General features: G+C 45.5%; 1 protein-coding gene across 2 annotated transcripts; it reads right to left on the reverse strand.

Annotated features, from left to right (window-relative positions):
* Positions 1 to 25,205: 25,205 nt before the first annotated feature.
* On the reverse strand, positions 25,206 to 33,197 carry FYTTD1 (forty-two-three domain containing 1). 2 transcript variants are annotated; one of them, XM_063442866.1, is made up of 9 exons: positions 32,968 to 33,197; positions 31,402 to 31,518; positions 30,603 to 30,733; positions 29,479 to 29,570; positions 29,083 to 29,179; positions 28,792 to 28,853; positions 28,419 to 28,493; positions 26,820 to 26,943; positions 25,206 to 26,372 (listed from the first exon to the last, which is right to left on the reverse strand). In XM_063442866.1, the coding sequence occupies exons 1-9, from the start codon at positions 33,023 to 33,025 to the stop codon at positions 26,277 to 26,279; spliced, it is 852 nt and encodes a 283-aa protein (XP_063298936.1). In that variant the 5' UTR covers positions 33,026 to 33,197; the 3' UTR covers positions 25,206 to 26,276. The 2 variants fall into 2 exon arrangements, with proteins under 2 accessions (XP_063298936.1, XP_063298935.1); XM_063442865.1 differs by having other exon boundaries at positions 29,464 to 29,570.
* Positions 33,198 to 72,089: the final 38,892 nt, after the last annotated feature.

Here is a 72,089-nt window from a genome sequence, read left to right on the forward strand (position 1 = left end):
AGGACAGGGGAGCTGCTACACAGATCCCTCCCCCTGCCTCCCGACCCGGAAGCAGAATAGGCACCTGCCGTTTTGGGCAGGCAGGCGCCTATTCTGCAGTGATGGCGGACCTGTGGCCGCGTGCCCACAGAGAGGGCTCGGCGTGCCACCTGTGGCACGCGTGCCATAGGTTCGCCATCACTGATCTACACCATCCGAGGTTGGCAGAGTGGCTCCCGGCTGACCACGTTGCCACATACCTGGAAAATTGGGTCCGAAGACCCTTAAGTAAGGTGGCCCGCAACAAATTGAGGGCAGAGTGTCGTGGTGCCCAACAAAGTTTGTGACACTCCGGAGGTAGACCCCAAGATGACCCAGTTCCTCACTAAAATGGGCTGGAATCCCCATAAAGGACTGGAGTTGGCATTGAAATCCTGCCAGGACAAACACCTGGACATATTCGGCCCCTTGGCCAAACTATTTGACTTGGCGGAGGACGCCAGAGCGGAAAACCGCATGGTCGACCCTGAAGACCTTAGAGGTTGGGTCCAGAGAGCAATATGTATTGCTGGGAGTGTAAATACCTCCCTATCTATAGAAAGGCGTAAGGCCATATTATTCAAAATTGAGCCCAAACTGGCCAGCCTCGCCCTTACGGAAGCGGGTAAAGACACCCAAGGACTCCTCTTCGGAGATTCCTTCATAAAAGATTTAGGGCGCTTCGTTGGAGCATTCACGGCTCTGGACAAGGCCCAAGCCTCCATGAGACGAGTATTCCAGGGGCGGGTCTCTACCAGGGCCGGCAGACTCAGGAGCCGTCTGTCCGGCCGCAGCTACCCCCAATCCCGTGGCACGGGAAGAGGCTCCTTCCAACACCGTAACCAATACCAAGATTCCTCCCGCCCCACATTTTTTCCATCCCGCGGACGTCCATGGCGATCCAGAGGCCTTCGGGGTAACCCAAGCTCAAGACGACCATACGGTGAGTTGCCTCGTACCACACATTTCTTCTCCGGGTTATGTAGGGGGCAGACTCCAACATTTTTTCCCAGCCTGGTCACAAATCACTTCAGACCCCTGGGTACTAAACACTATTCGGGGTTTCAATATAGAACTCACCAATCATCTCATACATATCCCCCCTCCTCGACCGATCAGCTTTTCCCTCCAGGATCGCGGACGGATCGACGAGGAACTCTCAACCCCGCAGGTGTCCTAAGCAATATCTTCCTGGTGGAAAAGAAGGGCGGCCAATTGAGGCCCGTCATAAATTTGCGCCCCCTCAATGCCATAGTCAGGTACCGCCATTTCAAGATGGAGGGTATTCACCTGCTAAGAGATCTCCTCCTCCACGGAGACTGGCTAGCGAAACTAGACCTAAAAGATGCGTACCTGACAGTGCCGATAGCGGTGGCATCTCGGGACCTCCTACGCTTTTACTGGCGGCACGAGACATGGCGGTTCACCTGCCTACCCTTTGGCCTCTCCTCAGCCCCGTGGTGTTTCACGAAGCTTTTACGGCCTGTTATGGCCTGGCTACGCAGTCGAGGAGTTTGACTAACCGTCTACCTAGACGATATTCTCCTCATGGCTCAGGAGCGTTCCACCCTCCTCACACACCTACGACTGGCCATAAACCTCCTTTCACGCTTAGGTTTCATAATCAACTGGGAGAAGTCGTGCCTGACCCCCGCCACCCGCTTGGAATTCTTAGGATTCCAAGTGGATTCAGAGGCAGCAACGCTGAGCCTCCCGATATCCAAAATTCGATCCATCCGCAAAGAGTTACGCAGGGCCCTCATCCGGCCCCAACTCACCTTACGCCAACTTGCACGCCTCATAGGCCTGCTGGCCTCCTCGATTCAGGCCGTGTTCCCAGGTCCTCTCCACTACCGAGCGCTACAGCGCCTAAAGATCGCTCACCTAAGATCCGGGGCATCCTACGCGGATCTGGTATCATTGGACAGCGAGACGAAAGACGAGTTGCGATGGTGGATTCTCAACCTGTCCGCATGGAATGGCAAGCCATCTTCGGCTCAATACCAGAATTCACGATCGACTCAGATGCGATTCTCCACGGCTGGGGAGCCCACTGCGAGGGAGTCTCAACTGGGGGCCGTTGGTCGGAATCCGAATCCCGACTGCACATCAACGCCCTGGAACTTCTGGCAGGCTCCTTCACCATTCGCAGCTTCGCCAAGGACCGTGCCCTATCATGTATTCGGCTCCGCATGGACAATGTTTCGGCGGTGCGATATGTCAACCACCTGGGTGGTACACAGTCGGCGGTCCTGGCCAGATTGGCGAAGGACTTTTGGGAATTTTGCCTGGAACGGAACCTGATGGTCTACGCGGAATACCTGCCTGGTCTGCACAACGTCCAGGCGGACTGGGGTTCACGTTATCTCTCAGACACCAGCGACTGGAGATTGGCCAGGGAGGTGTTCTCCAATATATCATATCTCTGGGGACCGTTTACCATAGACCTTTTCGCTTCCTGGCTTGACGCCCAACTCCCACGCTTCTTCAGCTGGAGGCCAGACCCGATGGCGGAGGCAGTGGATGCCTTCCTACAAGACTGGAAGGGAGGCCTCCTTTATGCCTTTCCCCCGTTTTCCATGATCCCACGCTCACTCCTTCAGGCCCGCAAACACCATGTGGAAATGGTCATGGTCACCCCATTCTGGGAAACGCAGTCGTGGTTTCCCCAAGTGCTCGAGATGACGTTGGACTACCCCCGACTCCTACCGGGACACCACAACCTGCTGCAAGACCCGACGGGGCGATATCACCCCCTCCGGTTAGAAGGCTCTCTCCCACTCCTGGCATGGCGGATCTCCGGGGACCCTGGGAGCATGGGCTCCCAGCACTAGACGGGCATATGGGTCGGCTTGGCGAGCTTGGGCTGGCTGGTGCATGGCTCGGAATGAGGACCCCGTTTCGGCCTCTGTAACAGTAGTCCTGCAGTTCCTGACGTCCCTCTTCGAAGCTGGTAAGGCTTACAGGACTATTAACCTTTACCGCTCTGCTATCTCAGCGATTCACCAAGGCTTCCAGGGCTGCCCTGCGGGACAACACCCCCTAGTGTGCCGACTCCTCAAGGGTTCTAGGTTTTCACGACCACCCAGGCCACGCTACTCCACGACCTGGGACGTCTCGGTTGTATTAGCTTTCCTCTCATCCTGGCCCGCTAACGCAGGGCTCTCCCTCAAACAGCTATCTGCCAAATTGGTTTGCCTGCTCTGCCTCGTCTCATGCAAGAGAGTTTCGGATGTCAGAGCACTGGACTTCGATGCCAAGTCATATACCCCGGACGGGGTAACTTTCAACATCAGCAGGCGGACTAAGACTTCCATCAAAGCGGTATCCTACCCTAGTTTCCCTACCTCTCCTTCACTATGCCCAGTGGCCTGCCTTCGCGAATACGAGACTCGCACCAACCCACACCGCTCTACCGTCTCTCCTCAGTTGTTTTTATCTTTCCGTCCTCCTTTTCACCCAGTTTCTGGCACTACCTTGTCACGATGGGTGAAATGGCTGCTGTCCCAAGCAGGCATTGATACCACGATATTTGGTGCCCATTCGGTCCGGGGGGCATCAGCCTCTTCTATGATGTCGGCAGGCGCACGCCTAGAAGACATTATGAGGACGGCTGACTGGTCTAGGGAGTCTACCTTCCGAGAATTCTACTTTCGGCCGGCCCCACATACATTCGCTGCGGTAATGGATCAGCTTTAAACTTGCAATATGAGCCTCCGTGTCTTGTTATAAAATTACATGATTTTGCTATTACATGACGAAAAGTCATGATTTTATTAAAGACACGGAGGCGAGTATTGTCCCACCCTTTTTCGTTCCTACACAATTGTAATAATGTATTTCCCCCCCCCCAGAATTACTCATACCACTATACACCACATAGTATGGTTCAGTACGGTAAGTGGGGCCATCCTTAGACAATGTTGTTTAGGTAATGCTGGATATATCAATTGTTTTGTGGGACTGTGCATATGGGGGTCATTTCTCACCCGTGTAACCTTGAAACTAGTTGCAAGTATCGACTTTAACCTGTCGGCTCCTGTTCCTTTATGTCTTCACAGCTTAATCCGGCAAGACAGCAAGCAATGGTTCGGATTATAGGACTCCTCTCGCTATTCTCCATCGGTCCTATGGCTTCTATGGTCAGGCTTCCCAGTTATTGATGTTCTACCTTCTTCAGTTTAAGTTTTTTGCCTTGGGACTTTGTTCTCACACTACTCTCGTTCTGGACATTTTACTTTGGTCGCATCTTCAGAAAGAGGGAAATGGAAGGGAAGTGCTGCCTGTTATACTGGGACCTGAGCGGGGAGGGGCCTATGTTATCACATGTTCATTCTTTTTTTTCATTCTGTTTGTATTCTTTGCTGCTATTGGTGGACAGTAAAGAAAGGGATATGCAATACTCGCCTCCGTGTCTTTAATAAAATCATGACTTTTCGTCATGTAATAGCAAAATCATGTAATTGGTCTCTTATAGGGTAACTTTCCAATTAGAGCATAACCCTGTAAATAATCACGATGGACGGCAGGAACCTCAAACTCTTTTCTAATGAAGCCCCAGACGAAAGGCACAGTATCTTAGCGCCGAAACGTGCATCAGGCGTGTTTTTAGGGAATTATTTACCTAGTAATTAGTTCAAATGGATTTTAGTTCAGTTTGTTCACTTTATTTCAGGGAGCACCAGTTATTCGGTTTTTGGTTTTCTAGTTTACACCAGAGAAGAGTTTGAGGTTCCTGCCGTCCACGTTAGGTTTAGGATTCTCAATGAGGCTCAAGAGCCCGGTTCAGTATGTTTCTCTTACCTATGTGGTAGACAGGTTCAATACCAGTGAGGAGTTATTCCATCCACAGGATTAAGGATTCTCCACGAGGCTCTATTGCTCAGTTTAGTAAGCTTTTCTTACCCATGTGGTAGGCTGGATATGGAGTACTTGGAGGAGGGAGGTTTTCTTACCTTATAGGACCAGTTGCCATATGTGGTCTTTTCTAGCTCTTATGTGTATCCTTTGACTTTTGACTGTACCAGGATTATATATCTTGGAGTTAACTATTAATACACATTTTGGTGGGGACGTTTACCCCTATTAGATACCTTATCCTAGTTAGACTCGGATTTGAATAACTAATGATTTATTATTTGAACTGTATATATTGATCAAGTGATCATTGTTCCCTGTCTCCTAGTACCCTTTTCTCTTATGGCTGGATACTGCGGCCGTGCTCTATTATGATTAGCTACTTATGTTTATAGCTTCAACAATCTTACAGCTGCCCTTTATGTTACAATTTATCTAGGGTTACAATGTCTCTATCCACTGTGAGAATCTCAGGTCTCCTGTAGGGCTCTGTCTATTAGCACAATACCTAATTTCACTCTGTCTTTATTTCTTATATATATATATATATATATATATATATATATATATATATATTTTCTTCTTTATTTTTGTTGTGCAGGTTGTTACATGGCATCGACATATGCCACAATAGCGCGTTTAAAGATGTACTGAAGTTATACAGTGGCATGAGGAATTGCACAGTTTTAGTTAATTATAACAATAACAAGCTTGACTAAGCAGTGAAGTCGTTAGAATAAAGTGAGATATTCAACGTTTAACAGTGCTAGGTTAGTTATACTGGTTATGCTAGCAATATTGAGTGTAATAGTATGATTTGCGGTGTATCAGTAGCTGGCTTGTGAGTAAAGCGTATACAGGTTGCGCTGCTCTTGTGTAGACTATTATGCTGTAAAAATAAATAACAATGCTGTATTTTGCCTACTATATAGGGTAACGTCCCTACACAGTCTAAACTTAAATGCGAACTGTAGCAGAGTAGCAGTAGATTCAATGGTAGTGTGTAAGCGAGTAGATTAGGCTAGACATGCTTACAGCAGTAGGAGTTGTGCTTAAGGTCGAAGTGGTGTGGCATTGCGTTGTCAAGAGAGTAAACATTTATACAACACTAACCTGGTTAATCTTGCAGTAGTGTGTCTCGTGTGTGAGTGAACCACATTTGCCTATCCATGTAGTTCCTCTTAAGCCTGATGTGGCAGCCTTAAATTAGGACAAAGCATATGAGTGGACTACGTTACGTAATAAAGTCCCCTGATGGTTCCCGCTGCTTATGCCCTTCGGTTACTACCTCCCACCCCATAGTTTAATTAAGTAAGCTTTAACTTTCGCATCCATTGCCGTTCATTGATTATCTAAACAATTACTATTGTTGTCTAGCTATATAGCATGAGAGTCCTGGGTACTTGTGAGTGTGTCAGGGGCTGCTTGGATGAGTCATCTACCGCCCGGTGTTCGGTGGCTGTCCCCCACACAGTCCTCTCCGCTCAGCCGATGCCGACTCTGGAGGCTTGCCAGGTGTGGAGGGAGCCTCTCTGCGGGGTTCCAGGTCCGGCGGGTCGTGAGAGTGTTCTTCGCTCGTGTCTCGGTATTGAGTCTGGCTCTGCATGCCTGTGGAGGCATCTGGCTGGATCCCCTTGGTAGAGTCTGCTTTTCGGGGCCCGTCGTCCAGAGCTGTGTATGATGGAGTGCTGGTTCCCCTTGACGCTGGCGTCGCCTGGCTGCTGTGAGGTGTGTATGGTTCGGGTTCGCTTGTGCACGTGTGAGGTGCAGATCCCTTCATGGCGCCTTCTTTTGTGCCTGCTTACTGCGTGTCACTTGCGATGGCGCCATTTTTGCGCTTGGGTGGGGGGTGCTCTAGGTGTGCCAGCTCTTGGCTTCGGTGGCTTTCTTTTTTTCGCCGGTCTGTGCCGGTAAGATGGCAGTTTGGCTCTCCGTCGTCTCCCGCCTTTCTGGGTTGCTTCCGGGCTGTTGGTCTTTGCTGTGGGTCGGGCGGTGGGCGGCGGGGTATGCAGTTTGAGGCAGGCGTCAGTGTCCTCTGCCGCAGCCTGTGCTCCAATCTGAGCCAGAAGTCTGTGAGGATTTTTTCCAGGCTGGTCAATGAGCCCTGCCGTGTTGTGTGGCAGCCGCGTGGTCTCCGCCATCTTTGGTGGGTCTTTCGGCCCTCCGCTTGATTTCCTTTTCGTTACTGCCCTGTCTGGGAGGACTCCCAGGGGTGAACCGGGATCTCCACCACCGGTCCCAGGGGGGGGTTGCGGGAAACCCGCTTGTAACAATCGGTCCCCGGGTCACTCCAGGCTGGGAGCTCGGCCGCCGCTCCCGTCCAGTGTGCACCAGGCCACTTGTCCTCGCGGGTTTTGCCTGCCGTCTGTCGTCCACCCACGGTCCGCATTACCGGTTTACCGTGGGGGCTGATAGCCAGTAAGTCGTTTGGGGTCATGTTCTGTCGTTTATAGTGGCTAGAGTGTGCCTTTAGATCCATTTTAGCAGAAATCTGTAGGGAGCTTCATTCAGGCACGTCTTCCCTCCATGACCGTCAGGCTCCGCCGATTTCTTATATATTTTAACCATTTAGTATTATCCCTAATACTTGTATGTGTGTGTCTGTGTGTGTCTATGTGTGTGTCTGCATTTTTGGGGGAGGAGTGGAAGGGGGACGGTAGACGTATTGGGGGAGAGTGGCGGGGGGGAGTAGTAATATGGAGGGAGAGGGGGGGCCAGGGCAATTTTCTCACCAGGGCATCATGCTTTCAATTAATTATAAAAGCCATCTGATGGAATTAAATGGAAAAAATTATGCAGACACTGCTTTTAATCATAGCAGATGAAGTAGCATCTATATCTGCAGAAACCATTAACCCAAATCTGGCTATGGTCATTTCTAAGCCTGTGGCTGCTGGGAATAAAGAGGCGACTGTCACGGCTAACTATGTGGTCCAGCACACAGAAACTATGTAAACATATACATAAGTAAGAAAAGGAAAATAACAGGATAGAGCGTAAACCGGACCTTAGAATGGCCGGACTAATACGCTAGAGACAGAGAATGGTCAAAGGGAAAGCCGAGGTCAAGGAAGCCAGAAAATACTCAATACCGATTAAACAAGCCAAGTCAGGGAAACCAGAGATCAGAATAATCAGGGAAACGCCAAGGATCAGGATACCAGGAAATCAGAAACACGGAAATAGCACTCTCAGGAAACCAGGAAACTGAAACCACGACAGGGCAAAGTTCTGGGAAAAGCTAGGGGTTTAAATACCCCTCTCTAGGCTATGATTGGTCAGAGGGCGACCTCTGACCCCAAAACGTGCGTGTGCGTTGACGTCGTGACGTCACGCACACGTTGGTATAACTCTCGGGGGCGGGGCTATCCATAGACGCGACCACGTGATCGGCGCCATATTGGATTCGGGCGTGATGCCCGGAAGAAGTGAGTGCGCGGTTCCCGGCTCGCTGACGAGCAGGTAAGCTCGTGTAGTCAGTACGGTCGTGCTGGTCGGGCACGGCCGTGAGGCTCGGCGGGCCGGTGACCGCAACAGTACCTCCCACTCGAAGACCGCGCACCGGGCAGGAAGGACCCGGCTTAAGAGGAAAGCGGTTGTGAAATGACCGGATAAGACGGGGCGCATGGACCCGGTCAGCAGGAACCCAACAACGTTCCTCGGGGCCATAACCCTTCCAGTCAACGAGATAGGACAAGACACCTCTGGATAACTTGGAGTCCATGATAGAACGGACTTCATATTCTTCCTGATCACCCACTACCAAGGGCGGAGGAGGAGTGGATAACTTGGTGTAGCGATTGCAAGTAAGGGGCTTGAGCAGAGACACATGGAAAGTATTCGCAATTCTCATATGAGCCGGTAGTGCCAAAGAATAGGTCACTGGATTAATACGTTGGGTAACTCGAAAGGGACCTATGTATCGAGGGGCAAATTTCATGGACGGGACCTTGAGCTTGATATGTTTTGTGGAGAGCCACACCCTGTCACCTGGAAGATAGACAGGATTAGCGCCCCGTTTTTTGTCAGCTTGGACCTTTGCTCGTAATGAGGCTTTTTGCAGAGCTGAATGGACGGAATCCCAGGTATCATGAATCGATTCTAAACGGGTGTTCAAAGCAGGAATTTCCGTGTCTGAGAATTCAGAAGGAAAAACCGCGGGGTGATAACCCTGATTTACAAAGAATGGACTATGATTAGAAGATTCATGAGTGGCGTTGTTCCTGGCGAACTCAGCCATGGGTAAGAGTTCATACCAGTTAGACTGATTGGCATTTATAAAGCAACGTAAATAGGCTTCTAAAGACTCGCCCTCTCTGCTGCTCCATTTGTTTGAGGGTGATACGCTGATGAAAAGGAGAGTTCGATGCCCAATTGTTTACAGAAGGAACGCCAGAACCTAGAAACAAACTGGGTGCCTCTGTCAGATACTATGCTTTTGGGTACACCGTGCAACCGAAAGATTTCTCTCAAGAATATTTGAACTAGATCCTGAGCAGATGGTAATTTTTTAAGTGGGACAAAATGTGCCATCTTTGTGAATCTATCGATAACCATAAGGACTGTATTAAACCCGTTTGAACTGGGTAGATCCACAATAAAATCCATGGCCAAGTGGGTCCAGGGAGCACTAGGTATGGGCAGTGGTTGTAGCAGTCCAGGAGGCGATCTAGGAGGTACTTTAGAAACGGCACATATTTGACATGCCCCAATGTAATCTTTGATATCGTTCCTAAGAGCAGGCCACCAAAACCTCCTGGAGATGGCAGAGAGAGTTTTATGGACTCCAGGATGGCCCGCTGTGAGGTTGTCATGGAACATATCTAGTACCTTCTTTCGGAACTGAGGTGACACATACAGTTTGTCCGGAGGCTTTCCCACAGGTGCCTGAGTTTGATCTGCTATTATGGCACCGAGGAGTGGAGAAGACACTTCGGAAACTGTAGTGGCAATGAGGCATTCAGGAGGTATAATAGGATATACCTCTTGTTCCGGAAATTCCTCTGTCTCAAACTGCCTAGAAAGTGCATCTGCCTTGGTGTTTTTAGTACCAGGCCTATACGTAATTACGAAATTGAATCGGGAGAGGAACAATGACCATCTAGCTTGACGAGAGGATACTCTCTTAGCGTCCCCAATATAAGCCAAATTCTTATGATCAGTAAAGATCAGAAGTGGCTCTTTGGAACTTTCCAAGAGATGCCTCCATTCTTTAAGGGCAAGTACAATGGCCAAAAGTTCCCTATTCCCTATGTCATAATTCTTCTCGGCAGGTGTGAGTTTGCGAGAGTAAAATCCACAGGGATGTAAAGGCGTATCAGGACTTTCTCTCTGAGACAGAATGGCTCCAACTCCTGTGTCTGACGCATCTACCTCTAGGATAAATGGTTTGGTTGGATCAGGATGGGTCAGGACAGGTGCTGAGGAAAATAAAGATTTTAACCGTTCAAATGCCTCTCTTGCTTCTTTGGGCCAAGATATACAATTTGCTCCTTTTTTTTGTTAAATTGGTTATAGGGGAAATCACGGAGGAAAATCCCTTTATGAATTTGCGGTAGTAATTCGCAAAACCTATAAAGCGTTGAGTAGCTTTAAGGCCCTTGGGCAATGGCCACTGTAAGACTGCCTCCAGTTTGCGGGGATCCATCTGGAAACCAGACGGAGATATAACGTATCCAAGGAATTGTATCTCCGTTTGGTCAAACTGGCATTTCTCCAGTTTACAGTAAAGACCGTTCTGTAACAGGGTTTTGAGTACAATTCTCACATGTTCGTGATGTGTCTCTAGGTCTGGGGAATAGATGAGTATGTCGTCCAGATACACTAGAACGAACATGTGAAGGTACTCTCTTAGGACATCGTTAATAAAATCCTGGAATACCGCTGGAGCTTTACATAATCCAAACGGCATAACCAGGTATTCGTAATGTCCCATTCTGGTGTTAAATGCGGTCATCCATTCGTGACCGTCCTTAATTCTGACTAGATTGTATGCACTTCGGAGATCGAGCTTGGTAAAGACTCGAGCTCCTTTCAATCTGTCAAACAGCTCTGATATAAGGGGAATAGGGTAGGCATTTTTATGGTAATCCTATTCAAACCCCTATAATCGATACAGGGGCGTAGGTCTCCTTCTTTTTTAGAGACAAAGAAGAACCCAGCCCCGGCTGGTGAGGAGGATCTACGGATATGACCCTTTCTGAGAGCATCCTTTATGTATTCTTCCAAACAAAGATTTTCCTGGGGGGACAAGGCATAAACTCCTCCCTTGGGAGGCATAGTCCCTGGTAATAAATTTATAGTACAGTCATAGGGTCTATGAGGAGGTAACCCTTCTGACTGGACCTTGTTAAATACCTTTTTTAAATCCATATACTGCGGCGGTATTTGTGTGGTCAAGGGAGGTGTAATAGGAACATTAATGGTGCCAATAGGTTGTGGGATTTGCTTCAAGCACACACCTTTGCATCTCTCACCCCAACTCACAATCTCTCCTTCAATCCAATCCAAACGAGGATTGTGTTTCAGGAGCCAAGGGAAACCGAGTATTATCGGACATGTAGGGGACGATATAATTTGAAAGGTCATTTCTTCAGAGTGGAGAATACCCACTGAGACAGTGATTGGCAGAGTTTCGTGTGTGATGAAAGGCTGGGAAAGAGGCCTTCCATCAATGGCCTCGACTGCTATAGGTTTCTCTTTTTGTCTTAAGGGCAGGAGATGTTTAGCAGAGAACTCTTTGTCTAGGAAATTCTCCGCTGCCCCAGAGTCAATCATAGCCTCACACTGGATAGTAGTCTTCTTAAAAGACAAGGTAACTTTGACAAGGAAACGGTTCTTAGTCAATTTAGGGGACATATACATCACACCTAAGGTCGGTCCCCGTACGTGCCTTAGGTGTGCAAGTTTTCCGGCCGAACCGGGCATGACGATCTTAGATGTCCCTTCTTGCCACAATACATACATAACCCCTCGTTACGTCTGTGTTGTCTCTCTGCCTCAGTGAGTTTAGCGCTACCCAATTGCATGGGTTCAGGTTCTGGAAGAGGCGCTTGGCTACTCACCACTGGGTTAGAGAAACGAGGGGCTATGGACAAATTAGAACGTCTGTTACGTTGTTTGTTTTTCTCTCTCTCTCTGAGCCGGTTATCAATGTCTATCATGTAGGCAATAAACTCATTAAGATTAACCGGAAGGTCTCTTGCTGCGGTCTCATCTTGTATACTCTCAGCTAGACCTTCAGAGAAAGCAGCCACCAGACCACTATTAGTCCAATCAACCTCAGACGCCAATGTCCTGAACTCTATGGCATAATCGGCTACAGAACGACTGCCTTGCTTTATTCTCATAAGGGCTTTGGCAGCGTTCTTCTCCCTGCCTTTAGGTTCAAACGTAGCCTTAAAAGCTGTGAGAAAGGCACTGTAATCACGGGCTACTGCGTCACCACTTTCCCATAAGGGGTTAGCCCAGGTTAAGGCTTTTCCAGTTAATTGGTTCATCAGATAGCCTATTTTTGATCTATCTGTTGGGAATGAACTTGGGGAGGCCTCAAAGTGGTATTCAATTTGGTTTAAAAAACCTCTGAATTCTTTAGAATCACCTCCATAACGAGGGGGAGGTGACAGGGTTATGGACGGTGGTTTATGTGGTACGGGAACCACTACAGGTGGCGGAATCACAGGTGGTACAGGAGGGACCTCTAAATAGGCAGTCCTCTGGAGCAAGGTCTGAAATGCCTGGGCAAATTGGTCTAACCTGTGGTCCATATCCTCCACCCTATTTTCACAGGCGATCATATGTTTGCATAGTTCTGCAGGATCCATGGCCCTGTCGTAATGTCACGGCTAACTATGTGGTCCAGCACGCAGAAACTATGTAAACATATACATAAGTAAGAAAAGGAAAATAACAGGATAGAGCGTAAACCGGACCTTAGAATGGCCGGACTAATACGCTAGAGACAGAGAATGGTCAAAGGGAAAGCCGAGGTCAAGGAAGCCAGAAAATACTCAATACCGATTAAACAAGCCAAGTCAGGGAAACCAGAGATCAGAATAATCAGGGAAACGCCAAGGATCAGGATACCAGGAAATCAGAAACACGGAAATAGCACTCTCAGGAAACCAGGAAACTGAAACCACGACAGGGCAAAGTTCTGGGAAAAGCTAGGGGTTTAAATACCCGTCTCTAGGCTATGATTGGTCAGAGGGCGACCTCTGACCCCAAAACGTGCGTGTGCGTTGACGTCGTGACGTCACGCACACGTTGGTATAACTCTCGGGGGCGGGGCTATCAATAGACGCGACCACGTGATCGGCGCCATATTGGATTCGGGCGTGATGCCCGGAAGAAGTGAGTGCGCGGTTCCCGGCTCGCCGACGAGCAGGTAAGCTCGTGTAGTCGGTACGGTCGTGCCGGTCGGGCACGGCCGTGAGGCTCGGCGGGCCGGTGACCGCAACAGCGACTTGCAAGAGTCATTCCTGTAAAAAAATCTAAAAGAGCAAGAGAAGATTCCTAAAGCTCTATGTCAGAGGTTCAGATCCCAGATGGCTCTATCTCATCAGAGGATGAAGAGAGCATGGATTACTCTTCTAACCTAGACGGTTAAGTGGTTGATTCACTAATTTATCTAATTAGAGACACTCTACGAATCCCAGAGGATTGGGGAAAAGCTAAGGACTCCGATATATATACTTTGAGGACCTGCACAGGAGAATAATTATTTCCCCATATACTCCACCATAAAAGATCTGATAAAATCAGAATGGGGATAAAAGAAGAAGAAAAAAAAGAAAAAAACCCAGAGATATGTTTTTCAACCCAAGGGAAAGTTAATATTTTTTTCCCATTCCAAATAATCAGACGCATAATTCTGGAAAATTAGGTGTATCGCACAGTGGTAGAGAATATGACTGCAGATCAAGAGGTCTCAGTACAAATGCTGATACCCCCCCCCCCCCCCCCAAATAAGAAACGCATAAATAAGAAAATCATGAATTCAAAGTTACCTTCAAATCCTTTTCTTGGGTGCCATTGATTCTACTATTTTAAAAACACAACACTGAAAGTGGATGCGGCTATATTCAAAGTGTCAAAAATAACAGTTTTACCTATAGGGACAGGGGACAGGGCTGGGGACAGTGCAGCATCTTTAAGGAAACCAATGGAAAAACGATCAGATGCTAACCTGGCCAAGACTTACTCTTTAGGGAAAGCAATGCATCCTGCAGTGGCCTTAACATCGTTGTCAAGGGCTCTAGCCTCTAAGTGTCTGGACCTCTACACTTAGTAAAGACATCTCTAAAGGCACTAACAAAGATACATTACTGGAAATTTTAAAGGATTTAAAATTCGCTTCAGATTTCATCACAGAAGCATTGGTAGTCCTTACCAAATTTATATCCAAAGCTATGGGCCCTTCAGTTTCAGCCAAGAGAGCCCTTTGGTTGAGAACATGGGATGAAGATAGTTAATCAAAACCAACCTATGCCTACTTCCTTTTCATGGAAACCTTCTATTTGGAAAACCCTTAGATGATGTTACCTAAGGTGGCTGAAGGGGAAAAAAGTTCTCCTGCCACAGGACAGAAGAATAAAACAATATCCTAACGGTTGGAGTAGAGGATACAAAGAACAAAATTCCTTTTGAGACCTTATAGCCTGGAAGAGAATATTGTAGAGTGCCATGTTCCAAGGAGGTATCTGACTGCCATTTTGGAGTCAAGAATGAATTTGTTCCTAGTTTGCTGCAAAATTGGAAGCGCTTCAGACTGTGTTTTTTACCTCTTGTTGGATCTATAGAAAAAACATATATGTGAGAGAGACTGAACTTGATGGACGAAAGTCTCTTTTCAGCTAGAGGCTGATGAGAAAGCTCAGTGGGCTAATACATCATCAGTAGAATCTATCCCCCCCCCCCTTAGGGGTTGCAGGTTGAGATCCTGGCAGTGTTGAGTCAGCTCTTCATTCCTCCGAGGTTGATGTAATGAGTACCATTAAATTGGGTAATAGTAACAACCCTGGACGTATTTGGAAGTCAGAGTAATCTGAATGTAACTTTCCTGGTTACATGCTTTATTATTATTATGTAACTATGTGACATACTGGAAGGAACAACAGAGTCAATCCTCCAAAACCCAAAAGAGGAGAACCGTTCGTTCGGCAGGTGGCAGGAAACAGATATTCAAGGTAGGAGTCCTCCTTGCAAAATTTAATTTGCAAAATCCTTGCACATCACAGATTTTTCAGTTCAGTCAGTTATAGAGAAGAGGAAAAATCTATGCAAGAATGCCAAGAAAAGCCCCTTCAAAAGGAAGTGATTTGTTATATTCCTTCCAAAGAAAGATTTCAAGGAATTTACTCTTCTGTTTTTCTTGCTCCAAAACCATCAGAGAAATGGAGAAGGAAGGTGATCTCGCTATTAAAGAAAGAATTTTAAAGATAGAGAGTCTTCAGACTATGATTCCTCAAATATATATCCTACAGAATGGGTAACCTCCATAGATCTTCAAAATGCATACTATCACATCCCTGCAGCCCTTGCACACAGGCAGTCATTTCCAATTCCTAGGTATGCCGTTTGGTCTAAGCTTCGCACCCAGTACATTCACTAAGATCCTGATCAGCCTAAATGCTCTCCTATGAGAATCAGAATATTCCATTATCTGTGTCAGGTCCCCTGCCCCCGCTCCTCTCGCGGTGACCTTGCTTACCTCATCACCAGGGGCGTATTAGCCGCGAGGCAAACAAGGCATTTGCCTTGGGCGGCATTTTCCAGGGGGCGGCAAAAAACGCCGCCCCCAAATGCCCAGGGCAAATGCCTTGTTAGCCTTGCGGCTAACTGGGCTGCCGGTCGGGCTGCTGGGCTGGTTGCTGGGCGGGCGGCTGGCGAGGGAGCTCTTCCTCTGAGCTCTCTGCTCGGCTCCCTCGCGCGCCGCAGAGTGAGGCTGGGAGCCGGAAGATGACGTCATCTTCCGGCTCCCAGCCTCACTCTGCGGCGCGCGAGGGAGCCGAGCAGAGAGCTCAGAGGAAGAGCTCCCTCGCCAGCCGCCCGCCCAGCAACCAGCCCAGCAGCCCGACCGGCAGTCCCACTAGACCCCAGGGAGGTAAAGAAACCCCCCCCAGCATTCCCAAAGGTAAGGAGGCTGGGGGGGTAGGTTATATTAATGATATATTATATATATATTATATTATATATATATATATATATATATATATATATATATATATATATTTATTATATATATATATTTATTATATATATATATTATTATTATATATATAATATTATATTATATATATTATATATATATAATATTATATTATATATATATATATTATATTATATTATATATATATATTATATTATTTATATATATTATATTATATTATATATATATTATATTATATTATATATATATTATATTATATTATATATATATTATATATATTATATATATATTATATATATATTATATTATATATATTATATTATATATATTATATTATATATATATATATTATATTATATATATATTATATTATATATATATTATATTATATATATTATATTATATATATTATATTATATATATTATATATATTTATATATTATATATATTATATATTATATATTATATTATATATATTATATATATTATATATTATATATATTATATATTATATATATTATATTATATATATTATATTATATATATTATATTATATATATTATTTATATTATATATATTATATATATTATATATATTATATTATATATCAGAGAGTGTGTGTGTGTCTGCTAGTGAGTGTGCGTGTGTGTGTCTGTTAGCTAGTGTATGCGTATCTGTCAGTGAATTTGTGTGTGTGTGTGTGTGTATTTAGAAGGCGGGACGGGGGGGAAGGGTTGGGTGGGGGGGCGCGCGCGGGGGGGGGCGCCTGAGTTTTGTCCTGCCTAGGGCAGCACAAAACCAGGATACACCACTGCTCATCACAGCGAGCAGCGTCATCTGGTCCCTGTCTCCAGACTGGCAGTGTGTCTGATGCTGCACGCTCCAGTGCAGCTTCCTTATATGTGTGCTGCACCCGGTCATGTGACCCGGCACACAGTGATGACCTCAGAGACCACAAGGGAGGGAAGAAACTCCTCCCACGTGTTGTGGTTAACACTAATTGGAGATTAGCCAATCAGACACACCCTGTGTGTATATAAGCTAACCTCTCCCTTGCCTTAGTGCCCTGTTATTTTCTTTGGTTTACCATTGCACGTTGCACTTATTTGGATTTCCTGGTTACTGATATATGGCTTTGTCCCTTGTTATTACGTCTCTCTATTTCCCTTGACCTCGGCTTGTGAATTGACTATGCCTTTTTGCATAACCTGACCATTCTAAGGATCGGTATTGCAATTCTCTCTACTCTGTCTGTGTGTTAGGATTCCCTAGTGAACGTTACAATCTGGAAGATATACTGATTGTCAACCAATCAAAAGGAAGACTGATAAGAGATATAGAGACAGTCATTCAGGACTTACAAGATTTCGGCTGTATTATAACTTCAACAAATATAAACTGCAACCATCACAGAGAACAATGTCCCCAACTATTGGTTTAGTGAGGTGGGCACACTGGAACCTGAGAATAACACAGATAAATGTCTTAGAGCAGTTCAATCAAGAATGGAAAGAAAAGATCTGGATCACAGAAGAAGTAAGAATGTATCTTCATGTCATGTATTCATCCGCACATAAAAATGTGGTTAATAGCATTTACTGTCCTGACAGGAAAAGTTGTGCCGAGCAGCAATCATGCACATGGAAACCTGGTAATTATTTTTGGGGTCAAAGGCCAATCATGGCCAATCAAATCCACAGGACAGTTTGTGCTGAGCAGCAATCATGCACATAGAAAGCTGGTAATTGCCTTTGGGATCAAAGGCCGGTTACAGCCAATCGGATCCACAGGAGGGATATTTAAACCCAATTCTCCTCTTGCTCATTGCCCTGTCTTGGTTTCATGCCTATGGTTATCCGAGAGTGCGTTCCTGATCTTAATTTTCTGGTGTTTGACTTTGTTTTGATTTCCCTGATATTTGGTATCCTTGACTTTTGGATTTCCCTCATCTTTGTGTCTGATTCTGTGTCCCTGACCTCGGCAAGCATTTTGACTATTCTTGGAGACGTTAAGTCCAGCCATTCTAATGTCCAGTTATATGTTATCCTTAGTCCTAGGTGTGACACAGTACTGCGTGCTGGATCAACTTGTAATCCTGACACTTCAGTAGAGGATGAACATAGAAAATATCAGGAGAGGCTTCCGGCTGGGGGATCCAGAGTCGGAATTAGTGACCACTGATGCCAGCAGAAAAGGTTGGGGAGCTCAATACATCTTCCAGGACTACTGAACAATGTTGCCAACACTATGTACCTAATGTACTGTATTTCCTCTCCTTCAATTAATCCAGATAACTTTCAAAAAGACCTGGAAGGAAAATCTAGAGGTGATAGCAATTATTTCTCGTTGGCCAAGGAGGCCTTGGTTTCCACTGCTGTTAAGTCTGTCACAAGGAGTTTCTTGGGAACTGCCAATCAAGAGGAACCTATTATCACAGAGCCCAGTTCTCCACAAAGATCCTGTAAGACTCAGTTTGAAGACCTAGAGATTGAGAAGAACTTTCTGAAAACTAGAGGCTTATCAGATTATGTAGTGGAGACTATTCTCAAAGCTAGCAGTCACACTACGTCATAAGTATACAATGGAATTCTAGAAAGCTTATGTTGATCTTGGGAAAGTTTCTGAAACTCTTAATGGTCCTTATTTGTTGGATGTTTTGCAAAATGGTGTGAATGAAGGTTTAGTTCACTTAAAGTACAATTATTCTACTATTAAACATTTTAACAAAGGAGTTTTAACAAAGGAGCAATGAGAATTAGACCATCTGTTTAAAATCTTCATCCCGACATGGGCAGGGCCGGATTAACATAGGGGCTGATGGAGCTGCAGCTCCAGGCCCAGGCCCATGGAATAGGCCCATTTAAAAAAAAAAAATAAATTTTTTTTTTTTTTAACACACTACTCTTAGGTTTGCCACCTGACTGGTATTTTACTGGCACAGCTGGTATTTGAGTGTGCCTGTCCGTGCCGGTATTGCAGTAATACCGGCAATACAAATGCAGGTATTTTTCTCAGAATAAATGGAGATTACTCTGCAATACCAGCACTGGCCAGTAGGGGTCACTGTGTGTGGAGAGAGGCAGGGATAGGAAGTTACAGCATATCCCTGCCTCTCTCTACTACTCACTGATCCATGGGGGAGCAGCAACACGGCACAGAGTCCAGACAGCAGCTCTACAGTAAGTGAGGGATGGGGGGAAAGGCAGCAGGGACACATGGGGACACTGAGACACTAGGGGACACAGACACTAGGGGACACTGAGACACTAGGACACATTGGGACACAGACACTGGGAGACCTGGGAACACTGAGACACTTGGGGACACTGGAAAACATGGGGACGCTGAGACACATGGGGACACTGTGAGACATAGGAACATTGGGAGACACTGAGACATTGGGACACGGAGACACTATGTCCCCATTTCTCCCAGTGTTCCCATGTCCCCCAGCCAGTGTCCCTAGTGTCTCAGTGTCCCCAAGTCTCCCAGTGTCTGTGTCCCCATGTCTCCCAGTGTCCCTATATGTCCCAGTGTCCCCATGTCTATGTCCACAACTGTCTCCATGTCTTCCAGTGTCCCCAAGTGTCTGTCTCCCAGCCAGTGTCCCCTAGTCTCCCAGTGTCCCCTAGTCTCCCAGTGTATGTGTTCCCATGTCTCTGTGTCCCTAGTGTCTTAGTGTCCCCAAATGTTTCAGTGTCCCCATGTATCTCAGTGTCTGTGTCCCTAGTGTCTCAGTGTCCCCATGTCTGTGTGTTCCCGGGTCTCTCAGTGTCCCCATGTCTCTCAGTGTCCCCGGGTCTCACTGTGTCCCCAGTATCCTAGTGACATGGGGACACACTGAGACATTGGGACACTGGGCAACATGGGGACACTGAGACACTGGGAGACTAGGGGACTGGGCGACATGGGGACACTGACACTGTGATACATAGGGACACTGAGACACTGGGTGACTTGCGAGACTGAGACACTTGGAGACATTGGGAGCAATCCATCTATACAGCAGAACCAAACTGTGAGTAGTTTGTTGGTGATTTTACAGAATTTTCTCTGATGTCACTCCTTGTGATTATACAAATGATTAAGGCTGGTATTTTTTCCCAAGAAAGGTGGGAACCCTAACTACTCTTCACATACTCTTGCTTAAAGGAGCACTATAGGGTCAGGAACACAATAATGTATTTCTGACCCTATTATGTTAAAACCACCATCCTGGCCCCTTCTTGCCTCCCTATAGTATAGTAAAATATAACTTGTATTCAAGTCTGCAGCTACTGGCTCTGCCTCTGAACTGACTGTCTGCTAACATCATCAGAAGTGGTGGTCTGAGCAAATTACAATACTTGCCCATAGGATTGGCTGAGACTGTCAACTAGGCAGATCAGGGGCAGAGCCATCACAAGTCCAACATAGCCCTGGCCAATCAGCATCTCCTCATAAAGATAAATTTAATCAATGCATCTCTATGAGGAAAGTTCAGTGTCTGCATGCAGAGGGTGGAGACACTGAATAGCAGTGGTGCACAATGGGCAGTACTGCCCCAGGAAGCACCTCTAGCAGCCATCTAAGGAGCGGCCAGTGGAGTTATTTTCTCTGAAAAGACAGGGTTTACTGCAAAAGGCCTGAATGGAATGATTCTACTTACCAGAACAAATACAATAAGCTGTAGTTGTTCTGGTGACTATAGTGTCCCTTTAAGTTTGGAAGCTTAAGAGGGATGTATGGGAACAAAACTTGTGTGGACTGGCTGACAATAAAATTAGCTTAAGTAATCCAGACATTGGTCTCTCTAACACTGTGGCATGTCCCCTTTCTTCTACACTTACTACATACACCTTTTCTCTGTCTCAGACTATATACCAGGCATTTCTGCCTGCTAGTAATAAGGTAAGGAGACAAGTGGACCAGCGAGTGCTAGGGGACAGTCCTTAGAAAGCATGGAGTGAGCGCATCTTTAGACACATTTATGTCAAGCTCAGGGTGCTGCCTGCGTAGTATGCCTGCATGATTGGCAAGCAGCCTGACATGCATTCATGCCAGGCTGTCCTTCAAATTCTTTGGACAGGCATGCCCCCTTTTTGGGCAAGTTCTCCCCTTTTGGCAGGTCTGGTCACGTGATTCGCACCAGTGTCCCACCCTTTTACCCTGCCCATTGACTTCCTGCTTCACTGGACACTGCTGTTAGGGGTTATGGATTTACTTGAAAGATGAAAGCATAAATTAGAGAGAGATTAGCATAGGGTATGTGTTTTTGTATAGCTGCATCCTTTGAGTTTCCCTCCAACACCATCTCCATCAGGTACATGACGCTTGGGAGGTATGACTGTTTTAGTGTTTTTGGTCGATAAGATTCCGTAATTAGGCCCATCATAATTGTCAGCACCAGGCCCACTGTGCTCTTAATCCGGCCCTGGACATGGGACTTGCCTACAGTTTTGCATAGTCTGACAGGCACACCCTTTGAGTCTATGGATTTTTCATCTTTAGGGGTCTTAACAAAGAAATGTGTTTTGCTTGTTGCCATCACCAGGGTAGGGCTGTCGGCCTTAGACCTGGGGGCCAAATCCAGTCAAGTGGCCCATTGCACCAAGAGGAGAGCACAAACACACACACACACACACATAGACAGACACACACTTTACACTTTTAAAGCCAGTAGACAGGGACTGAGTAAGGGGACAGGGCTGTAGTGGGGGGGGGGGGGGGGTATGAGCTGTAATTGGGGGGTTAGGAAATGTAGTGGGGGGATAGAGGCTGAAGTAGGTTGATGGTTACAATATGGGAAAGGGGCTGTGGTGATATGGGTTGAAATTGGGGGAGACGAGCTGTAGTGGGGATATTATGGGGCTGTGGTGGGGGGGCATGGGGCCGAGTAAAGGAGACAGGAGCTGAGGGGGGACAGGAGCTGAGAGTGGGGGACAGGAGCTGAGGGTGGGACAGGAGCTGAGAGGGGGGACAGGAGCTGAGGGGGGTGGCAGGAGCTATAGGGGGCAGGAGCTATGGGGGGGCAGGAGCTGAGGAGGACAAGAGCTGATAGGGGGGACAGGTGCTGAGGGGGTAACAGGTGCTGAGGGGGGCAGGAGCTGAGAAGGGGGCAGGAGTTGAGAGGGGGGGCAGGAGCTGAGAGGGGGGGCAGAAGCTGAGGGGGGGACAGAAGCTGAGGGGGGGGGACAGGAGCTGAGTAAGGGATACAGGGGCTGAGGAAGGGAACAGGGCTGAGGAAGGGGACGTGGCTGAGGAAGGAGACAGGGTTAAGGAAAGGGACAAGGGAGGGGGACAGGGGCTGAGGAAGGGGACAGGGTTGAGGAAATGGATAAGAGAAGGGGACAGGGGCTGAGGAAGGGGAGACAGGGGCTGAGGAAGGGGGGGCAGGGGCTGAGCAAGGGGACAAGGCTGAGGAGGGGGATAAAAAAATAAGAAAGCCACACAAAAAAAATACCTAAAGTGTATTCCCCCTCTCCCTGAGTCTTACCTTAGGCCATGGAGGGGTGGGCAGGAACCAGGATCCAGCAGGAGCAGGTGCACCAGCCATACTTCCCTGCGGTCCTGGGAGGAGAGCAGTGAAAGTCATGTCCCCTCCTCCTGACATCAGGAGAGCCTGGCAGACTCCACTGGCTGCAGGCAGAGTGAGGTAAGTTGAAAAATCCGAGTCCCCAGCCAGAGGCAGAGGATTCGGATTTTTACTTTTTCTTTTGCTAGATGTGGGCAGCCCTGGGTTTAGGGTGGCCTGTGGGGCATTTGCCTCCCTGCCCCCTGTCCCAGCGCGCCCCTGGCCATCACCTCAGCCAGAAGAGCTTCAGAATTACAAGCTCTTTCATCTGATCATCCATTTACTCAATTTGTTGGGAAATAAGGTGGTTCTAAGGTTGGTTCCGATATTCATTCATAAGGTTCCTTTCCTAATTTCACCTGAACCAGAAGATTATACTACCTTCTTTCTTGGAAAGTCCTTCTTCTGAAGAAGAATCTCTTTGGCATACTTTGGATGGGGTTAAGCCTTTATGCATTTACCTTGATCGTACTAAAGAATTTAGTAAGTCAAAAATACTTTTATTGTACCTCTGTGGTTACCATAAATGTATATCTGCCTCTGTTTCTACTATCAGGAAATGGATTACTTCTGCGATTCAGAAAGCACTTTATTGTAGATATTAATCACATAAATGTAAATATGTGCACAAGTATCACTTTAACCCCTTAACCCCTTAAGGACAGATGACGGATATATTCCGTCACGATTCCCTTTTATTCCAGATGCTGTGTCCTTAAGGGGTTAAGGACCAAACTTCTGGAATAAAAGGGAATCATGACATGTCACACGTCATGTGTCCTTAAGGGGTTAAAATGGACTTGAAAGCACTTTAATGTATGGAGTAGGCACTTTAGCATATATTAAATAGATAAGTTACTCCTATATGTTTGGCATATCTGAATGAGGATGTATATGTATGTATATATATATATATATATATATATACACACACACATTTGTTTGATGGGTTATTAGTCTAAAACTTTGTTGTAAAGAGAGAGAAATGTATCTAATTTGTTAAAAATTATAGTAAAGAGTTTGGTATAAATATGAAATGATATATTATGCTCTAATGAGTGAACAGTGTGGAATGTGGTTTTAAACGTTATATGATTGATTTTAATTTGTCTGACCGTATGTATGCTATATGAGACCCGGCCAGGGAGCCTGAAGCGATATCGGGTAACCCTGGTAACAAATGGTGACGTCAGCACACTACTTCTGGGTAGCGGCATGTTTGCACATGCGCAGAAGTGGTTGGAAGGTAGAAATAGCGATACAGGTGGTGAGTGATTTTATGATTAATTAGTTTGTTTAGCTATATAAGTGTATTAGTTAGAATATGTATTTATGCTGAACTGATCCTGATGAAAGCCACAAACGATGGCTGAAACATTGATTATGCTTTAACAAAAAATGGAAGAAAGAAATTATTGCAAAGGAGAAAGACCGTGAGTGCAAGCCTTTTTTCACTCTCTATTATAATTTACGGCTGTGGCTAGAATGCACCCGGCATTTGGAAGAATCTATAAAGTGTGTGTGTGTGTGTGTGTGTAAATAAATATAAAAAAGTAAGAAACTCAGGCACTCTACCTTTAGAGATTTGTTGAAATAAACCTCGGTGCTGCACAGCATAGATAAATACAGGATGTTGAAAAGAGCACTCCAGAGGATTTGTTTAGCAAGCTTTATCTGTGATACAAAATGATCAACGATTCAACATTTTGTATCACATATAAAGCTTGCTAAACAAATCCTCTGGAGTGCTCCTTTCAAAAAAAAATAAATAAAAATAAATATATATATATATATATATATATATCTATATCAATTCCTGGTAATACAACGTCAGGATCTATAGAATAAGACTGCTGGGAACCAGGGTGGATAACTATCATAATTTTAGCACCAAACTCCTGTCCTGCTAAATTTTTGTAAGTTGGAATAAATCTTTTCTCCTGGTCAGTTTTGGCATAGCTCCACCGTCTAAAGATTTATACAAGCAATCCCCCCACCGAGATCAGCAATCATCTTTTCCCTGTTCCTCACCTATCAGTCATGTTGCACCCAGTTACAAATGTTCTTTTTAGGGCAGATTTTCCAATTTAAATGGTTTTTCTAGGGGAGGTCAATTAAACATCTAAAAAACAAACAGTCTGGAACAGCCTTAAACAATGGATCAAATGTCACAAATACCTTGACACTGCTGAATCCATGTTACTTTGCGGATGCACTAGTGGTATAGTATTAATACCCCTCTTCTGCTGCAGGGATAAACTCCACATCCGCCCGAGTCATTGGGAACAAAATGTCCTGATTTGCTATTTTCAATTCTCCCATATTTGGCAACTAATGCCAGCACAGACAGAATGCTGGCATTAGCCAGCCAATGGCAGCATGTCCTCCTCACAGCCCTTCCCTGACATATGTTGGTTGGAGTAATCCCTTAAGGAAATGTACCTAAGTATTTTTTTTTTTTTTGCAAATAACTAAGAGTTTTTCTAACATATTGTCATAATTTCTGATGTTGATCCAAACGAATTAAATTGGGGCCTAAATTAGTATCGAAGAGCATGCAGTAGAGCTTAGGTAATTAAAAGAACACAATAATAAATGAAGAACCACAAGAATGCAGAACTTTTTATTATGAAAAAAGTAAGGTAAACAACATTGTTTAATTAACAGCATTAACAGCAGAACTGTAGCAAAAAGATTGTTTAGAGAGACATACTTTATGTTCATGAGCCCGTAAAGTTAGTCTTTACGGAACCTTTATATTCAATATGCAATTTAAATATAAAAATGTTGCCCCACTGATCAGTTACCTGAATCTGAAAAGATCATCAAAACACCATTATTATCTATATTTGTTGAGATCTGCAACATTTTTTTTATTTATTTATTTATTTTTTAAATGTTTTAAACTTGGCTCATATTTTGTCTAGAAAACCTGATCTTGATTATCTATGTATGCCAGTGTCATCTGTAAGCAAAACAGATTTAGTGGTCCATCCACATAGATGGGGTAGGGGAAACAAAACAGGGACAACTGTAAAGAGTTAAAAAAACAAACAAAAAAAACACTATATTCAGATTGAGCCCAGCAATGTACTGTTACTTTTCAAGTACCAAAAAAATGATGCAGCTGCTTAAAATGTATGCAGTCCACATTCATTGCTTGTGACGCAGGCCATTACACTGGCAAGAATATTTTCACAACTACTGACCCTCATGCGCTGCACTGGGAAATTCTGATCACTCCGCTCAGAAAGGACATTCAGGATCCAGAGGGGTAAGTAAAGCATAAATAAAATTGTACAATAAAACTGTACAAGAACATACATGTGGAAAAAAAAAAACCCAACGGTTTGAATTTGTAATTTGGAAACAAACCTGCCAAGAGAAAATAAAAAAATAGTAAATGTACTGGTATCTTGGCTCTGTAACATCGGCTTTGTACAGAACAGTGCTTGAACAATTTCAAGCTACAAATCGCCTTTCTATATTTAAATGGTCCCCTTACAGGAGTTTCACAGTAAAAACAATACAAAAAAGGGTTGTCCACTTTAGCTTTCTCAAAATTCAAAACAAGGTTGTGTGGTGCCACTGAAGACCTTTTTCCTCTGCAATTTGTTAGTCAAAGTGGAGAAACAAAATGGAACAGAAACACAAACAGCCCTATGCATTGTGTAAGACTCATCCCACGGTGACAAATCTGCTGCCTTTGCCGAGCGTCTGTGATAATCTTTGCTCCTTCAGGATCTTAAAGCGTTCATTTAATGTTATTCCAGTCTAAGAATTAAAAGAAACAAACTGTAAATAACTGCTCACCCAGTTGTTTATGTATAGTTCAGTGTGTAGATTACATATTCATAAGCATAACCAAACTGCCAATAATGCAAAGTGAAAGCAAAATTATTATTTCAGAGCATTCCTCTCTTGTTCAGGGCAACTTCCCTTAATAAGCTAAATAACTGCTATGTAATGAGCAAAGACATTCAATATGGAAAAACCTCACTCTCCAGTTTTTTTAATCAATAGAGTTTGCTAAAAAAATATAAAAAAAAAAAAAAAAAATCCAAATATATATAAAAATAACTAAAATAAACAAGATTAATTTATATACATATAACATACAACATATGCAACGGCAGCTCTACACTGCTTAATCATTTGCAAATCCAAAAGGTAATGCACTATATACCTATGGCATTATAGGGAAGCAGAACACACACACACCTGTTTTGCAACACTGTTTATATCAAAATCTAGAGGAACACCTTTGGGAATTTTTGCTTCTGCGCCTTCCTTTTTCAACAGGAAAGGGAGCTGCGGTCGAGGCGTCCTTGTTCCCAAAGAGCTTCTGTACACAAATAACAGAGACCATGTAAGAATTTAAGTGGAGCCATACCAACTCAAAAAAAATAAAATAAAATCTGTGCACCTTAATTTCATTGCAACAAATCTGTTGCGGTGCAATGAGGTTCTGGGTTCTTAACCTTAAGGGGTTAAACCAGGGCTTGACAAATCCCAGGCACCAGGTTGCCGTGGAGACTAGAAATTTTGTCCTGGTGCCTAGGATTCGTAAGTCTGTTCAGTGTGAGGGAGAGTGGAGCCTGAAATCTTCAGCTCTTCTTGCTCTGCTCCCTGCTGTGGTTCCAGGATATGACATCACTAAATTGTGCGCGAGAGTGCAGAGCAAGAAGAGCTTCAAGATTTCAGCAACCACACTGGATCCCATGGAAAAGATCTACTCAAGCTCTCCCAAAAGGTACAGAGGCTGGGTGGACTTAAATTTATATAAAAAAATTTATTTGTGAGTGTGTGTTTTTCAGTGAGTGCATAAGTATATGTATGTCTGCCTGTAATTGTGTGTTTCTAGGTGACCAGTTCCCTTCTGATCACACGGAAAAGGTGTTTTTGCTCCACCTTCATGGCTATCAATCAAATGCTGTGCAAAATCAGCATTCTCCTCATAGAGATGCATTGAATCTCTATGGGGAACATTCAGTGCCTGCATGCAGACACTGAATGTAGGTGCTGCACACTGTGTAGCAGCGCTGGACTAAGAAGCACCCCGAGGCCATCTGAGTTACTGTCACTAGGGGGGTCACTACGCAGCAATGTAAGCACTGCCTTTTCATACATTAAAAAGCCTGCAGGGATAGGCTACAGACACCAGAACCACTACATTAACCTGTAGGTGTTCTGGTGATATAGTGCCCTTTTAAGAATTGTATTTTTGTCGTTGAAAATGAGGAGAGAAAAAGAAAACCTGGCTCCTCATTTATTGAGCTGACTCCTAGATTCTAAGCAAATTTGCCAAGCCCTGGGTTAAATCCCACACTCTTGGAGACAGCATTATGTCGCTCTGCCCCTCTATTTCTCTTCTGAGTCTGAGGCTTCACACAGGGAGGCTCAAACCAGTCACACTTGAGGGCGTCAGCTGTGTGTGGGGTTAAACTGCTCATTAACTGGTTAACCCTTTAAGGTAAGAGTGCCCTGAGACCTGGCAACAGAACAACTTCACTGTAAATGGTGTAAGGAGCGTGCCTTTAAACCTCATGTGTTTAGCCCCTAAAGGAACAAATTGAACAGACAAATGCAGGACTGTACAGAGTGAAAAACGCTGCAAAACTTGATATCCCACTTTGACAGAAATACTTACAATGATCAGATTGGGCCGATGGAAAAGTTGCATTTGGTCCTTTATGGGCTAAAACAGGGACACCTGACAATTCTGAACAGTTTGTGAGACTTTAGGATTGGTACAGCATCAGTGCATTCTTATTAGCTCGCAGCCATTTTAAAAATATCCCAAACTGGGCTATCACTTACATAGGTAATGGTGCAGCTGTTGGGTTATCAATAGACACAGTGAGAATTCCTCCACTGCTCATAGATGTTCTCCATCTAATGCAAATAAAGGTGAGGTGGGGTAACAAACAAACAAGAAAACAAGAAAAAAAGAAAAGAAAAAAAACGTGATCAATAAAGTACAAATCACATACCACTTCAGTAAGCCACTGTTGTATTTATATCCCTGCATATGATGTTTTTTTTAACGCCTAAAGAAACAGCTTGTTTTTCCCTAATTATTTTTTTTAGATGAAATAGTAAATAGAATATATGTAAAACTGTTGTATTTAGTACATAGGATTCTTATAGGACAAAAGCACAAAACTCTGAATTTGACTAAAGGAGTACTCACGGGTGTGTACTGTTTATATCTTGCAAGTCTATATGCTGATCCCTGTCCATCTGAGTTTGGACCTATTTCATAAACAAAACAAAAATCAAAACAGTAAACCTGTATATCAAATTACCTGCAATGTAAAGCCTTGTAACATTTTGTTTTTTTATTGTATTCTAAACACTACAGTTTTTTTACCCACACCTCTATGTGTGTAATCAAGGTCTTTACACTGTATTTCTAATCAACAATAGCTACTTTTCTAGCACTTCATCATAAATAAATACTCTATTTTATTGGACCAATTACCTTCAATCCTCGTCTGAAGAAGAATGTGGCCTGTCGACTTTCTCTTTGATGGTTCATTCTGAATCCACTTCTAAAAGTGTTAGTTTGGGTATAATTGCTGTAACACACATGTATTGAGGACAGTGTATTATATTCAAACAACAGATTTTCTTGATAGAAGCTCAAGACTGTCTATAAGGTTATATCAATCTAGATCTATAAGATTTTGTTAAAAGATAATAGTTCTAGAGAATATATATATATATATATATATATATATATATATATATATATATATATATATATATATATATATATATATATATATATATATATATTTTTTTTTAATTTTCTAGATTTTGTGTCCCTAGACATAAAATCAGTTTTCGTTCTAAATCTTACCTACTATAGTAATACCTTTGTAGAGAAGATACAGGTTTATTCTCGAAGTCTGGCGGACTTAAATAATTCATTCTCCTTCTAAATGGCAGCGGGTGACCCGATGAATTCTAAAAGTAAAAAATATTTAAATAAATATTTTAAAAACAACACAGTAGGAGATTAGGAGCACTGTATATGGACTTAATAGGATGATAAAAATGTAATCAAACATTGTATGAAATTTCAGCACTTTGGAGAAACGGTTTTGCAAGAAAGGGAAGAAAAAAACTGTTACACATCTGAATGTTTAGCCACAGGTGTTCTTTTTATCTGTGCCTTTTCATGAAGATGGGTTTTGAAAATTTCTGTGAAATTCCAAAAGCTATACACGACACAAAGAAGGGAATAACTGGTTGCATGTAAAGACAAATTGCCAAAATGTGTAAAAGGATTATCACTGCCATGTCCTGTTATTTCCCACCAACAGTCAAACATTACTGCGAATAGAAACAGGCATTGCACTGTGCACAATATAGGTCTATGACACCTTATCAAGGAAGAGTATCTTTAAAAAAAGATCCCTACCATAGACTCTGCTAACTCCATGGCTAAAAATAAAACACAAAGCAACTTAAAAAGGGACACTATGGACACTAAAGCACTATAACCTGCTGAAGTGCTGTGTGTGAAAAGTGTGTTTCCTAATTTGTGCATTTAAATTTTTTTTATATGCAGATTTGAATAGAAATTGCTACTTTTATAAATGAACCTGGGTATCAATCAGTACTTCCTGGTTTGATTAGCTCAGTGGAGCTAATCTTAAAAAGGAACAACTGCCCAGACGACCTGCCTTGCAAAGACTTCTCATTAACCTGTACTGGGAAGTCTGTAATTGAACAGCCACAGGAAGTTTGGTCGGGTTAGATGGGGAGGGCTTGCAGTTGTACCAGACAAGAGAACTGTGTTTTTAAATATACCATAAAAAGTGCATAATGAAATGTATGTTTTCATTTGGGGTATTTTTTTTTTTTTTTTACTAAACATAGATTTTATAATTGCAGCTTATATAATCTATACTTGTAAAGACATCTTGTTAATGTTTATTTCTCATTGCAAAGCAAGAAGCTGACTATTAAAAAGTGTTACAAAATAGTTCTTACCCTCACACCGAGTGGAAGGCGACTCATGGAGCTGAAACCATTCCAAGACGCCATCTTTCTTACTGCCAGTCCGGTTTTGACGCCATATGGTCGTCGCTTCAAACCAGGAGCCCTAACGTTGCTGCCAGCCACTTTAAACATGAAACATGAGAGAGAGATCAGAGAAGGTCTACTAAACTGGTTCATGGATTGCAGGATAAAACTTACCAGGAAATGTTAAAAGATCTTAACATGTATAGCTTGGAGGAAAGACAAGACAGGGGGGATATGATAGAAACATTTAAATACATAAAGGGAATCAACACAGTAAAGGAGGAGACTATATTTAAAATAAGAAAAACTACCCACATCAAGAGATAAATGAGAGGGGCAAAGGTTTAAAAATAATATCAGGAAGTATTACTTTACTGAGAGGGTAGTGGATGCATGGAATAGCTTTCCAGCTGAAGTGGTAGAGGTTAACACAGTAAAGGAGTTTAAGCATGCGTGGGATAGGCATAAGGCTATCCTTACTATAAGATAAGGTCAGGGACTAATGAAAGTATTTAGAAAATTGGGCAGACTAGATGGGCCGAATGGTTCTTATCTGCCGTCACATTCTATGTTTCTATCACAGTAGTTAAAAAATAAAAAAATAAAATAAACACACACCTTAAAATTGGGCATGATAATTTCTTTAAAAAGTGGTGTGCATACTCTATTTGATGCTGGTGCTTCAAAAGACCTCACTCTGTTTTATTGGGTATAAATCTAGAAAAGGCTAATGTACTGTGAGATGCCCAAAATCATTAGAAGATACCTGAATAATGCCGAGCTCCGAATCTACCCCAGTTTTTAAACTGCGGGTAAGGACTGAACTGTGATCTTCCATTAAAGGTTCTCTTTTGCTCCTGCTTGTTCAGTTTGATGATATCATCTGTAAAACAATATCCACTGCAGCATTTAGCTGGCATATCACAAATGTTCAGGATAAGATTAACATTGCATTGTTGTGATAACACAATTGCACTAGTGGCTTTGATTTCTAGAGTCCAAAAGAATGCAAAAGCCCTAACAAGCTAAAAAGATCATAAGCAGAGTATTCTAGTGCAAATTTCAGCCACAAAATAGGTTATCCAGTAATGTCCAACATATACTAGATTGAAATCTAAATTACAAAACTGAAGCTTAAAATTAGCCAAGTTGCTGTGGCTATAGCGGATGTGGAGTTTTTTTTTTTTTAGCAAACGATAAGTATGAAATTTGCAATTCTGATTTCAACTTTGTACACTATGGAGTTCAGTGAAGAAACATTAAAGTAATGAGGAAAAATTGAGTTTATGTATTAAACTGTAGTCGTGTAAAATCCAACTCGCAAAATGCAAGTTAAAAGAGCCAAAGCACAACTATAGCAGTGTTACTGAAATTGTCTAAATCAGTTGTTTTTATGTCTAAACATTGCAATTTGGTTATCAATTCACTAGGGTTTTGTCAAATATTTAATAAGCACTACTACCTTAGTAAACAAACAAACAAAAACAAAAAGTGAAAAACCCTGAAAAGGGAGGTTTGACAGTGGTGTGCACAGGGTATAGATAACACAGACACTCCGTTATAGGAATCTCCCCTCCCCCCTATTACTATGCAAATTCTAGGTTCAGTTTGGGAAACAGATGCACACACAAAGCAGTGTAGGCAGGTGGAGTAATAGTATTAAAAGAAAAAAAAATCTGTCACACAGCCATCACACTGGGGCATGTATTTTACTACCACCACTATCCGCTTAACACCTATGCATTTCATCTCCAGCACCAGAACAATTTACAGGCATTAAAGGAAAACAACACAATTGTGTTATTGAACGGTCCTGGTTTAGTAACTTCTCATCTCAAAACTCCAATTATCCTCACTTCCAGCTGCCATCACCCATTTAGCAGTTCATTTCAAGAAATGAGGAGAGATACTAAGATGGTTACCACTGATTCCAATTTAGAACGTAAGCCTTCCATATACAGCCAGTAAAAAACTATTCTTCAGGAAAGGCTATATACCAGTGATAATCAACTTTTGGCACTGCAGCAGCTGTTCACTACGTTCCCCATGATGCTCAGCCAGCCAGCCAGCTCAGTATCATGTAGATAGGCAGTTCCCAAAAGCCGAGAATGCCAAAGGTTGTCCATCACAGATATATAGCGGATAATGTAGATCCCATGAAGGCACTTGTCCAGCTCCACGTTGTATACCCATACCCTTACTGTAAACAAAGTCCAGCGCCCCCTGTGTGAGGGCTAGACCGGTGAGCAGCTAACATACACCCCAGGCTCCATGCACCCCGCAACCCGGGGAGGGTGCTCACACAGTCCTGGCAGCCCGTACAAGCTCTCACCCAGGGACATGTCGATCTTGTCCATGGTCTCGGGCAGGCTGGCTTTGTGTGGCACCATTGTGTCTCCTTCCAATAGCCCTTTTTAGCAGCACCAGTCCAGATGTGTCACCGCCGCACGGCTCCCAGCTGTTGACACGCTGTCTCGGCGAGCGCCTGAAACTCCGAGCCCGAGGCTGCTTCGGTTCAATATCTAGGCCCAAACCCGCTGCTTTGGCGACCTACTTACATCACCGGACGCTCTGCGTGCTGACGTCACGGGACGCGGCGGCCATGTTTGAAGCCGTAGTCAGGTTTGCCCTCAGCCCGAGTCCTGCACAGAGCTGGCCATGGGTGCTTGGTGGCTGTGTGTCAAATGGTGTCTGTACCCACTGGGTAACCATGACAATGGCAAACCACTGCTCGTGGGCTACTTGTTATTCTGCTACTTTAGCTGAACTCCCACATACCCATTGTACAGCGCTACGGAATTTGCTGGCACCATAAAAATAATAATAGTAATAATATGCTCCAGTGTACAAATAACCAAATTCAAAGTCACTTTAAGATGTCTGAACATTATGAAATTAATAGGAGATTGCTAATAAGATGGTATTTTGTCACTTAGTAATATTATATTCTACTTCCCCGCCATCGTGCTGGCACTATGGTTGCCATCTTTTTGTGAAAAATTACCCGCTTTTTCTAATTTACATGATCAATTATATGTGCATGATATTACAGTAGGTAACTTCACCTGATGTTACGTTAAATCTCAGGGAGTGGCATAAGAGAAAATAAAAATGTTTGGATTTGGAAAATCCCCTATTTCTAAAAAAAAACTACTTACATTGTGTGTACTGTGTCTGACAGTCAGTGTAGTAGTGCACAGTGTCACTGTCTAGGTGTGTGTATAACCAGGGCCAGACTGGGAAAAAAATTAGGCCCGGGCATTTTTCAATCAGAGCGGCCCCCTAAGAACGGGGCGGGGCCAGAGAGAGTGTGTTTTGTCATCACTAATTACAAGCACGCCCCCTCTCAAAGTGAGCATGTTGGTTCAATGGGCAGAGCCGCGCTGAAGAGCTCTGGCATTAGAAAAAGGCCCTGAATTTGTTCTGCGCAGCGCAAGCAAGTTTAATAACATGCTTGCGCTGTGTTTGCTAAAATTGCCTCTGGTGTCTCCACAAGTGGGATACCAGAGGACAAAAGGAAAGTGTATGGTGCATGTGTTTGGAGCCTGCTTGAGGGATTGCGTGTGTGTAGAGTGTGGTGTGGTATTGTGTAAATAGGTCAATTTCATTTGTGTTTGTGGTGTAATATGTGGGGCTAGGGGCTGTAGAGAGTGTGTGTATAGGGGGCATAGTGTTATAGGGGATGTAGCGAGTGTGTGTATACGGGCTGTAGTGTGTGTTTATAGGTGACGTAGTGTGTGCAGGGGTTGTAGAGAGGGTGTGTTTAGAGAATGTTGCATGTGTTTGCTGACAAGGAATGTAGTGTGTGTGTAGGTGGTGCAGTGTGTGTTTGTGTAGGAGATCTAGTGTGCAAAGGACCCAGGTTGTGTATAGGAGATTGTGTGTGTGTGTGTGTGTATAGAGGATTAAGAGTGCATATAGGGTAAGGGATCTAGCGTGTATCTGGAGCGTAATGTGTGTAGTGGTGCAGTGTGAGGGGTGCTGTAGTGTGTACATATATATATATATTTGGACGTATTGTATGCGTGAGGGGCAGAGTGTGTGTGTATGTAAGAGGGGTGCTGTGTGTGAGGGTGTTTTTTTCTGCCGTCACATTCTAGGTTTCTAATTTTCTTTGTTAACTCACTGAGGGTTATTTTATATATATTATATATATGTATATATATATGTGGGAGTGTGCTGTGTGTGTGAGCGAGGTTGCTGTGTGTCTAAGGGTGCTCTGTGTGTGTCTGGGTGCTGTGTGCGTCTGGGGGTGCTGTGTGTGTGTCTGGGTGCTGTGTGTGTGTGTCTGGGTGCTGTATGCGTCTGGGGGTGCTGTGTGTGTCTGGGGGTGCTGTGTGTGTCTGGGGGTGCTGTGTGTGTGTCTGGGTGCTGTGTGTGTCTGGGTGCTGTGTGTGTCAGGGGGTGCTGCGTGCATCTGAGGGTGCTGTGTGTGTGTGTCTGGGTACTGTGTGTGTGTGTCTGGGTGCTGTGTGCGTCTGGGGGTGCTGTGTGTGTGTCTGGGTGCTGTATGCGTCTGGGAGTGCTGTGTGCGTCTGGGGGTGCTGTGTGTGTGTCTGGGTGCTGTGTGTGTCTGGGTGCTGTGTGTGTCAGGGGGTGCTGCATGCATCTGAGGGTGCTGTGTGTGTGTCTGGGTGCTGTGTGTGTCTGAGGGTGCTGTGTGTGTCTGGGGGTGCTGTGTGTGTCTGGGTGCTGTGTGTGTTTGAGGGTGCTGTGTGTGTGTCTGGGGGTGCTGTGTGTGTGTGTCTGGGTGCTGTGTGCGTTTGGGGGTGCTGTGTGTGTGTCTGGGTGCTGTGTGCGTCTGGGGGTGCTGTGTGTGTCTGGGTGCTGTGTGTGTCTGAGGGTGCTGCGTGCGTCTGAGGGTGCTGTGTGTGTGTCAGGGGGTGCTGTGTGTGTCTGAGGGTGCTGTGTGTGTCTGGGGGTGCTGTGTGTGTCTGGGTGCTGTGTGTGTCTGAGGGAGCTGTGTGTAGCCGCGGCAATGCTCAGACCTCGCGAGAGGACCCGGCGGAGCTGCTGGCAAAAGCTCCGCCGGTCCTCTCTCCTGCCTGCCTCCCTCCCTCCCCAGCACCGGCCGCCTGTAACTGCCTCTGGGCTGGTGAGGGAGATCTTTGATCTCCCCACCGGCCAAAGGAGACACACAGCAGGGCCGGCGCTCGGGTACCTGGCTGGCCCTGCAGGGGCTGGCAGGGGAGATCCTGTGATCTCCCCTGCCGGCCTCGGCCCCCAAGGCCATCGTGGCCCACCGGGCATTTGCCCGGTGTGCCCGATGGCCAGTCTGGGCCTGTGTATAACACTGTGTTGTAGAAATTTTGGAGCCACTTACACAGCTCAAGGCCTGTGCTCCCTGACCCCTTGGGTCAGCCCTGAGTCCGTCCATAGGATGCAAAGCCAGCTCTACCCACAAGGATGCAGTGCATGTGTAAGGGATGTAGCATGTGTGTATACTAAATGCACAGTATGTATGTGTTGTGGAAGCCATGTGTGTAGAGTGGATGCAGTGTGTGTAGTGCCAGCAGAGTGTGTACACAAGTCTTTCAAGGATCCTGGACGCAAAAGGCAGAAGTGAGATAGGGCAGTAGTTGGATGGGGAGTTAGGGTCAAGGTTGGGCTTTTTTAGAATAGGGCTTACAGTCGCATGTTTGAAAGGTAATGGAAATATGGCAGATGAGGGGGAGAGATTAAGAATTTTAGTGAGAGGCAAAGTAAGAGAAGGATACAGAGTACAAATGAGATGCAAGGGAATAAGGTCAAGGGAGCAGGTGGTTGGGCAGGAGGACCAGAATAGATCAGAAACCTCTTCTGCTGTAGCGGGTACGAATGCAAATAGAACAGCGGAGGGAGTGAGGTTGGGGGAAGTATTGTAAGGAGAAGGAGAGATATGAGAGTTCATTGTGTATTGCAGAAATGCCATGCAATTTTTGTAAAACATTTTTTATTCTTTATTTTCAGTGCAATAGCATTATTACAGACATTTGTGTATTTGCCACAACAGTAAAGAGTTAACTTGGTATTCCAAACATGTCAATACAGTAAATTGGCTAAAACATACATTGCACATTTTTTAATATAATGGGCTGTTGGGTTATAGGGTTTTTCCTCCGTTAGTACTGGTACGTGCTAGGCTAGGAATTGCGGAGAGGTGTCTGTTTTGGGCTAGGCACTTGTGAGCTATCAGTCTCATAACATCGCGTTGGTGATCTTGGGGACCTGGGACGTTGTGCCACTGGCCTGGTAGCCCCGTTTGTTAGTGGGTGCATGGTTTTCCCCTTTAGTGTCGGATGGTCTTAGTCTTAGGGCTGCTGGGTTGCAAATGGGGATTGAGGGGCGTAAAAGCAGGGTAGGTGCAACTAGCGATGCACTAGCACAGTTGTCTAGCAGACCCGTGTCACTATATGGCGCTAGGGTCTAACGGGTCCCTAAACGCGTTGAGCCGATGTCAGGTGGTCTTCAGCCTAGCTAATAGGGTGTCGTCCAAATGGGGTCGGGATGTAGCTCGGAGCGTGGCTATCCATTTAATCAGTGGGGTACGCCTATTGTGGCCGTGCGCTGTGGTTATGTGTTCTCTATATGTTGAGATCCAGGTGTGGAGTGTAGCGCTCCATGGTCGACTATGTCCCTTAACCCTATGGCATTGGGGACGGGGGAAGTGGTGGAATCGGTGTGCGGTGCTGCCGCCCTGCTGCTTGGGACTAGGAAAGAGAGTGTGGGTGGCATCTCCGGATCAGAGATTTTGCGAAATGAGAAACATTGTGATAATATGAACATTGAAAGGGAGAAAAAAAACAGGAATATAAACTTTGTGTACTGGTTTTGTTGGATGAGTTCAGGTTTCTGGGCGTTGTTCTTCTCCACGCATGGGAGAGGGGGAGTCCTCAAAGTCTCTCAGATGAGTATTGGGTGTACCTGGAATGGGTAACCCTTGCAGGGTGAGGCCCAGCGCTGTCAAGAAGGCAGGGCCGTTTTCCGGGTCAGTTGCTTTGTATGTTTTCCCTTCCTTCGTGACTAGCAGTGACCTGGGGGTTGACCATCGATACGTTAGTCCCGCTTTTTGGAGGAGTTTAGTGATGGGCTGCATTTCCTTGCGCCATATCAGTGTAGATCTGCTCAAGTCCTGAAAAGAGGAAATGTTGCTGGTTTCTAATTTGTATGGTGTCTTCCCTTTAAGGGTGGTTATTAGGCCCATTTTGTCCATTAGAGAATGGCAACGCAGGATGACGTTGCGTGGTGCTGCGTTGGGGGCTCGCAGGGATTTAGTGATCCTGCAGACCCCATCGAAGGTAAAATGTTTTGCTGAGATTCCTCTGAGTTTAATGTTTTTCCTTCTGCCCCTATCGTCTAGTATGCTGACTTGGTTAAGAATGTTGGTCTGATTAGCTTGCATCTGTTGTACATGGTCGTGTAGTGCATTCAGGTTTTGTTTCAGGGCAAGGACGTCTGTCTCAGTCGTTTGGGTGCGAGCTGTCCGCGTTTGTACCTTTGTTTTGAGTGCTGCCAGGTCGGCTTCCCACATTTGTCAGAGGTTTCGTTGGAGGGTAGCCAGCATATCCTGTATGTCCCCCTTTGTTGCAGGAGCCATTTCTTCCGCCCTGTGTGGGGTCGAGTTCCCGGTTTCTGCTGGGGTTTGGTGATGGTGAGAATCCCCGCCTGTTGAGTCTGGGCTGAGGCCGGCGTTGGTGTTCTCAATAACTGGCCGATATCCCGGTGTGTCTGTGAAGTAGTTGACGGCTCTTTCTGGGACTTCCTCCCCATTTCCTCCACATAGGGTGCTTGCAGGTTCGGGTCAAGTGCGCCAAGGTTACACCACACCCCTGGGGCCCAATCCAACTTGAGTGTGCTGCTTCCCACGTGGTAGGCCTTAGGGCCGCGGCTGCGGGTTTTTCTTGTTGTGGTATGGAAGAACGGCATCGACGGGTTCCGTGCGATGCCCTCCGTTGCTATTGGGCCCTTTCATGGTTAGTTAGGGTGTGATGTGCGCGTTATTTTTTGAATTCAAGTCGATTGGTTCCGCGCGATGCCCTCCGTTGTTATCTGTCCCTTTCGTGGTTAGTTAGGGTGTGATGTGCGCGTTATTTTTTGGATTCAAGTCGATTTTCTCGGAGCTAGGGAATATGGCGACTGTTCCCTTGTGTAGTCAGGCTCCGCCCCCATGCCATGCAATTTTTAATGCCTGCCTCTATGCGCATCCAGTAAGATGTTCCCTTATTGTTTTGGGTTTTTTCTTTGGTGCATCTTATTGCATCTTATTGCATAAACCGTATCTATTACATATGCCAAAGCAGTGGCTGCTCACTGTCATTTAACACTCAATATAAATCAGTATGGGGGTCACTATGACCCCCATATTGATAAAAGGGAGGTTAAATCCTCCCACATCTCCCACATGCCCCTACTCGCAGCATGCGAACCTAATGTCCCCCGTGGTCCCCATCCATGAGAGGGACCTTAATAAAATAAATAATGGGGGGCCTAATGTCCCCACCCATGAGCGGTGGGTGGGGACCCTAATTAAATAATGGGGGGGACCTAATGTCCCCCCCAGGTCCCCAACCATGAGCGGCTGGTGGGGACCACAAATAATAAAGTAACTCCCCCCCAATAAAAATACCCTACCTACCTCCGTCACCCTTATAATAGTGAGGGGGGACACAATAAACTAACCCTGTAAAATAAAATTTCATACTTACCATTTGATGTTGTCTTTTTTCTAAAAAACTTATTTTTTCAGCCCCAAAAAGGGCAAAAAAAAAAAACCATAATACCCGTCAAACTTTGAAAATAAAATTAGAAAACCTGAGCGCAGAATAAAATATGACGAAAAAAATAAATCCTGACGGTTAAAAAGAATCCATCTTCAACCATGGTGGGAACCACGCAGAATGAGCTGTGCAGGGCGGGGAAAGGCTTAGAGGGTTATGTGCCAGGTCCCCCCTTATTGTGCTAGTGACTGCCCAGTCACCAGTAGTTTTAGAATACAGCAAGCAGCCAGTGGCTGCTCGCTGTAGTTTAAAAGTGGATAGAATTGTATCTTATATAGAAGTGGTAGAGCTACGTAAAAGTATGTGTAAAAAGTAGCTATTTAGATCTAAATAGCTACTTTTTCATATTGCAACATTGTTATAGTTTTTGCTATAACTTTTGGTTACATGTACTCTTACCATAGCTCTCTATCCCTTCTATATAAGATACAGATTTTTACATCTAGTTTAGGTGACATGCCCCTACTACACGGGGGGACCTGGCACAGGTAGGGGCATGCTGCAGGATTTAACCTGTGCCAGGTCCCCCCTTATTGCACTAGTGACTGGGCAGCAATAGCTAGTAGTAATAGTCACTATAGTCACCAGTAGTTTTAAATTTGATTAGGCGACATGCCCCTACTCGTGGCATACCGTTTTAATGCGTGGGGGGGTAGAAATAGTTATTTATTTATTACAAAAGGGGAGCTGGGAGCGCTGCTGGCTCCCTCCTTGCTTTTTTTTTGTGTATGTGCAGTGCTGTTTTTCGAAAACAAATAATTTTTTAATGAATTTCGTTTGAAAAAGAATGGTTTGCGGACGAAATTTGGGATTGACGAATAAAATTTTTATTTAGTACAAAATCATTCGGACAAAACAAAAATGTCACTGGTGCACATGTCTAGAGAAAAGTGTGAAGACAACAGGCAGTAGTCCAGTATTTTTTTCAGCAGCTAGTGTGCATTTGTCTCCTGCATTTTTGTCCACTGTTTTAAAGTCCATCTGTATTTGCTTTAGAGTTGTCTTACCCAACAGAGACAATTGAGACATTGGTTGCACCTGCTACCAGTGGCACAAGTAGCTCACCTATTGAAAATGTTTCTATCATCACCACTACTATCATAAAAAATAAATAATTATATATAATCACCCGTACCGGCATCATTAACATTTCAGTTAGCATAAATTCTAATGTACAGGCTAATGTGCCAGCTTCCATTGCCACTGATGCAAATTCACCTGCATCTTTAGCAGGTGCAATGGATTCGAATAACGTATTGCGTCAAAAAAAAGCAAACTTTGGGATCAATTTGAGTGTCTCCAAAAAGGGTGACTTGCAAAGTATAAATTGTGCAGCAAAGAAGTAAGTAGGGGACAAGTGAAGTCTGTATTTATAGAACTATAAAACTACACTGGATTTACTAATTTAGTGAAATCACCGGAATCGAAGCAAAGACTTCTGATATATTCAGACTTAATTAATGTGTTCTCTTGAATTACCAGTTTGATCATGTTAATCTATGATACTATAATGATCACATTAAAATGCATGTTGCCATCTTGTGGTTCAAAGTATAACTGCATAGCAAATCGTATTCATGTATATCTGATACAAATCGGCAATATTTTATAATCTTGCACCTGTCATAGAAGACAAACACACAAAAATAAATTCCGCACGGAAGCAAAGTGATAATAGTCCAAAAGCAGCTGGAACACCAATACGGAGTCTCTCTTTTCCGATCAGAAAATTTGATAAAAACAGGGATGTATGGGGGGGTGGAGCCAAGCTGTTGAGCACAGCAGACGTGGGGACTCTATGCTCCTGAATCCTGAGCCCAACTTGGGGTGTAAAAACCCGTTTATCGACAATGGAACCCACCCAAGGGCATTACCTGAACCCTGGCACTCGGCTGCACAAACTGACACTTTAATCAAGCCTGTAGCATGGCGGAAGCCTGGACACCTTTGCTGAGGCCTACTGGGGATGAGACTATGGAGAGGCGGCCGATCTCCTTGTCTCCAAACCTCGGGCCCGACCTCGCAGCTATCCTACCCCTCCCCCCTTTGGACCGGCGGGGGTTATCCCAGTCCCCACTGGCAAACCTGGGGTGACCTACCCTGCGCTTGCCCTGATCTGATCGCAATCAAGCTAAATCCCAACCACGCGGCACACGCAAGATGGCGACTGCCCTGTCTCCGGATAATGGAGCACTGTACCAGCCTCAACCGCCACAACGCAGCTCCCTACAGCAAACCCTGCAAAAACTGGATGAAATATTCCAGGGCTTCTGGGCGCGCCTGCAAGACCGGGCACGAGCAGCCAAGCTGGAACACGGTATGTCTGAGCTGAGAAGCAACCTGCCGAAGCAGGGCAGGCCTCCCCGGGAAAAATGCACACCACATGTTCCGGCTCACTCTGCCACCAGCCCGCAAGCACGGAAAACCCCTAGAGGCAATCCCTCCTCATACCCTCCAACACTGCGGGCAACCGCCCGTCGATGACGGACTTCATTACCTAGATCCCGCACTCGCTCCCTTTGGAAGATGGACTCTGCTCCTGGATATACCCTAATCCAAGGAACTGGGAAGCAGGCCCACATCACTGCTGGGAATTGGAGGGAAGACCCACGCAGGCAAGACACGACAGATACTCACCCGATGCACAACGCCACCTGGGGGAACAACAACATACCAGCAGCTGGGGTGGGCTAGGTGACTCCCGAGATTTCTGAGTTAACTATCCTATTCATGCCGACCTACTCACTGTTAGACAGCCTAGTACAGTTGATTTTACCAGTGCCTCATTATTTTTGGTTCTGCCTAATGTGTCCCCTAGCGTACCTCTATGATGCCTATTTTAACGTGACATATACCTTAGTGCCAACATGATCTTCTCTGTTTTAACAATCTGCCATCACTAGCCCATGCCGACTGGTGACACCTTTCATGCAAATATAATAATCTATCGTATAAGCTGTGTTTGAAGCCTTGACTAGCTAAACAATTACTGCTAAATGTTGAACAACTATGTTTTTCCTGTTTTTCATATTATAAAATGTGCAAGTTTTTCCTGAGTGCCACGATGCATTAACGCTGCTCATACAAACCAAGCATACTCAGGTCATAGCTGTATACCTAAGCAAACTCGGACTGTTTATTCTAAAAATGCATTGCTCTGTTTTTTCAACAACTATGTCATTAAGCGTACTTGATGTGCTTGCCAATGCTGTTGGGGCACGGCGAGTTATTCTGTTACATGTCATACATTGCACAACAAAATAAAGAATACAATTTAAAAAAAACAGGGGGGTATGTGCAGTGCTTCAGTAATCCTTGACAAGGTATATGTGAAGAGAACCAGAGAAGGAATAATAGTGTAGTATTTAAAACTTTAGTGGTGATAAGTAAAATAAAAGATGTGCACTCACACTTACCTGGAGCTTCAATACAGCTCCAGTGTATGTGCCTGGGCGGGTTAATCCCCGCCTATGGATCAAGCGCAGAGGAAATTCTTCAAGTTACAGGTGTGGTGGGGGGTATCTTCATAAAAAACAAAGAAATAAAAATCGTATATGGTGAAATATGTAGAGCTATGAAGCAAGGGTAGGTAAAACTATAAAATGTGCACTCACATGTAATGGAGCCGTAGAACTTGGCTCCTCTGATAGAGCTTGAAGTGGTATGATCCCCACTCAAGGATACAGGTGTAAATACAAATACTTCCCTCCGTGTATATGTGGAGATAAACAAACAGAACCACAATAGCGTACACCGTAAAAAGGAGCGTAAGCAGAAATAAATAATTTAAGCCTACTCACTAATGAGCAAGTTCCAGTTTGCTCCATCCAAAGCACTTGGGTGGTATGATCCCCACCAGGGATATAGCTCCAAACAATCCGACAGCAGCAAAGTTAGGTCCAATTAAAAAAGTACTTTAATGTTAAAAAAAAATATAACAAAAAAAAATACATTATATAATAAAATAGTGATAAAAAAGTAATAAACAATACACTTAACGCGTTTCTCCTTGGATAGGCTTTATCAAAAGCATTTTTTGATTACACAAATAACAGTGTGTCTGCTTCTCTGAGCGCTCGAATTTATAATCTGGTTTCCCTTGAACATACTTTGGGTTATTTATGCACAACAATTTGGTGCCGAAACCCGGGAATGACGGTTCACTTTATCCGGAACTACGGAGCAAAATTAGTGTCTCTGACTGTGAACAAGTGCTGCAGCAAGGTAAGAAAAAGTGTTTATTTTTCTACCTATTACCTTCACTCTCGGAGCTGTGCTTATTTTGTGTGTCCGGGTAGGTGTGAACTTAGAAATTGTCATTTCCCAAGATACATTTAAAGGGACATACTATGTCCTGGTGGAATGTCTTGTACGCAGTTTAGTAACTGTAGAATACGTCTGTGGGGTCCAGGGTATTCTTATTATCTGCCTAGTTGTTTGTTTCCTGATCAGAATAAGAATTCCCTGGGACAGGTATTCTGACCTGTGTTTAAATTGAAGACAAGTCCTGTAAATAAATTCCACTAGTGGACCTAAGTATTTTACACTGATTAAGTACGTTCTTGTCTTGACTTAAAGTGAGCAGCTGCATTTAAGTAGTTTTAATAGGGAATTCACAGAGTACTCAGGATAAATGTACTGCCCTTACCATAGTTAAACCTCATAAGGACAAAGAGGCAGTTTAACCCCTTAAGGACCAAACTTCTGGAATAAAAGGGAATCATGACGTGTCAGACACGTCATGTGTCCTTAAGGGGTTAAATAAGCTTTTTAAGAAAGCTAGGATGCCTTCTGAAGGCTCCTTGGACCCACAGATTTGGAAAGCACTTATGGCCAATTATAAAGGATGGTTAATGGATAACAATTTAGTTGAAGTTGCCCAGAAATGGCTTGATATTGCAGTAGATTTGACCAAATGTATTTGTAGAGAAACCACTAGGAATGGGGTACCCTAATACCAATGTTTTGGTGCCTTATGATCCAGCTCTACAGCAATAGCCCATAGTACCTCATACCACCCACCACCTTACCCGGGCAAGGATGAGAGTGATCCTTAGTCATGTCTTAAACAGAGCCCTCAAGTCCCTGTCTCCACTACTAATCCAGTTACTCAAAAATCTTACTGTATTTGTCCCAGATGTGAATGTGCTAACCCTTGGTGGGACTTACTGATATTGTGCAAGGTAAAGAGTAATCAGTGGAAATATTTTTTTTTTGCCCACCTTCAGATAGGCTGGGAGTCGTTAGGATACTCTGAATTAGACCCCCTAGTGGCCAGACACCTTGTTAACTGTTTTATGGATGGTCTACACCCTCCCTTACGCGTTGCCCTTTAGGCAGCTCGCCCAGAATGGAGGGGACTCAATTACTCTGATTTAGTTAAAGTATCCATGGGGGTAGAGGCTAATTCTAATACACACAAGAAACCAACAGCCCTTATGGCTTTGACTGCCCCCAAACAGGCCAATAGATTCCAGCAAGTAGAATGCTGGAACTGTGGAAGAAAAGGACACATCAAGTGTAACTGTAAATGTCTTTCTCGCTTTAAACCTGACTGTCACAATGCAGCAGCTTACCCCTCCTTCACAAGATACTACTGTTTCACCATAGGAAATTGACAACCCAGTGTCCCTGCACGCTTTGACTAATTCCGACTTAAGCTGGACCCTCTCCCATAATTACATTACCAGGTGATAGAATAGTCCCTTTTTCTGTTAGACACTGTGGCAGTCTATTCTGTTGTTCAGGAGAAATATATATTTCCCTATGAGAAATCTGATGATGTGTTATCATGTGTGGGTGTAGATAGGACCCCTGCAGAAATCCCTCTAACCCACCAGATAAAGCTTAAACTCCATGACTCTACTTCTCTTGTTAGCAGATTGCTTGTCAGCCCTAATTCCCCTGTCAATTTGCTAGGCAGTGATATTCTGTCTGCTATTAATGCCAACATTCAGTTCAGTCCATCTGGAGAGGTATCATTGTCTTTGCCCCTAGAGAACAACCACCTGATATCCCTTGCCAATTTACTAGTGACCCTCACTTTGCCCAACCCTGTGACAGAACCTACCACTGACTTGACCTCAGTCCCTAACTCCCTATGGACAACTGGGAAAATGGACTCTCTGTGACCCCAGTCAAAGTAAATCTCCTGCCAGGATCTACTCATCCCTGTCAGAAACAGTATTCCCTTAAGCAAAGGCACAAGAGGATGCTATTTCCCAGTCCATCCAGGAATTGTTGCAGGCAGGTGTAATTGTCCCAACCACCTCCACTTGTAATCCCCCCCCCCCCCCCAGTACCCCATAACGAAGAAACAGGAGAAAGGCAAGCCAGTTGTATATCGCATGGTGCATGATTTAAGCTCGATCGAGCAGGGTCCTCTTCAACCTATTGTTCCTGTAAGTTTATTTGTAATTGTCCTATCTATAGTTAAATCCCCTCTCATAATATTGTAAAGCGCTACGGAATCTGTTGGCGCTATATAAATTGCAATAATAATAATAATAATAATAAGAGCTGTTAATGCTGTAACTGAATTGCTTGACCCCAATGTTCCCAACACTCATACACTGTCACAGATTCCACCTTACTCTTAGGTGTTTACTGTCATTGACCTGGCAAATGCATCCTTCTCTGTTTCCTGGCACCCAGACAGTCAATTGCTTTTTACATTTACACATAAACACAAACAATACACATGGACGGTTTTGCCCCAAGGTGCACAAAATTCACCTACCATGTATAGCATGGCAATAGCCCAAATTCTAGAAGCTTTGCCAAAGCAAATTATGTGGTGTTATTACAATATGTTGATGATTTGCTTGTATGTTGCCCAGATCAGAAATCATGTACAGAGCACACCCTGTCTTTACTAAAATTTCTAATGCAAGCAGGGTGCAAAGCTACCAAGGCCAAACTGCAGGCATGTGTTCCCACTGTTATCTTTTTAGGACATTGTAATTCCCATGGCACAAAACATCTCACAGAAGACAGGAAACATACAGTTCAAAAGATTAAACCTCCACGCAGCCTAGCCCAATTACGTACATTCCTGGGCCTAGTCTCCTAGCTTTGCTCTGCAGCAATTTACATGCAGCCCTTGTATGATTGCCTCGCCTGTAAAATTGTCACCAGACGAGTTACCTGAAGCCCAGATACCCCATGATTGTGCAGCATTAATGGCACAAGACACCACAGGTTTTTTGACATTGAGTTTTTTGTAGATGGTTCTCGATTTGCCGATGAGAAGGGTAACTTCCATACTGGATATGCTGTTGTCTCTGCACACAAGATAGTTAAAGCTGAACCACTCGCTCCTCACTGCTCTGCACAGGAGGCTGAGCTGAAGGCACTCCCTGAAGCGTGCAAACTGGCCTCTGGTAAGAGTGCTAATATTTACAGACTCTCGCTATGCCTTCGGTAAAGCCCATGATTTTGGCCTATATGGTGGGCTCGTCACCTCAGCAGGAACTCCAATCAAGAACTCTGAAGCTGTGAGTGCCCTTATGGACGCTGTCCTGCCACCCACTCATGAAGGCATCACAGATGAAATTACAAGAGGAAATCACAAAGCAGATGAATCTGCCAAGCAAGCAGCAATCCAACTTCATCCTTCCACACTCAAAGGGTAATACCTTCCTACAGGTTGTCTTTCCAGATAAGACTGTTGACTACAATATATTGTTGAGCCTGCAGAAGCAAGCAAGCAAAGAAGAACAAGATCTCTGGAAGAAACAAGATGCAGAACCTGATGATGACAAGATGTGGTGAAAAGGTAAAAGACGATGTTTACTACGAGTTCTATACCCTATGATTGCCCAGATGGTCCATGGACCAACCTATTTGTCCAAAATGAACATGAACTGTATAGTAAAAACCCACTGGGTGGCGCCTGGGTTTACCGTTGTAGCAGCTAAGCATATCCAGGCTTGCATGATTTGTGCTAGAAATAACTCCGGACAGGCTGTCAAAACACCAGGTAAACATATACCAAGGCCACTTTACCTGTTTCAGAGACTGCAGATAGACTATATTCAACTGCTTAAGGTAGGAGTGTATGAATATGTGTTGGTGTGCATTGATCTCTTTTCAGGTTGGCCTGAAGCCTACCCAGTGTCGAAAGCCACAACGAAGGTCACAGCAAGTAAGCTTATGAAGGAACTGGTATGTAGATATGGGGTACCTGAAGTGATTGAAAATGACAGAGGTAGCCATTTTACTGGAGAGATAATTGTAGAATATTGCATATTCTATGTTTCTATTGATTATATATATGGATGTGTGGATTGACATAAGTAACAGATGGTATCAATAAGTCACAAGGCTTTCTTTGTCCGAGAGCTCTGGAATGTGGATTTGAGGATCTTGTCCTTATATGGCAAGAATTAATGCTCTGACGTCAGTATGGGCACTTCTATATAGTAACAGAGGGACACGAGGTCTCTCTCTCTTCTCTCTTCGCTCTTGGCTCTTCTCTCTGGTTCTCTCTCGATGTAAAGATGTAAGGGTGTAAAGAAGTCCAGCAATTACCATCTGCTGTTGAACGTACATTATCCTGTAACATCATTTGTTGTTTTATTATGTATCAGTAACTAAGAATAAACCTGAAGAAACCGTAAGTCAGATTGCGTATTAGTACTTTTCAATAATATAGACATATATTATTGTGGCGAGCATTTGGCCCAAGACTATATATACAAAAGACGTATATATATCAATCAACTGAAGACAAGAAGAAATTAAGAAGATTTAACTGTGACGATTCCAAACCAGTTTTTACATTGACTAGCCAGCCAGTCTTCTATTCAAGTTTTGTTCTCACTTCAAGGAGGAGAGAAAGAAGAATCGAGTTACAAAGCTGTTTTGGAACTGGGAAAACAAACTTGAAGAGAAAAAAAGAATCTAGACTGTCACAGAAGAACTGTGTTTGTAAGAAAAAGAAAGTTTTCAAATCACAAAGACTGTACAAGATTATTTTCTACAACTGAGACAAAAAGCACAAGATACAACGTGAATTCTAGAAGCAAGCACGTGGCAGAGATTGGCAAGATTCCAGATCCGAGCCCAAAACTGCGCAGCTGTGTGGATGAAGCAACGAATTAGACAGAAATAACTGATCTGGTAAGTAACATGGAATTCATAAATGATATTGCAGAGAAAAGTAAATTGCAGTTTGCATTTAATAGCAGCTATTCAGATGCTGTATTGTGGCCATCTTTATACACACAATGTGAAATTGCCAATAGTGAAATTGACAAGAAAATGTTTGTTAATAAGAAAAAACAAAAGATCAGAAATGTTATGAAACTAGTCTGTACTTACAATGCATTGATTTGTAAACGAGATGCAGGTCAAGACCATTTAGAATCAGCAGAAAAAGAAGTAGATTTGTATGGGTTAACAGAAGACAAATCTGATTTAAATGAAAAGTGTAACAATGTAACAGAGAGCACATGCTGTAACTGTGAGAGATTGTCAGAAACAGTCTGTGAACTAGAGGATAGAGTTGAACTAAGAAATGATCTTATTTGCCAGCTTAGAAATGAAGTAAAGCTAGTGTGTGTTAATACAAGAAAAATACAGGCACAGAATCTAATCCCAGAACCAATAGATACTGAAAATGTATCCTCACAGAGTGATTTGCAGAAATGTAAATTTCAAGACAGTGCTGCAAAACGTAATTTGAAAATCCATGAACAATTAATGAAAATTGTGAAATGTATTCCAGTTTATGACACGTCAGTGGATGCATTTACTAATGCTGAAATGTTTGAGTCAAATTTAGACAAATACAGCCTTAATGACGAACAAAGGAATAGACTATTTCAAATATGGCTGCCGACTCAAATTGCATGTAGACTGACCACGCCTGTAAAATGTGAGGACAATGATGAAATAATATATGGAAATAAGCAAGACAGATTAACACAATTAATAAAATTAACAACAGGGAATGATTTTGCAGACTTTGAAATGTTGGAAAAACTAAAACCACACAAGGATGAGGATATTTTTAGTTTTCTTGTAAAATTTGAAAATGCATATAGACTTGTTGCTGATTTTCCTGAAGATCAGTTAATTAATGAATTTGTGAAGAAATTTCAATATCTAGATCCAACTGCAATTGTAATTGCTAGAGAAAAAAGCACTTTGACAGAAGTTGCTTTATTCTTAGATAACTTAAACAGAGTAACCAATAATGAAGGGGTTAAAATGACTTGTGGAATTAGGCAGAGAAAGAAACTCAGACCTGACACCGCTCGTCCCCCTCCTCCTTTTTCTAGGACAGAGTGTAAAAGAGTTATACAGACAGCTGAGCCACTCCCTATTTGCTCAACTAAAAACTGTTTACAAAAACAGTTAACAATCAAAGGCAGAATATAACTCCTAAAGTTATTTGTTTTTGGTGCAATAAACAACATTATTTAAGATCTTGCAGATATTTTATCCGAGATATCCAATCAAAAGCAAATGAGAAATTAAATTTGTTGATTGAAAATTTTGACAGAGAAAATACATGTGGAAATAAATCAATAAAAGCCTTTCCTTGTAAACTGATAATCAGACAAATAAGAGCAATTTTAGCTAAATCGAAATTAGGAGACAGACAAGCAATGCAGTGTAACACAGAAAGTTATAAGAATCAGATAACTTCAAGAGATATGATCACTTTAGGGAATGAGCATGGATATGTGTGCCAACAGATGTACACAGGCTGATTCCAGAATTAAGAACAGCACACAAGAATAGAGATCTATGTTAGTTTGTTGTTTTAATGAATTGTTAGTCTGAACAGTTTTTTCATTGTTTTATGTGTGTTATAAGAAAGTATTAGGTTAATTAATTAAAATAAAAATTTACATCAAGTTTGCAAATATGGCAGGATGAAATACACTAATGTAGCAGTTAGTTATATTGGGTTTATGCAATTATACAGTAACTCCAATTGTTTTACAGAAGGAAAAAACAATAGATTTATTCTTTGTTGCTTCTAAGGTTGATTTAAAATCTTTGATTTAATTCATGAGAATGAGATTTTAATATCATGACTGATAATGGATTACTATATTTTGCAAAGCCTGGACACACATATGTTATGACTATATAGAAGACAAAAGTTTTGATAGAATAAAACCTAGATTTACAAATACATTTGATGTAGGAAACAATATGTTTTTTGTAGTTTGTTTCATGTGACAAAATGGTGCCAGTGTTAAGACAAGATGGCTGCTATTGCTACAGTATAGTGGAAAACTATGTTGTTGTTTTTTTTTTTGCAACATCTGATATGTGATTAGGTTATACCTCCAGATTATTAACCAGTTTAAAAGGGGGGTATGATTAGTAAAATGTTTGGAAAATTAAAATGTTCGGAAAGATCTCGATATAAAGGAAATTTAAAGATTAAACATCACATGGCATAAATGTAATGACCACAAGATGGTAGATCTCATGAGAAGAAATTAGTATGTTTTGTGTAGTCAATATAATTCAATGTTAAACTGTATAATAATAATGAGATATGGGGGCGGGGCCGGACCGCCGAGCCGGCTGGTCGCATGCGAGACCAGCTCCTGCAGCCCAAGACCAAAATAAGCTAAAAATAAGCATTTCTATGATTTTTGGCACGAAACCTACCGGCAACGGTGGCCCTCGCCGGGCGGAGAGCCCTGGATCCAGGGTGAGGCTGGCCCAACAGGCTGCAGTCCCTTGGAGGGGGAATCCCACCTGGCTCTACTGCGGCCTACTCTGGAGGCGAGCGGGGCGGACGGCCGCTGCCCTGCCGCATTCCGTTGGGTGCTAGGAGTCAGACCGACGGGGATACCGGCTCCGTACCCCCCCCCTCTGGACCGGGGGGGTGATCCCGGTCCTTCTCATGAGGATTACTCAGCCCACGAAGAGGCGCGACGGGCGATAAGATAAAGCAGCACCTTACTTAACATGGCGGACGCCGCATGGTCTCCACGATCCAGTGCTGACCTCAATCACATCCTCTCCAGGTTAGACCGGCACTTCACTAATTTCTGGCAGCAATTGCAACAGATGAAGCGCTGTCCTGCCTCTCCACCAACGTGTACCCACTGCATGCTGCAACATTCCCCTCCACCAGCGGGGAAAACCCTAACATGGCGGCGGATCAAGCACCGCTCCTCCACTAAACGCAAAGCAGCACCACGGAAGCCACTCAAAGGGCGCCAACCTGCTCACGACCACAGCCCGGGATAAAGAAGGGAACCCCACAAGCGACCTACCTGCCTGCAATTACGGGCATTGCCCTGCTGAGTGACTGCTCAAATTGGGACTGACTGATACCCCCGGCTGGCATAGCCTAAAAGTGGATCCAGGACTGAGCTGTGAGCAAGGCCCTTTGCCGCACGCTGACACGACCTGCCTACATGGCAGTGCTGGTGCCTATCACTCTATATACCGTTTTATTTTACTTCTGTATTTAGCCATGCTCCTTAGTTAAGCCTTACTTAGCACTCTTATGATAGCCTCCCAATATCTGTATAAGTCCTTACCATAAGCGTTAAACACTCAGAACGCCTGTAGCTGGCTGCGTTAAAGATGACAAGCCCGCCTGCCTGGTATTATCTATGTTTAGTTAAGTAACTTATCACATACGTTAATCGCATTTACTAACCTACTGATGTAATCAATGTTGCTCCCTCATTATTTTTATTTAATTATTTTTTTCCTTCTCTTGAACTTGAAAATCAGCATGTTTAAATCATACTCATCAAGAGACTGAGGCAGGCAGGACTAGGCACTGTCTAAGCATAAGGTGTAATCTTACTCGCTCTCTAAACATTATGGCGGAATGTATAACTTGACATAATTACTTACCTGCCTTTAGCGCGAAGTCTAAGCTAGAGTACAGCACCTAATAGATAAATCCTGCAAAACTTAGCGAATAAGCCTATATCTGTTAAAGCTGTAACTCATCTTCATAAAATTAGCCTGTATTCATAAACCAAAAATGCACTATTGTCAATGCCACTGTTTAGCCTGTTTAATATGCATACATACGCTGTTGTGGCGTGTGTCACTGTTAATTGTTCTCAACTGTGCAACAAAAATAAAGAATAAAAAAAAAAAAAAAAAAAAAAAATAATAATAATGAGATATAAACATTGTAAGCCATTGTATTGATGCTGCACATGTTTTTTGTTTTAATGTAGGTAAAGCGTGACAGATCCATGTGGCAGTAAATTAGGAAAGCATTCCTTCAGACAACTGGACATCGACTCTTGGAAAGAGACTTTTCATCTGATCGGCAAACAGTGATGGAAGATTCTACAGAGTTAATTTGATACAGAAGATTAACAGACTTACAAAGAAATAAAAGATTGACACTAACATACATATATATTCCTAAATATTAACGGAAAAGAAAACAGACAATGAAAAGTTTTTGAACAGTTATGAGGTTTAATACCAAGAGAGTACTTATAAATGTATATGAAAGGATAGTATTATGAAGAGAACTATTACATTATTACCTATACATAGGATGAGAAGTATCAGAAGTAGATAAGATATGAAGTTGATTAAATAAGGATCATGGTTACTTAATACTACAAAGATTGAGTGCAATAGTATTTCATAGATTAACTATAATGAATATTTTGTTTATAATCGAGGTGGAGTGAAACAAACTATGGTAACATAAGGAAGAAAACTAAGGAAGGATAATTTATATTGATTAATATTAAGTAATGGTATACATTAAGAATGCCTTGGATATAAGAGTTCAGAGATCCAAGAGGAATTGAATTGAAGTTTAGTTAAGAGTATAGTACACGATTATATTTGACCTAAGTCTATAAAGGTATGGACTAGGGAGAATAGGTTTCTGGATATGGTGATATCCAATGAATGAATACGTTATTTGATGATTATCCTGAGTTTGTTAGACACAGACTAGGAATAAGAGTTTCTGGGCAGTATGACCCCCAAGTTTTTTTTTATTTTTTTTTATTTTAGTCAGTTAAAGTGTACTAAGGAATATGGATTGGTCAGAAGAAATGTTTGGGTAACATTAGGACAATCCTACTTTTATTTTAAGATGTATTACATTAATAAGTCATCACAATTAAGGTCTAATGAGAAGAGTGATGATAATTAATTTATATTATTCTTTCCAAGTTCTTTTAAAGTAAACTATGTTTCTGTTGAATGAAAAGTTTGTTACTACAAGGTGGAATTTAGTGAAAATTATAATTATGTAAACAAAAACAAATCTATGATAGAAAGATTCATGGGTGGAGAATTTCTAGAACAATAAGTATTGTCAACACCATGAATATTATTTGAAGAATTATTAGAGAACTTCATGGTTGATAACAACACAACCTTTGAAGGTTTGCAAACTATTATGAGTTTTATAAGTAGTGTTGATATATTTTAGTTAGTGAGAGTCTACTGAATAAACAAATTAAATACTATGATTGTAAAGTACTGATACAATCATCACTAGATGGTATTAATGGTATAGGAATGTAATTCATGAATACAAATGACCTAAAGATTTTAAGGTTGCTAGAAACCATATGATTCATGAAAATATAACTGGACGGGATATACAAGCAATACATGTATTAGTACATGTATCAGGTATTGAGAATGAAAATACTATGCTATATGTGTCTGTAGGAATATGATAGTGATACACAGTTATTATTTAGAAAGTTACGATCTTGATTTTGTTGTCTACAAAGACATGACTGTAGCTGAGCAGGTTGATCTTTCTCATTGCTTTACATTGTTTATTGGATCAACATTTGTAAATATTTTATTTTATTCATTTATTATTGTTATATATATGTATATATTATGTTCAAGTAGTTATGATGTAACATGGATATGGATATCGATACATAGCTGAAACAGAGGGAGTTTGAAGTAAAGTAAGCAGTATAAGGGATAGAAACTCGACCTTCTAAGAACTCTCATATAATAGAAAGTTGTGACTACATCTTGTTCTATGCTCAATGACTGTGATACAAGTGATGTATGAATGGACAGGTTAGTGACATTGTGTTATGGTTTTAAGACAAACCATAAACAGAGGGAATGTAGAATATTGCATATTCTATGTTTCTATTGATTATATATATGGATGTGTGGATTGACATAAGTAACAGATGGTATCAATAAGTCACAAGGCTTTCTTTGTCCGAGAGCTCTGGAATGTGGATTTGAGGGTCTTGTCCTTATATGGCAAGAATTAATGCTCTGACGTCAGTATGGGCACTTCTATATAGTAACAGAGGGACACGAGGTCTCTCTCTCTTCTCTCTTCGCTCTTGGCTCTTCTCTCTGGTTCTCTCTCGATGTAAAGATGTAAGGGTGTAAAGAAGTCCAGCAATTACCATCTGCTGTTGAATGTACATTATCCTGTAACATCATTTGTTGTTTTATTATGTATCAGTAACTAAGAATAAACCTGAAGAAACCGTAAGTCAGATTGCTTATTAGTACTTTTCAATAATATAGACATATATTATTGTGGCGAGCATTTGGCCCAAGACTATATATACAAAAGATGTATATATATCAATCAACTGAAGACAAAAAGAAATTAAGAAGATTTAACTGTGACAATTCCAAACCAGTTTTTACAATAATGCAAGAAATAATTAAAGCACTAGGAATCAGCCAGGCTTTTCACACTCCCTACCACCCCCAGAGTAGTGGGAAAGTAGAAGGAGCAAATGGCACTTTGAAAACTAAAATTGCCAAAGCCATGCAAGACACAGGGAAACCCTGGACTAACCCTAGCCCTCTTCTCTATGAGATTCACCCCCCGTCCTAGAAGTAATTTTTCCCCCTTTGAAATTCTGTTTGGTTGTGCCCCAAAGACAGAACTTTGGTTCCTCCAGACACTCCAATTACAACATAGTAACATGACCTTCTATGTCTAGGCCCTTCAAAGGAAGTTAGGGCAGGTGCGTCCATAAGGCGGCACAGGCGGCCGCCCTAGGGCGCACGGGCTCTGGGGGCGCAAGATTTCAGTGACCGGCAGGAGGGTCACCACTCTGCTTCCTCGCGCGCTGTCTGCTGATACCGCGGGAGCCGGAATATGACGTCATATTCCGGCTCCCGTGGTATCAGCAGACAGCGCGTGAGGGAGCAGAGGTGAGATTAGAGCTCCCTCGCCGCATCTGATCTCAGCACAGCACAGCCGCACGCCGCCCAGCAGCCCCACTGGACCCCAGGGAATGATTATCATCCACACCAGCTCTCCAGGTAGGGAGGCTGGTTGGAAAATGTTTATTTCTAAAATAATTAGTGAATGTATGTGATGTGTCTTTGTGTGAGTGTGTGTGTCTGTGAGTGACAGTGTGTGTGTCTGTGAGTGACAGTATGTGTGTCTGTGAGTGACAGAGTGTGTGTCTGTGAGTGACAGTGTGTGTGTCTGTGAGTGACAGAGTGTGTGTCTGTGAGTGACAGTGTGTGTGTCTGTGAGTGACAGAGTGTGTGTCTGTGAGTGACAGTGTGTGTGTCTGTGAGTGACAGCGTGTGAGTCTGTGAGTGACAGCGTGTGCGTCTGTGAGTTACAGAGTGTGCGTCTGTGAGTGACAGCGTGTGCGTCTGTGAGTGACAGATTGTGCGTCTGTGAGTGACAGCATGTGCGTCTGTGAGTGACAGAGTGTGCGTCTGTGAGTGACAGTGTGTGCGTCTGTGAGTGACAAAGTGTGTGTCTGTGAGTGACAGCGTGTGCATCTCTGAGTGACAGAGTGTGCGTCTGTGAGTGACAGTGTGTGTGGGAGTGAGTGCGTCTGTGTGTGTGCAAGTGTGTGTGTGAGTGAGTGTGTCTGTGTGTGTGCATGTGAGTGTATGAGTGTGTCTGTCAGTGTATGATGAGTGTGTTTGTCAGTGTATGAGTGTGTGTCTGTCAAATCAGTGAGAGTATGTTTGTCATTGAGTCTGTGTGTGACTATCAGTGTGTCTGTCAATGAGTCTGTGTCTGTCAGTGTGTACAGAGTGTAGCGTAGCGGAGCGCGGTAAAGGAGCTTCTGTTTCCTGTACCTGGCCAGACTGACAGGAGGTGCTCACAGAGAGAGAGCACTCCCTGTCAGTTCGGCCGGGTACAGAAAACTGAAGCTCCTTTAGGGGATCTGCTCTGTTAGGCAATGCAACCAGGGCTCGAGTCCTGCAGGAACGCGTGGGAACGGCGTTCCTGCACTTTTTCCACAGCAGGAACGCCGTTCCCATTACTAGTCCTGCAGGACCCAGGGCTGGCACAAGCGGCTGCCAGAGCAGGGGGAGCACAAATCCGAATCCCCTGCCTCTGACTGGGGACTCGGATTTTTAAACTCACCTCTCCCCCTGCAGTCAGTGGAGTCGTCCAGCCTCTCCTGATGATGTCAGTAGGAGGGGGCGTGACTTTCTCTGCTCTTCTCACAGGACCGCTGGGGAGCAGAGGAAGTCACGCCCCTCCTACTGACATCATCAGGAGAGGCCTACTCCACTGACTGCAGGCTACAGGCTCCACATCCTGTCCCAGCCCTCCTGGCCCAAGGTAAGCCTCAGGGAGGGGGGAAGGCACTTTAGTTTGTTTTTTTGTTTAGTTTGTTTCCTCAGTCCCTGTCCCCCTATTTAAGGCCCTGTCCCCCCTCCTCAGTTCCTGCCCCCCTCCTTAGTCCCTTTCCCCAGTCCCTGTCCCCTTCCTCAAGCCCTATCCCCTTACTCAGTCCCTGTCCCCCTCCTCAGGCCTGTCCCTTTCCTGAGTCCCTGTCCCCCTATTTAAGGCCCTGTCTCCCTCCTCAGTCCCTGTCCCCCTATTTAAGGCCCTGACCCCCCTCCTCAGTCCCTGTCCCCCTATTTAAGGCCCTGTCCCCCCTCCTCAGTCCCTGTCCCCCTATTTAAGGCCCTGTCCCCCCTCCTCAGTCCCTGTCCCCCCTCCTCAGTCCCTGTCCCCTTATTTAAGGCCCTGTCCCCCCTCCTCAGTTCCTGCCCCCCTCCTTAGTCCCTTTCCCCAGTCCCTGTCCCCCTCCTCAAGCCCTATCCCCTTACTCAGTCCCTGTCCCCCTCCTCAGGCCTGTCCCTTTCCTCAGTCCCTGTCCCCCTATTTAAGGCCCTGCCCCCCCTCCTCAGTCCCTGTCCCCCTATTTAAGGCCCTGCCCCCCTCCTCAGTCCCTGTCCCCCTATTTAAGGCCCTGTCCCCCCTCCTCAGTCCCTGCCCCCCTCCTCAGTCCCTGCCCCCTCTTCAGTCCCTGCCCCCCTCCTCAGTCCCTGTCCCCCTCCTCAGTCCCTGTCCCCCTCCTCAGTCCCTGTCCCCCTCCTCAGTCCCTGTCCCCCTCCTCAGTCCCTGTCCCCCTATTTAAGGCCCTGTCCCCCTCCTCAGTCCCTGTCTCCCTCCTTATTCCCTTTCCCCAGTCCCTGCCCCCCTCCTCAAGCCCTATCCCCTTACTCAGTCCCTGTCCCCCTCCTCAGACCCTGCCCCCATCCTCAGGCCTGTCCCTTTCCTGAGTCCCTGTCCCCCTATTTAAGGCCCTGTTCCCCTTCCTCAGTTCCTGCCCCTCTCCTCAGTTCCTGCCTCCCTTCCTCAGGCCCTGTCCCCCTTCCTCAGTCCCTGTCCCCCTTCCTCAGTCCCTGCCCCCTTCCTCAGTCCCTGTCCCCCTTCCTCAGTCCCTGCCCCCTTCCTCAGTCCCTGTCCCCCTTCCTCAGTCCCTGTCCCCCTTCCCCAGTCCCTGTCCCCTTCCCCAGTCCCTGTCCCCCTCCTCAAGCCCTATCCCCTTACTCAGTCCCTGTCCCCCTCCTCAGGCCTGTCCCTTTCCTGAGTCCCTGTCCCCCTATTTAAGGCCCTGTCCCCCTATTTAAGGCCCTGTCCCCCCTCCTCAGTCCCTGTCCCCCTATTTAAGGCCCTGTCCACCCTCCTCAGTCCCTGTCCCCCTATTTAAGGCCCTGCCCCCCCTCCTCAGTTCCTGCCCCCCTCCTCAGTCCCTGTCCCCCCTCCTCAGTCCCTGTCCCCCTCCTCAGTCCCTGTCCCCTTATTTAAGGCCCTGTTCTCCCTCCTCAGTTCCTGCCCCCCTCCTTAGTCCCTTTCCCCAGTCCCTGTCCCCCTCCTCAAGCCCTATCCCCTTACTCAGTCCCTGTCCCCCTCCTCAGGCCTGTCCCTTTCCTGAGTCCCTGTCCCCCTATTTAAGGCCCTGTCCCCCTATTTAAGGCCCTGTCCCCCCTCCTCAGTCCCTGTCCCCCTATTTAAGGCCCTGTCCACCCTCCTCAGTCCCTGTCCCCCTATTTAAGGCCCTGCCCCCCCTCCTCAGTTCCTGCCCCCCTCCTCAGTCCCTGTCCCCCCTCCTCAGTCCCTGTCCCCCTCCTCAGTCCCTGTCCCCTTATTTAAGGCCCTGTTCCCCCTCCTCAGTTCCTGCCCCCCTCCTTAGTCCCTTTCCCCAGTCCCTGTCCCCCTCCTCAAGCCCTATCCCTTTACTCAGTCCCTGTCCCCCTCCTCAGGCCTGTCCCTTTCCTCAGTCCCTGTCCCCCTATTTAAGGCCCTGTCCCCCCATCTCAGTCCCTGTCCCCCTATTTAAGGCCCTGCCCCCCCTCCTCAGTCCCTGTCCCCCTATTTAAGGCCCTGTCCCCCCTCCTCAGTCCCTACCCCCCTTCTCAGTCCCTGCCCCCCTCCTCAGTCCCTGTCCCCCTCCTCAGTCCCTGTCCCCCTGCTCAGTCCCTGTCCCCCTCCTCAGTCCCTGTCCCCCTATTTAAGGCCCTGTCCCCCTCCTCAGTCCCTGTCTCCCTCCTTATTCCCTTTCCCCAGTCCCTGCCCCCCTCCTCAAGCCCTATCCCCTTACTCAGTCCCTGTCCCCCTCCTCAGTCCCTGCCCCCATCCTCAGGCCTGTCCCTTTCCTGAGTCCCTGTCCCCCTATTTAAGGCCCTGTTCCCCTTCCTCAGTTCCTGCCCCTCTCCTCAGTTCCTGCCTCCCTTCCTCAGGCCCTGTCCCCCTTCCTCAGTCCCTGTCCCCCTTCCTCAGTCCCTGTCCCCCTTCCTCAGTCCCTGTCCCCCTCCTCAGTCCCTGTCCCCCTCCTCAAGCCCTGTTCCCTTACTCAGTCCCTGTCCCCCTCCTCAGTCCTTGCCCCCATCCTCAGGCCCTGTCCCTTTCCTGAGTCCCTGTCCCCCTATTTAAGGCCCTGTTCCCCTTCCTCAGTCCCTGCCCCCCTCCTCAGTCCCTGTCTCCCTCCTTAGTCCCTGTCCCTTTCCCCAGTCCCTGTCCCCGTCCTCAAGCCATGTCCCCTTACTCAGTCCCTGTCTCCCTCCTCAGTCCCTGTCCCTTTACCGAGTCCCTGTCCCCCTATTTAAGGCCCTGTCCCCCTCCTCAAGCCCTGTCCAATTACTCAGTCCCTGTCTCCCTCCTCAGTCCCTGTCCTCCTCCTCAGTCCCTGCCCCCCTCCTCAGCCCATGGCCCCTTCCTCAGCCCATGCCCCCCCTCCTCCTAAGCTCCTGTCCCTCTTCCTCAGCCCTGCCACCTTACTCAGCCCATGGTCCCTTCCTCAACCCATGCCCCCCCTCCTCCTAAGCTCCTGTCCCTTTTCCACAGCACTGTCACCTTACTTAGCCCCTGTCCACCTTACTCAGCCCCTGTCCACCTTACTCAGCCCCTGTCCACCTTACTCAGCCCAGTGCTCTTACTCAGCCCCTGCATACAAGCATCAGTCCCTGCCCCTCTTCCTCAGTCCCTGCCCCTCTTCCTCAGTCCCTGCCCCTCTTCCTCAGTCCCTCCCCTTCTTCCTCAGTCCCTCCCCTTCTTCCTCAGTCCCTCCCCTTCTTCCTCAGCCCCTGCCCCTCTTCCTCAGCCCCTGCCCCTCTTCCTCAGCCCCTGCCCCTCTTCCTCAGCCCCTGCCCCCCTCCTCAGCCCCTGCCCCCTTTGTCAGCCCCTGTCCCCCTCCTCAGCCCCTCAGTTCCTGTCCCTTTCCTCAGTTCCTGTCCCTTTCCTCAGCCCCTATCCCTTACCTCAGCCCATGCCGCCCCCCCCCCCCAAGCTCCTGTCCCTCTTCCTCAGCTCCTGTCCCCCTCCTCAGCCCCGTGCCCTTACTCAGCCCCTGCATACAAGCGTATCATTTTTTTTCGGGTGGGGGGCGGGGTGAGGGGGCGGGGAGTGGATCTTGGGTGAGTTCCTGCACTTTTTTACCCAGGACTTGACCCCTGAATGCAACAATAGAGGTAGGAGGCACACCAGAAAGAGGAGTGTGACCACTAAAGGGATGTGGGGTGCACCAAGGGACAGGGAGGGAATGGGAGAGAAACACCAAGAGACAGGGAAAAGAGGGGGGAGGGGAGAAGAACACTAAGGGACAGGGAAGGGACCACTAATGGTCGGGGAGGGGAGAGGGACTGGTTAAGAGGCACATAGGTGAAGATGTTTTTTTTGGGGGGGGGGTGGGCGGAAAAATGCATATTCGCCTATGTACCTAAAAATCCAAGCACCGGCCCTGAATAAGTGTCTGATTCCATTCCAGATCCAGACTCTGATTCTGCAACCCACAAACCCACGCTGTGTAATTTGACTCATAACAAGACTCTGATTGGTGGATTGAAAGTGACCAATCAGAGTGTTATGAGTCAAATTGCACATCGTGGGAAAATTCCAAAGAACTTAAAATGACACAAAGCACTCTGATTGGTGGATTTCAAGCTAACCAATCAGAGTGCTGTGACAGGTAAATGTAGAGACTTACCTGTCAGTCTCTTCCTTTACCTGTCAGAGCACTCTGATTGGTGGATTTCAAGCTAACCAATCACAGTGCTGTGACAGGTAAATGTCAAGACTTACCTGTCAGTCTCTTCCTTTACCTGTCAGAGCACTCTGATTGGATGGCTTAAACCCACCAATCAGAGTGCTCTGAGTCATTTTACACAGTTCGTCGGTTATTATGGATTTTTATTTGAAAAAAAGAAGATTTTAGAAGAAATCAAATGGTAATTTTTTTTTTTACAGGTATCTAGCTTATGGTCCCCTCTCATTATTTTTAGGATGAGGGGGGTAGGTAGGGGTTATTTTTTGGGGGGAGAGGGGTTACATTTTTATTTAGGGCCCCCACCCATCGCCCAGGGGTAGGGGCCGTGGGGGGAGGACAATAGGTTCCCCCCTATTCTAAATGTAGGGCCCCCACCTGCCGCACAGGGGTGGGGGCTGGGGCGGGGAGGACAGTAGGTCCCCCCCCCTCATTCTTATTTAGGGCCCCCACCCACCATGCAGGCATACTGACCCTTTCTGCAAGTTTTCTGCAAGGGTGACACTCAGGTGGACCTTGTTGGGAACAGGGACACAAACTTCCAAACCAATAAAACACATTTACAATGTAAGGCACTCCCACACAAGGCAAACAATCCATCCCCTCTGCTTGGGAGATAATTGAGTTAATTACTGTATCAACTCAATTATCTTCTTGCAGAAAAAACACACATTTCTAAAAAGTCCCAAATGTACCTTAAAACACAACATATCCCCATCGTCACATCCTCTGATAGGCCTGATCTGGGTGAACAACATATCCAAAAATCACCCAGATCAGAGCAGGGGTTCAGGAATTTCCTGGAAGTCATAGTTTTGACCGACTGTACACATGGTCCTATGCCCAAAACAGTTCCTTGGAAATCAGTGCTAACAGTCGATTAAGTTTGGTAGTCTTTTACAGGTTTCTCTGCAGGGCCCATAGTCTGTGGGGAGGAGGCTGGCAAAACTTGTGGCAAACTCACTTGGAGAGGGGAGTTTGTTACAGCCGTTTCTTCGAGTGATGGTGGGGAATGATGGGTTCGGAGGGGGGGTAGTTTGTGGTCGTTGAGATCACCTCGATCTGCAAGCTGGCATATTTGGGTGTTCCCAGTTGCAGGGGGGTTGGGCATCCACAGCCAATCGCCGCCCCCTTCTACCTGGGGGCAGGTTAGTGGGGGCGGGGTGGAGGTAAGGGGGAGAGGGGTGTGTGATTTGGGGTCGGGGGATGTGAGGGGTGGCCCAAAGATCTGCAATTGCTCGTCTGGTTGCCAGGGTTATTCTGGCCACCAGTTTGTTTTCATGTCGTGTGAATATGTCTAAGGGTTTTGATAGTAGTAACGCCCATGGGTCTTTAGGGAATGGTCGTTGCAGGAGTTGAGTGAGAAGTGGTATAATGCTTGTCCATGTTTGTAGTAGCTTAAGGGAAGGTCCACCAACAGTGTAGGAAGGTGCTGACTTCTCTTCATTGTTTCCAGCATAAGTTCGAGCTGGTCCTGTGCATTGCTGCTAGGTGCTGTGGGGTGTAATACCAGCGGAACAGCATTTTATAGGCTTGTTCTTGGTATGTAACGCACATTGATATTGAGGTAAGAGAAGTCCATATGTCGGCCCAGTCTGTGGGATTGTCAGGAGGACCCAGGTCTTGTTGGAACTGCCACTTTAAAATGGATGTTTTGTAACCAAGGCTATCCAAATAAAACTTTAAAAAAAAAAAAAAAAAGCTTAGAGGGACACTCCAAGCACCCAGACCACTTCTGGAGAGGTCTTGGTGCAAACTCCCACCAGGGGCGGACTGAGAACCCTCACGGCCCCCGGGCAAAATAAATCAAGGGCCCCCTTACAGGCCCCACCCATACTCCGCAGCAAGCGCCACCCATGTCCCGCCTCCATGCACCGCCTCCAGCCACACCCTACACAATCTTTAGACACAAGGAACAAAAGTGCAATAATCCCTTCAAGGCCCCAGTAGAGACTACAATTGAGGGCTAATGGGCCATGGAGAGTGTCCTTTAGAGAGTGTGTTAGAAAGAATGCCCTCCAGGCCCTATTAGAGACTACAATGGAGTCCAATAGGCTTGGAAGGGGGTCTTTCTAACAGAGGCCATCTCAGTGTCCCTGCTGGAAACAGTCGCCTCCAGGCCCCAGTAGAGACTACAATTGAGGGCTAATGGGCCATGGAGGGGGGGAGCATTCTAGCAGAGGCTATCTCAGTGTCCTTTAGAGAGTGTGTTAGAAAGAATTTCCTCCAGGTCCCATTAGAGACTACAATGGAGTCTAATGGGGCCTGGAGGGGGGTCTCTCCAACACTCTGGTTCCTATTCACAATATAGCAACACAACATAGCTCGCTGATACCTAGGCCAAGTTGGCTCCTCTTACCTTAATTACTGTTGCTGGCTGGCAGTCTGTGGGCTTGCTGGAAGGCTGTGGGCTTACTGGCTGCGGCTGGCAGGCTGTGGGCTTGCTGGCTACTGGCGGCAGGCTGTGGGCTTGCTGGCTGCGGCTGGCAGGCTGTTGGCTTGCTGGCTGCGGCTGGCAGGCTGTGGCTTGCTGGCTGTGGCTTGCTGGCTGGCAGGCTGTGGCTTGCTGGCTGCGGTTGGCAGGCTGTGGGCTTGCTGGCTGTAAGCCTAACTGGTGGCCTGTGGGCTGGCTGGCTACTGGCCAGCCTGTGGGCTGGCTGGCTGGCTGGCCGGCCTGTGGGCTGGCTGGCTTGCTGGCTACTGGGGCACTTGTAGATTATTTAAAGAAATAATCCATGCACAATAACCACTACTGCTCTGTGTAGTCGTTATGGTGCCAGGAGGGCCGGGTCCCCCTCCCAGAGTAAGTAGTCAAACCGTTTAAGAACAGTTTGACAACTTACCTGGGGTCTGCTGGGATATGAGGCTGTAGTAGGGTATAGGAGCAGTGGTGCAATGTGTAAGGGGTGCAGTGTGTGTGAAAGGTTCAGTGTGTGTGAGTGGGTGTAGTGTGTGAATGTGTAGGGTGTGTGGGGCAATGTGTGTATGAGGGGGCTGTGTATGTGTGTGGCAATGTTAGTATGGGGGGCTGTGTGTGTATGGGTGGGCAGTGTATGTGTGTGTGTGAGGCAATGTGTGTAAATGTGTATGGTGTGTGTGTGTATGGGGGGCAGTGTGTGAATGTGTATGGTGTGTGGGGGCAGTGTGTTTATGGGGCTAGAGTTCACTCTCACCACTGCGACCACCAGGAATCCCTGGTGGTCACAGTGTTGAGAGTGAACTCTAGCCCGTAGTTTACTCTCGCCAGAGCCGTAACGTTGCCGTGGTAACCGCGGCAACGATCTGTGCTCGCGCAATAAGGACCCAGAGGAGCTGCAGGCTGAGCTCCCGGGTCCTCTCTTCCTCCCTCCCCTGCCGGCTGCCCGCACGGTGCCTGCGAACAGGGGGGGGGCAATTGCCCTCCTCTTACACCCCCTCCCCCTCTTCTTAACCCCCCTCCCCCTCTTCTTACCCCCCTTCTTACTCTCCCCCTCTTCTTACTCCCCCCTTCCCCTCTTCTTACTCCCCCTTCCTCTTTTTACTCCCCCCTCCCCCTCTTCTTACCCCCTTCTTACTCCCCCCTCCCCCTCTTCTTACCCCCTTCTTACTCTCCCCCCTCTCTTCTTACTCCCCCCTCTCTTCTTACCCCCCTCTCTCTATTCTTACTCCCCCTCCCTCTCTTTTTACCCCCTCCCTCTTCTTACCCCCTTCCCTCTCTTCTTACCCCCCCCTCTCTCTTCATACCCCCCTCCCTCTCTCTTCTTACCCCCTCCCTCTCTCTTCTTACCCCCTCCCTCTTCTTACCCCCTCCCTCTTTTTACCCCCCTCCCTCTCTCTTCTTACCCCCTCCCTCTCTCTTCTTACCCCCTCTCTCTTTTTACCCCCCTCCCTCTCTCTTTTTTTTTTTTTTTAATTCTTTATTTTTGTACTCGACAGAAGTAGGCAAATACAACACAGTTATGGGGCTTGCGCAGAAGCCAGACCTCAAATAAATCAAGTTTGTAACTATAAGTAATAACATCAAACGTACTTATACACTACTTTTCGACTTTTTATACATCCCACCGCTAAGCTATGATCACGGGTTTTTATTTGTCAGTCATACTCATCTGGTGGTGCAAGTGTACTTTGACCGTGCTGCTTACGCCGAAGTCAGATCGTGGTGTGTGGTCATTATATATTCATATGTAAACATGGTCTGACATAACGGCATACCCCCTTACAACCCGGTCCCGGGCCTCACATGGGCAGCCCCCTTATCGAGGATAAATTTCTGAAATTTTATATGAGCCCAATATCAGGATTGCTAGTGCTCGGTGATACCTAAATAGGGCAGCCAAACGGCTCCACTATGCCTTTCAATCAGGCTAGAGAGAAGAAAGGAAAGGTCTGGAAGAAGGAAAAAAGAGACAGAGAAGAAGGAGAAAAAGAGGAGGAAGGGGGGGGAGAGCCCCCCACTGAGAGGAAAGAGGAGGTATGAGTGATCAGAGATGAGGACGAATCTACATCTGGCATAGAAGGAGGCATAAGGGATGGAGGGGGAGAGGAGGAGGGAGGAGGGGTAACCCACCGATTAGTAATCGAGGCTCGGCCTCCACTTCCGTTCGCACTTGGTCACAGGCCACGGGCCTATCCACCACCACCTCTGTTCAATCCCAGAACGCAGTTGTCCCAAGGTTCCCATAGTTTCACGAACCTCTCCATAGAGCCGTTCACCCTAGCCGTCAAGTCATCCATTAACCTACAGTCTCTTATTTTGGGTACTACTGTTTGTATATCAGGGCCTTCTGGCGACAGCCATGCGGTAGCAATTGCTCTACGAGCACTTAGGGTCACTTTGTGTATTAACGTCTGTTCCCATTTGGACCATCCCTCTACAGATCTGTTAAGCAGATACGTCCAGGGATCCAGAGGTAAGGGCCTGCCGAAGGTCTTTATCAGTATTTCTTTGACTGCTGTCCAAAGGACCTGAACTTTTGGGCATTCCCACCACATATGCAGATAAGTGCCGCGTTCACCACAGCCTCTCCAACAATTGTCAGTATCTGTTTTGTGCATATGATAAAGTTGAATGGGTGTAGTATACCATCGTAGCATGGTTTTCCAGGACTGTTCCTGAAACGTGGTGCAAATGGAAGCTTTGGTGTTCGCTTCCCACATTTCCTGCCATTCGATACCTTCTAGCACTTCACCCAGATCTGATTCCCATTTATCCGTATATGGTAAGTTTCCCCATTCCGTGTTCTTCTCGCTTAGGTGGGCGTATAAAAGCGTGATCGATCCCTTGGGAGTTATTCCGCGTAAGCACATTGACTCGAAAAAGGTCATCTGTTTAATAGCTGCTGCTTTGATGTGTGCTTGTCTGGCGAAGTCCCGGATTTGGAGGTATCTAACGAAATCCGCGGGGGTCAAGTGGGAGCCTTGTTGGAGGTCCGCGAATTGAATTATGTTTCCATTCGGGTACAGCTGGTGAATTCGTTGTAGTCCGGTTCTTTCAATGCGTTGAAATTCCTTAGGTGCCATTCCTGGGGGAAAATCGCGGTTCCGTAGTATCGGAGAGAGAGGGGACGGCGATGATGCGAGGCAGTATCTGGATCTGCTGCGGTCCCAAATGTGGATGGAGTTAAGAACGGCCGGGCACGTCGTCCGTATTATAGGTCTGCTGTCTTTGGAGGCCCACATGGTGAATTGAGGGACGTCAGATCCAACCATCATGGACTCGATGTCTACCCACCTCCTCTCGGCGGGTGGCGAGTGCCACATCGCAATCTGCGTCAATTGTGCAGACAGGTAACAGAAATACAAGTTTGGGAGGCCAAGTCCGCCTCTATCTTTGCGTCTATAAAGCACCTGCCTAGAGATTCTGTGCCTCTTGTTGTGCCAAATGAAGTCTCCTATTGATTTTTGTAACGGAGCCAATTGAGATTTAGCAACCTGGATTGGTAGGGCCTGGAACAAGAACAGGATACGCGGAAGGATGTTAATTTTTACCGCATTTATCCTACCTATCCAAGATATTGGTTTGTCGTCCCACCTTTCCAGGTCGCCGATCAGAGATCGTATCATGGGGGCGTAATTGGCAGCGTACAGGCGTCCCGTGTCCGCCGTCAGGTGGATCCCTAAGTAGGTCAGTTGCTCAGTTTCGATCCGGATCTTATGGGTCTCCCGTATCCTTCTCACTGTTTCCTCCGGTACACCTATCGGTAAGGCGCTTGATTTCTGCATATTGGCCTTATAGCCTGAGGATTTCCCATACTCCGTTATCACGTCCCGCAAAGCTGTTATTGATTCTTCTGGGTTTGTTAGTGTCAAGAGAATATCATCCGCATACGCTGAGACAGTAAATTCATCGTTGCCCACTTTTACCCCGCAAATCTCCGGGTGACGGCATATAGCTTGCAGAAGGGGTTCTAATGCTAAGGTAAAAAGTAAGGGTGATAAGGGGCACCCCTGTCTCGTCCCGTTAAAAAGTCGGAAAGGAGACAATGGGGCACCAGTTATCTGTATTTGGGCTCTCACATTGTGGTACATCGCTTTTGTCATTGCAATGTATTCACCAGGAAAGCCCAAGTGATTCATGACCGTAAACAGGAATTGCCAACGGACCCTGTCAAAGGCTTTCTCTGCGTCGATAGATACTATCAATGTTGGGGCAGCTACAGTTGCCTGTTTCCATATTAAGTCGATGTTCCTCCTGGTGTTCTCAAACAACTGCCTGCCCCGTATGAAGCCGACCTGGCCCCTCTTCTCTTTTAACCTTCCCTACCTCTCTCTTTTGACCCCCCTCCCTCTCTTTTTTTACCCCCCTCCTCTCTCTTTCCCCCCTCTCTTTCCCCCTCCCTCTTTTTACCCCCCTCTCTTTACCCCCTCTCTCTTTTTACCCCCCTCCCACTCTCTTTTTACCCCCTCCCACTCTCTGTTTACCCCCCCTCCCACTCTCTTTTTACCCCCCTCCCACTCTCTTTTTACCCCCCTCCCACTCTCTTTTTACCCCCACTCTCTTTTTACCCCCCTCCCACTCTCTTTTTACCCCCTCCCCTGCCCTCCCACTCTCTTTTTACCCCCTCCCCTCCCACTCTCTTTTACCCCCTCCCGTCCCAATCTCTTTTTACCCCCTCCCCTCCCAATCTCTTTTTACCCCCTCCCCTGCCCCCCAATCTATTTTTACCCCCTCCCCTACCAATCTCTTTTTACCCCCTCCCCTGCCCTCCCAATCTCTTTTTACCCCCTCCCCTCCCAATCTCTTTTTACCCCCTCCCCTGTAGCGTGGCCGAGCTGCTCTCCGGTCCGCTGCCCTCAGTGTGCACCTTCCTGTCAGTCCGGCCGGGTACAGGAAACAGAAACTCCTGTTCCGCGTGGAACAGGAGTTTCTGTTTCCTGTACCCGGCCGGACTGACAGGAAGGTGCACAGTGTGCACCTTCCTATCACTCCGGCCGGGCACCGCGGACCGGAGAGCAGCTCGGCCACGCTACAGGGGAGGGGAGGTGAAAAGCTGCAGCCGCCTGAGGCTCTTAAGAGAGCGCTCAGGTGGCTGCAGCATTTAAAGGAGCAGGCGGGCCCCCTGATGGCGGGCCCCCCTCCCGGCCGGGCCCTCGGACCATGTCCGAAGTGCCCGACCGGTCAGTCCGCCCCTGACTCCCACTACCCTTAACCTTGCAAGTGTAATTATTGAAATTTGTTTATAAACTGCAATAAGTACCTTGCAGGGTTAACTCCACCTTTAGCGGCTGTCTACTAGACAGCCACTAGAGGGCACTTCCGTGTCCCTAGCACAGGAAACCTGTGCTAGAGCGTCGCTGGACATCCTCACGCTGTGTGAGGACCTCCAGCGTCGCTTAATTCTCCATAGGAAAGCATTCAAAAGCAATGAGAACCTGGCTCTGGATGATAGACTTGGGTGCCTCTGGAGAGGGGCACCTGCCCTTCTTTAGCTACAAGATAAAGTGGGAAGCCGATGGGACTTAGTATAAAAGGTGTAATTTATTGTAACTTTAAATATAAAATAAAAAAAGTAAATAAATAAATAAAACCAAAATATCCAGTATTTATAAAATGTACCAGTATATGGCTTCAGTCCCGAGACGCGTTTCGCCCACATTCTGTAAGATTTTTCAATCGAAACATGTAGTGGCGGAACTGCCGCCGGTGCAGTTGCACCGGGGCCCGCATGCTGATGGGGTCCATCGGGTGGCCCACGCACTTAGGGCCACCCGATGGGCCCTATATCTTCAGGGGCCTGGTCAGCGCGGCGGCTGTGTAACAGCACGACTGGGCCCCTTTAAAATAAAATAAATAAATAACACAGAAAGTGCTGCTGGGAGGAAGTGGTAACTTCCTCCCAGCTCACTCTGCACGGGAGGACCGCCAGCCAGGCCATGAAGAGGGAGAGACAGCTGACTCCTATCAGCCCCAGCCACCCTCCTGCAAAAGAAAAGGTATGAGACAGGAGGGTGGCTTGAAAATGTGCTCTGTGTGTGTGTCTGTATGCATGTAAGTCTGTATGTCATTATGTATGTCTGTATGTCATTATGTATGTTTGTATGTCAGTATGTATGTATATGTCTGTATGTCTGTATGTCTGTCAGTATGTATATATATATATATGCATGTATGTCATCATGAATGTATGTCTGTATGCAGGGCTGCCATCAGAAATTTTGGGGCCCCTGACAAAGCACAAGGTCTGGGCCCCCCCCCCCCCCGACCCCTCGCCCTACCTAGTCCGCTGACAATGATGCGGGACTGAATGTGGTGTGTATAGTGGAAGTGAATTAGAATGTGTGTAATGGATGTAGTGTTTGTGTGTATTAGATACTGTTTGTGCAGTGAATGCAGAGTGTGTTAGTGTAGCGGATGCAGAGTGTATAGTGAACACAGAGTGTGTTTGAGTAGTGGATGTAGTGGGTGTACAGTGATGTAGTGTGTGTTTGTGTAGTGGATGTAGTGTTTGTATGTACTAGATGAAATGTGTTTAGTGGATGCAGTGTCTGTAGTGGATGTAGTGTGTGTATTAGACGCAGTGTATGTGTATAGTGAATGCAGAGTGTTTCAATTTGTGGTGGGTGTAGTGTGTGTACTGTGAATACAGGATGTTTGTGTAGTGGATGCTGTGTGTACAGTTAATGCAGAGTGTGTGTCAGTATAGTGAATCCAGAGTGTGTGCATAGTTTAGTGAATGCAGAGTGTGTGTTAGTGTGTAATGAATACAGAGTGTGTGTTAGTGTGTAGTGAATGCAGAGTGTGTCAGTGTAATGAATGTAGTGTGTGTGTTAGTGCAGTGAATGCAGAGTGTTTGTAAATGTGTAGTGAATGCAGAGTGTGTGTTAATGTGTAGTGAATGCAGAGGGTGTGTTAGTGTGTAGCGGATGCAGAGTGTGTGTTAGTGTAGTGAATGCAGAGTGTTAATGTGTAGTGAATGCAGAGAGTGTTTGAGTAGTGGATGTAGTGTGTGTACAGTGATGTAGTGTGTGTTTGTGTAGTGGATGTAGTGTTTGTATGTACTAGATGAAATGTGTTTAGTGGATGCAGTGTCTGTAGTGGATGTAGTGTGTTTATTAGACACAGTGTCTGTGTATAGTGAATGCAGAATGTTTCAATTTGTGGTGGATGTAGTGTGTGTACTGTGAATACAGGATGTTTGTGTAGTGGATGCTGTGTGTACAGGTGATGCAGAGTGTATGTTAGTGTAGTGAATGCAGAGTGTGTGTCAGTATAGTGAATCCAGAGTGTGTGCATAGTTTAGTGAATGCAGAGTGTGTGTTAGTGTGTAATAAATGCAGAGTGTGTGTTAGTGTGTAATAAATGCAGAGTGTGTGTTAGGGTGTAGTGAATGCAGAGTGTGTCAGTGTAATGAATGTAGTGTGTGTGTAAATTTGTAGTGAATGCAGAGTGTGTGTTAATGTGTAGTGAATGCAGAGAGTGTGTTATTGTGTAGTGAATGCAGAGAGTGTCTTAGTGTAGTGAATGCAGAGAGTGTGTTAGTGTAGTGAATGCAGAGAGTGTGTTAATGTGTAGTGGATGCAGAGTCTGTGTTAGTGTAGTGAATGCAGAGTGTGTTAGTGTGTAGCGGATGCAGAGTGTGTGTTAGTGTAGTGAATGCAGAGTGTGGTAATGTGTAGCGAATGCAGAGTGTGTGTCAGTATAGTGGATGCAGTGAGTGTGTTAGTGTGTAGTGTATGCAGAGTGCATGTTGTATTAGTGAATGCAGTGTGTGTATTGTATTAGTGTATGCACTGTGTGTGTTAGTGTATGCAGTGTGTGTGTTTGTGTATGCAGTGTGTGTTGTGTTAGTGTATGCAGTGTGTGTTGTGTTAGTGTATGCAGTGTGTGTTGTGTCAGTGTATGCAGAGTGTGTGTTGTGTCAGTGTATGCAGTGTGTGTGTGTGTTGTGTTAGTGTATGCGGTGTGTGTGTTGTGTTAGTGTATGCGGTGTGTGTTGTGTCAGTGTATGCAGAGTGTGTGTTGTGTTAGTGTATGCGGTGAGTGTGTTGTGTCAATGTATGCAAAGTGTGGGTTGTGTCAGTGTATGCAGTGTGTGTTGTGTCAGTGTATGCAGTGTGTGTTGTGTTAGTGTATGCAGTGTGTGTTGTGTCAGTGTATGCAGAGTGTGTGTTGTGTCAGTGTATGCAGTGTGTGTGTGTGTTGTGTTAGTGTATGCGGTGTGTGTGTTGTGTTAGTGTATGCGGTGTGTGTTGTGTCAGTGTATGCAGAGTGTGTGTTGTGTTAGTGTATGCGGTGAGTGTGTTGTGTCAATGTATGCAAAGTGTGGGTTGTGTCAGTGTATGCAGTGTGTGTTGTGTCAGTGTATGCAGTGTGTGTTGTGTCAGTGTATGCAGAGTGTGTTGTGTCAGTGTATGCAGAGTGTGTGTTGTGTTAGTGTATGCAGTGTGTGTTGTGTTGGTATATGCAGTGTGTGTGTTGTGTCAGTGTATGTAGTGTGTGTTGTGTTAGTGTATGTAGTGTGTGTGTGTTGTGTCAG

This window comes from Pelobates fuscus, chromosome 2 (assembly GCF_036172605.1).
Source record: "Pelobates fuscus isolate aPelFus1 chromosome 2, aPelFus1.pri, whole genome shotgun sequence".
Taxonomy (NCBI): Eukaryota; Metazoa; Chordata; class Amphibia; order Anura; family Pelobatidae; genus Pelobates; species Pelobates fuscus.

Coding starts and splice junctions, on each gene's coding strand:
- FYTTD1 (XM_063442865.1), bottom strand. CDS start 33,025: ATGGTGCCACACAAAGCCAGCCTGCCCGAGACCATGGACAAGATCGAC. Junction 30,734..31,401: donor CGGAGCTCGGCATTATTCAG/GTATCTTCTAAT, acceptor TCATGTTTAAAG/TGGCTGGCAGCAACGTTAGG. Junction 29,571..30,602: donor GCCTTCCACTCGGTGTGAGG/GTAAGAACTATT, acceptor TTTTACTTTTAG/AATTCATCGGGTCACCCGCT.